Source organism: Carassius gibelio, chromosome B6 (genome assembly GCF_023724105.1).
Source record: "Carassius gibelio isolate Cgi1373 ecotype wild population from Czech Republic chromosome B6, carGib1.2-hapl.c, whole genome shotgun sequence".
NCBI classification, from domain to species: Eukaryota; Metazoa; Chordata; class Actinopteri; order Cypriniformes; family Cyprinidae; genus Carassius; species Carassius gibelio.
This window is the reverse complement of record NC_068401.1, coordinates 22078765-22137740: the sequence shown is the minus strand read 5'-3', so window position 1 is coordinate 22137740 and position 58976 is coordinate 22078765. Positions and strand designations below refer to the sequence as shown.

At 38.6% G+C, this 58976-nt stretch overlaps 1 protein-coding gene across 1 annotated transcript; it reads left to right on the top strand.

The window, feature by feature from the left end:
* Positions 1-9094: 9094 nt before the first annotated feature.
* tmem182b (transmembrane protein 182b) lies at positions 9095-19971 on the top strand. Its single transcript, XM_052558405.1, has 5 exons — positions 9095-9513; positions 9749-9887; positions 17749-17847; positions 17952-18089; positions 18182-19971. Exons 1-5 carry the CDS (start codon positions 9364-9366, stop codon positions 18445-18447), a joined length of 792 nt encoding a protein of 263 aa, XP_052414365.1. The 5' UTR covers positions 9095-9363; the 3' UTR covers positions 18448-19971.
* The last annotated feature ends 39005 nt before the right edge of the window (positions 19972-58976 follow it).

Sequence of the window (58976 nt, the reverse complement as noted above, 5' to 3'; positions counted from 1 at the left end):
GACAGCCCATTGCCATTAACTTTTTATAAATAAGCTCCTTGTCCTCAGGGTGTGATCCACTGGCATAGTTTCATCAAGTTGTGGACGCTTGTCACAACAATCAATTAAGGAATGCGGTTGCTGGTGATCAGGTCTGGAGGAGCTCACATTTTGAGGCAGATTGCTGTACTTCATACAGTTCCCCTCTTAATGATGCTCTAGGCCTATCAAGCATCCGCTCAACTCCACTACCATCTCACATATAACACCTCCCTTCAGGGCAGGTGCCCAGTGGCGGTGACCCCCTGCCTTAGGTTGTCCCCTATTGGCCAGAAGAGGATCTTACCCGTCATTGAGAAATCACCTCATGCACACTGGTAACCACTCTTTCCCGTTGCAACATCCTCGACAGTCTTCTTCCAGAATTCAGTATTTCCTGCAGCTTAGGAAAGGTGCACTCAAGAACCATGAGAGCCATTGACAGCACCTACTATTGTTAAAACATTGAAAAAGGTTAATCAAACTAATATTTAATCGCTAAACTCAATTGGATACCTCCAAACTATCATGCTGAGATTACTCAGTGAATTTATTTTTCACACCCGTCCATTCATTGTAATTTTCTGTTGCTTCTGTAGCTGCAGCCATCAGGCCCTGTATGATGGTGGAGACTAAAAATAAGACAGATAAGTTACTGGTCATAGAACAAATAGCAATATAACTGTTTAACTATTCAAAATTATTACATCTATAGCTCAGGGTCTGTATTATGATTTTAAAGACCTCATGTCTCTTCAACAATTGCTCCTAAATTATTCATTATTTTTATAATCTCTTATTTCTTACATGCAGGGGGCAGTTGAACATTTAACTACCAATTGCCCTCTGAATGCATTAAATCTGAACTCTTTTTAGCATGTCCTTTAGCATCTCTGCCTATGATTTGACTGAAACACTATGCTGCACTATAAATATCTTATCACTTAAACACAGGCTCAGATAACAGCATTTTAGCTTACTTTGAATGAGAGAGAGAGAACTCTGAGGGATTCAGGACTCGTAACAATGCATTTTCATTCATTTTTAACATAATTTCATCGTACTATCATTTTACTCTAGCCCAGTTTAAAACTTGTCAGAAATTTTATGCATTTTAAAAATAAACATCTTTATATTTGTATTTTTACTTTATTTTCGCAACTCAAATGTTTCTCAAAGTTCTTTGCAGTCATTGTCATTACTTTTACATCAACTTGTATTCATCCATTCACTTAATTCTGGCCATGGCTTCTGAATTTCAACATTGGTTTTAAATCTGTCAGAGGTTATCTGACCCAGGTATATTACTTTGGGTCTTGCTAGCATGCTGTCTTCAAAGTTACTTTGAAACCCCCGTTTATGTTACTTGTTTACAACTTTATCATCTCATAAACAAACAATAATTTTCTTTTATCTTATTTTTCTTTTCTCTTATTTTATATTTGCGTGACTACAATTTTGCAATCCAACAATAAAATTACTCTTTTGGCCAAACATTAGTAAATATAGAAATTACATTTTTTTTTTTTTTACTCAGAACATGTCTCTGGTACTTTGAAAGCTTAAGCCAGAGTCATGGTGGGGGCCAGGATGAGATAAAACAACGGCTTCATTGTAGTCAAAGTAATTTTATCTTTTTTAACAAAACATAAGCTTCTAAGTTTTTCCAAAATGCCACTGCCAATTCGTGTGCCTACAGTTTTTTTTTTTTTTTTTTCACTAACCCAGAATTCTGTTCAGTATTCCTTGTCAGGACTTTCAACAATTATATAGGAACTGGAACAGGTCTTATGATATCATTCTTTGTCATTTAAACCTTCTATGCACAGAGAATCAGATTAAATCATCACTCAGTTACTTCTGGGATTATTTTTAACAAATCGGCACATACATTTATAAATGTTTATTTCTCAGGTTCTTTCTAAGTTTAAAGCCAATCAAGTTTTTGTTTTAACATTACAATCAGAATTAAAGCTCAGACTGATCATTCTTTAAATGAATTCAGAGAATATATATATTTTTTTAAAGTCAGAGCTTCAGAGCCAAACTGTTTACAGCATTTGCTCTCTTCTGTTTCATTATTTCTATCAGGGCTGACCAGGTTACCTAATTTGTCAGTCATATTTCTATCATAAACCAAAAACATATTGAGGCGGCGATCTTACCAACAGCACTTGACTTCTGCGTGATGAAATTGCAAAGTGTATTCCAGAATTTCCATATACTGGTCCAATCCAATCAGGGTCATGAAAACTACATTTTAGCTCTTTTGGGGTTGTTCCTGAGGCATCCCAGATCAATCAATACTTTCCCTTTGCATATATCCCTATATTTTTATAGGTGCACATATGAATTATCACTATTTATTTTTAAACACTAATTTTGGATACTCTTTTCCCTAACCACTGACCTGGCCTATTTCTAAGCTCGGGGCGCCCCCGTCTGTAATGGTGGGTGATCGAGAGTTGGAAGAGCGAGATACGACTAGAACCCCCGTCTAGCGTCTTACATTCTTCTCGGGATTTCCCATACCCCTACTTTGGCTTACCCGGCCGTAAATGCACTGCCCTTTATGGCCTCTCGTGCTTTTTGGCTCTCTGTGCTTGACCCAGCACTGCCTATTTACGGCCTTATGTGTCCTTTGTCCCTCGGTGCTTGACCCAGCACTGCCCTTTACGGGTTCACATGCCTGTTAAGAATGCGTTTTTGTCCCCCCCTGGACTGTGCACACCTAGAAACAAATTTTTACGTCTCTCTCTAAGACCTATAGGTGTGCACCTGTTCCCTCTGTAACTGTACACATCTCTAAATATCTTATATCAAGACCTACCGATGTGTACTTGTACCCCTTATACTCACAAGGTTACTTATTTACAGGTATATTGTGACACCAATTTACCTACTCCACCCTGGAGCTGGTGTCTACCCCCTCACGTCTGAGTGAGTCTATCGTTCCTCCTTCTCTCGACTCCCTCCACTTACAGACAGTTCCTAACCAATAATATTAAATCTAAAATCTTTCCTACCTTGGTTTGATGATTGATCAGGGATGTCAACAAAGAACTATTGCCCGCCGATCCTCCACCATTAACTGTAGGGGAATTTACAGTTAAAACCCAAGGACCAGATATGTCGCAATGAAGACCAGGAGTCAGAGATGAGTTCAATTAATAATAATAATTTTACTTGAAGAAAATAGTTTGCAATTTCATCAGCAGAAGTCAGCTTCAACACTCTCGAAGGAGTTCGCAGGCCGCCCCCAGTACAATACAAAATCAACCACAGTTATACCCTGACAGAGGATACTAATTGCGTCAATACATGAGTCAACAAAATTCTGATTGGTTCCAAAACCTAGATAAAACTCTCCAAAGACGTATATCTGATATGCTGGACACTGGCAGTTGATCGTTTGTCCTGGGACTGTCTGAGCTTCTCCCTGTACAGACAGATACTAACACACATACACAGAGAACTTATCTAATATTCAAGGCTTTCTAGCACTGGCGAGTGTCTTATCATTACGGTTGGATACACACACATAATATGTGGACATTAATCTTGAGGAAAAGAAATACAGCACACATAAGGTTACACATTTCACTCTTGCTATAACTTGATTAATAGTCAAACAAGAAATCATGTAATAAAATAATTAATATCAGTATGAAGGATATGGCAAATCGGCATCCACTTCTTCACAACAGTTCAAAGAGGGAGTGTGCTGGATGTGAGGGGTCCAGAGTGATTTTGCCAGTCCTTTTGCTCACTCCAGATAAGTACAGTTCTTGAATAGAAGGGAGGGTTGTGCCGATGATTCGCTCAGCAGTCCGGACTACCCTCTGTAGTCTTCTGAGGTCAGATTTAGATGCTGAGCTGAACCAGACAGTTACTGAAGTGCAGAGGATGGATTCAATGATGGTGGAGTAGAACTGTTTCAGCAGCTCCTGTGGCAGGTTAAACTTCCACAGCTGGCGAAGGATGTACATCCTCTGCTGGGCCTTTTTCACAATGGAGTCAATGTGAATGTCCCACTACATAGTGGTGGATAGTGGTGCCCAGGAACCTAAATGACTCCACTGCAGTCACAGTGCTGTTCATGATGGTGAGTGAGGGGAGGTTTCTCCTGAAGTCCACGATCATCTCCACTGTTTTGAGGGTGTTAAGCTCCAGGTTGTTGAGAGGGCACCAGACAGCCAGCTCTTTAACCTCCTGTCTGTAAGCAGACTCGCCACCGTCCTGAATGAGGCCGATGAGAGTGGTGTCATCTGCAAACTTCAGGAGCTTGACAGAGGGGTCCTGTGCAATCATTAGTGTACAGGGAAAAGAGTAGTGGGGAGAGAATGCAGCTCTGGGGAGCTCCGGTGCTGATTTTACGGGTGCTGGATGTGTATTTTCCCAGCCTCACTAGCTGCTGCCTGTCTGTCCGGAAGCTGTCGATCCACTGACAGACGGAGGTGGGCACGGAGAGCTGAGTTAGTTTGGGCAGGAGGAGGTTTGGGATGATCGTGTTAAAGGCCGAGCTGAATTCCACAAACAGGATCCTCACATAAGTCCCCAGTCTATCTGGGTGTTGCAGAACATAATGCAGTCCAATGTTTACTGCATCGTCCACAGACCTGTTTGATCTGTAGGCAAACTGAAGAGGATCCAGCAAGGGTCCAGTGGTGTCCTTCAGGTGGGCCAGCACCAGTTTTTCAAATGACTTCATGACTACGGATGTTAAAGCCACAGGCCTGTAGTCATTCAGTCCTGTAATTTAGGGTTTCTCTGGGATGGGGATGATGGTGAAGCGTTTGAAGCATGAAGGGACTTTGCACAGCTCCAGTGATCTGTTGAAGATCTGTTTGAAGATGGGGGCCAGCTGGTCAGCACAAGATTTCAGACAGGCTGGTGTAACACAATCTGGGCCGGGTGCTTTTTTCCTTTTCTGCTTCCGGAAGACCTGGCGCACCGCATCCTCGCTTATCTGAATTGCAGGTGTGGGGGAGAGGGAGGATGCAGGAGGTGTAACTGGTGAGAGCGCTTGATTGGAGAGGTGTTCAGGGCGGGTTGCAGGAGTTGTTAATGATGTGAACAGTTGTTTGGAGAGGTGTTCAGGGTGGGTTGCAGGAGTTGTTATTGTGAATGGATGTGTGGAGAGGCGTTCAGGGCAGGTGATGGGTGTTCTTTCAAACCTGCAGTAAAATTATGTTAACATACATTATCGATCCCTCTTTAAGAAGCAATCTTTGCACAACTTTTGCATTCGAGTCCGGTGTAAAATGTTACCCACCCGATATAAATATTAGCCTACATCAACGTTCAATAGTAATGACTTGAGTTTCTTCACTGATAAAATAGATAACATCAGAAATACAATAACAAATGTAGATTCCACAGCGTCTAATACTTTAGTTTCATCCATCACACATCACAAATATAAACTTCAGTGCTTTACAGCTATAGGACAGGAAGAGCTAAATAAACTTATCACTGCATCTAAACCAGCAACATGTTTATTAGATCCTGTACCCACTAAATTTCTGAAAGAGTTGTTATCTGTAGCTGAAGAGCCGCTTCTCAATATTATTAACTCGTTATCTTTAGGTCACATCCCAAAACCATTCAAGCTGGTGGTTATTTAGCCTCTTATTAAGAAACCACAACTAGATCATAGTGAATTGGCAAATTATAGGCCCATTTCAGATTTTCCATTTATGTCTAAAAGTTTTGAAAAAGTTGTGTCTTCTCAATTGTGCTCCTTCCTGCAAAATGAAGTATGTAGAATTTCAGTCAGGTTTCAGACCCCACCATAGCACAGAAACTACACTTGTTAAAATTACAAATTACTTGCTTCTTGCGTCAGATCAAGGCTGCATCTCATTGCTAGTTTTATTTGATCTTAGTGCTGCGTTCGACACCATAGATCATGACATACTCATTGATCAATTGCAAAACTATACAGGTAGGTCTATTCAAGTACAGGCTTTAAGATGGTTTAGATCCTACCTGTCCGATCACTACAATTTTGTTTGCCAGTAAAATTTGTAGTGCCACACAGATCTGTCCTAGGTCTTTTGGTATTTTTAATCTATATATTGCCCCTTGGTAATATCTGCATCTTCAATAAATAAGCTACAAGTAGTCCAAAATGCGGCAGCTAGTGTCCTTACCAGTGTCAAGAAAATACCGTAATTCCTCAAATAAAAACCAGTAGTCTAATAAACGCCGGGCCTCTTATAGTGGTCGGGGGCGTGGTCAACACGGACAAATAAAGGTCAGTCTTAAATAAAGGCTGGAGGAAAATTTGTGCAGCAGAGCCAGATAATGAACTTACACTGTGATGATCATGCACCAGGAAAACACGAGGAGAGGGAGAGATCCAATAGCAGGTACGTTTATTAAACAAATAGGGTAATCCAACACAAACAGTCCAAGGAGACAAACAAAACAAAAGAGGGAACCGGATGGGACAGACAGGGAACTCGGAGGAAGAGAAGGCAAGGGTAAGTCTCGGGAGACGAGAACATTAGTACACGAAGGGTAAGGACTCCATACAAACAACAGGGAAAGACAGGTATTTATAAGGAGACTAATGACAATCGATTACCTGCACCTGTGCAATTAACTGGAGTGCAATTACTTTGAAGACAGGACCAGACTAGAGGAATTATAGTACCTATGGTGAAGTGCCTAAGGAGAAGTGAGCTCACTAGTGGACAGCCAGGAAAACAGAGACTGACAGCGTGACATACACGCCTACTGCTGGAGCATTTCTCGTTCTCGAGTCAAGAACCAGTTGCATCGGATTTCGGATCACCAGTACACTGAACAGAGAACCGTTTCTGTCTGACGTGTCCGATTTGAGAACCGAGGAGCTGATGATAGTGTGCATGCAAGATTCAGCATGAAGCAGACTGACACAGAGTGTGTCTGAACCGAACTGATTCTTTTGGTGAACTGATTCTGTGCTAATGTTATGATCTCTGTCCACTGGAACGCTATTGCTTTTAATTTAAAATGGGTTATTTAAAACAATTACTTATCAAACAGATGGACTTAGAAATAAAGGCCTGCCTCTAATAAAAGCCTGCTTGAAATAAAAGCCTGTTACCTTCTGCAGTTCAGGTAAATAAAGGCCCCTTGGCTTTTATTTGAGGAATTACGGTATGATCGTATTACCCCAATTCTCTGCACTGGCTACCTATTAAGTTCTGTATCAGTTACAAAATATTATTACTTAACTATAAGGCCCTAAATGGTTTAGCTCCTGCATACCTAACTAGCGTTCTACCAAGCTACAATCCATTACGCTCCCTATAAGATCACAAAACGCTGGACTTTTGGTTGTTCCTAGGATAGCAAAGTCCACTAAAGGAGGTAGAGCTTTTTTGCATTTGGTTCCCAAACTCTGGAATAGCCTTCCTGATAATGTTCGGGATTCAGACACTCTCTGTTTAAATCTAGATTAAAAACACATTTTTTTGGCCAAGTATTCAAATAATGGATCTCATAATTTAGAAAAATGTGTATTATTATTCTTTAGCTTGGGTTAAACAAATTTTACTTGGTTGGAACAGCAGCTACTTATGCTAATTATGTCTCTATTTGTTTCTCTGTTTTGCCATGGGTTAGGATTTACACAAGCTCCAGTCTGGATCCACAACACCTGAGAAAAGATGATGTCACCCCCCCAGAGGAGCTCAGATGATGCTAACCCTGAAACAACATACTGAACTACCAAATTTAGCTACAAGTGTGTATATAATAATTGCTGTTAATAGTGTTCATCGTCTGTTTGACTACGTCTTTAATTCATTTTTCAGAAAATTTCTTCAATAAGCACATAAACTGTTAGTCACCACTGATAACCTACTCTTAAATGTTGTAGAAACTATATATTCGGAAAGTTGATTTGCAATGATTTGTATCATAAAAAGCATTATACAAATAAACTTGAACTGAATTTTTAAATGGCTCTTTGGCGCTGACATTTTATCTTCAGCAGCTACAGCAAGAGAACAGTAATGGCAGACCGCTGCTTCTCACTCAGGGCTGTATGTATATGCTAATAGTTTTTTTGGAATTATAAAACAATGAGGGGATTTTTACCATTATAGGTTGTTTCCACACACTGTGGCCACACAGCAAACACCTTATAACAGTGATTTTTGCATTCTATGGTACATTTAATATTCACATGGTTGTTAGTGTAAAACAGGGGTAAACTGCTATTTCGTATATTTAACATATGTATCTTCAAGAGTCACTATAATAGTGATAAATCACTATATTTGCAGATGCATCCTATGTTATGTTTTTACACTGAGAACCACATGGTACTTTAAACTTAATATCTGTCCAGAAATTATTTCTTGCTTTGGCAAAGATCAATACATACACACACACACACACACACACACACACTTGTATTTGTGGTTTACGGGGACTCTCCAGGTGTAACGGTTTTTATACTGTATAAACTGTATTTTCTGTCATTCTATACCTTACAAAAAACTACTGGCAATTTTTGAATTTCATAAAACACAGTTTTGTATGTTTTTTTTATTTTTTTTTTTGTTTTACAGGGACACAGGGAGCGTCCTCATAAACCATGTTTAAGTTGTTGTACCCATGTGATTATACAAATTTGTGCATCCTCATAAACCACCAGTGCACACACACACATGAATAATCTGTCATGCTAAAGTGAACTTATATTTAGGTATATTTTATATAATTTAAAATGGACAATACAAGTTAATACTTCAGCAAACCTATTTCACAATAACATGAATACATTTAATTAAAACATTGGTGTCTTGAGACATGTGTAGATCCATTTCACAGTTAAATAAACTTTTCACAGTCGCACAGCTATTTTTATTGAAGAAGGTAACTAAATACGGACTCTAGCAACACATGATGACAGATGCTATTTTCTATACTGGTATGGTCATTACCTCACCAGTACAGATTCCTTCATGAAAATCCAATGATGCCAGTGGAACTTGATATCAGTAGGGCTACAATTATTGATTGAAAATGAATTTCAGTCACATCCAGTTGGTCTCTTCAAACAGATTATTTTTATTAGATATTATTTATTTTGTTGAATTGGATCAGACTTCTATTTTTAAATAAGTCCCTACAGCTACACTCTAAGAATAGTGGTGTCTTGTCCTTTTTTGTCACTGGTCATTGCACAGTGGCCACACCAGTTAGAGACAGAACCAAACATTTGAAGAAAAACAAATAATGTAGACAGATAAGCAAACCAGCTGAACAGTGTTTGGAACACAAACCAACTAGTAATGTGTGCATTTAAAATTGAAAGACTGAGAAAATTGTTGTTCAGCAGCTATGCGTCTGGTAGTTTTACAGTTCCTGGCAGGATTTTTTGGAGCTCTAAGCTCAGTGTTCCTCTTGGGATCTCTTGGGTCTGATTACTGGCTTATGGCATCTGAATCTTGTGGAGATGCTGCTCTTTTCAAATTATGGAGAGTCACAAAGGTAAGGCTCGGACATATTTTCCATGTTTTAAAAAGATTTGTCCATCTGTTTGATTAGACTATATATTTATACAAAACTATATATTTAAACAATTTATGAGAGAATTCACCAATAATTTTTTAAAAGCAAACATGATGGTACATTTTCAGTATGATTAATATATTTGGAACAATATCAATTTTGAAGGAACATTTATTTATCATCTTTTTTACTCATTTATCATCTTATTAATTAGGATATCTCTCAAGCACAACCAGAAAGTAGCAATCAGGCTGAAAACTCACTTCTGTTCTACCATGAGGGTCTTTTTTGGAGATGTTCCTACCATAGGGATTCAAGTGGACAGCAGGGCAGCATACTGGCTTTTTTAATAAGTAAGTGTATTAACTGTGTATATTAACTTTCTGTATTAACTTGAAACTTGAGCAAAAGCACTATATATATATATATATATATATATATATATATATATATATATATATATATATATATATATATATATATATATATATATATATATATATATATGTAGCCAGTGAATGGGAAAGCTACTTCTAAAAGTATTGCATTACAATATTGCATTACTCCCTAATTGCATGAGTTACTTTTTATGGAAAGTAATGTGTTAAACTACTTTTCTGTAACTTTTACTCATCTGGGCTGGGATTGCTTGCTTGTTTATTATAATAAAAAAGCGATATTTGTGGCAGTGTAAAGGAATGAATAAATTAATAAGAATAAATTAATAAGACGCAGGCTAAATGAAATGTAAATTCACGTCTGTACATTAGAGGGTGCAGCTCAAACAAACCTTTCAGCTGTGCTGCCATTCTGGATTGCATCTGTAATATTATTACTATAGGATGCAGGAGAAGTCATTTTTGCTTATTAGCAGTGTTGGCTTGCTACTCAAAAAAATAATTTATTATTATATTACTCTGTATTGCTACACTGGTGATTCATGTACCTGTGCAAGTCATGAAAATAATGACAATACATCTAGGAATTATTGAATTGTTGGACTTCAAATCAATATGGGTTGAGGCATCAAAAGTAACTAAGTAATGAGCTGTCTTATGGGTTGTAACTGTAATATCATTATTGATATCTTTATAGTTACAATAATTAGTTATATTACTAGTTACTGATATTATTACTAGTTACTGCCCAACATTGCTTATTTGCATGGCTTAATTGGATCATTGAAGGTCAGCAACTAAAAAAAATAGGTTTGCTTATTAAAGCGTTTAACTAAACTCTCAGGAGTTTGGACACGTGTACGTTACACTAATTACATGCAAGAACCAGAGAACGGGGCGTAGGTCCCACCCAAGACAATATCTGATTGGCTGTCGCACTAGGAAGGACGGGTCAGATGGACACGCTTATAACCCAATGACAGGCAGCTATGCGTTGCTTTTGGCCTTGCTTTTGCAGTGACTTTTGCTCTTGCCTATGTTTTGTGCTGACCTTTCCATCGTCCAGCGTGTATGCTTACGTACTCTTCAAACCACCAAGAGCTCACTCAAAACTCATCAACTCTTCCGTAAGTTCCTTTATTGAACGTCAAAGAAAACCCTCTCAGAGTCACTCCAGACTAAGAGGAATCTCTGTTGCATAGCAATCCAGGAAGTCTCGCGAATGAAGCGCCACCCGGCTAAGACAAACTACCACTCATCCATTGAGTGCTGTCCCTCAGAACGCGTCATCAACCGACTGCCAGCCAATCAGCACCAGAGATTCCCTCTCAACCAACTTCGTTACAGAAAGGAATGCACGCACCCACAGGAGCACCCAAATGCAAGTACACAATAACCTTAGTTCCCTGAGAGGAGGGAACGAGACATTATGTATGGGGAAATCCATTTCCTCGAAATTATGAAGTCTGATTGAATAACTCTTTTGCTTGCAAATAGCCAATGGCGCCCCCGCTGGCACCAAAATACCTCAGAATCTTCGACTGAACGAGAGCTACGAGGCTGGAAGGCTTCCCACACGGCAGGTTACGTAATGTCTCGTTCCCTCCTCTCAGGGAACTAAGGTTACATTACACGTATGGGGAGCAATAAAACCCCCACTGCGCGGAAAAAACTGTCCGGCCCGGCTTGCATCGAGCCACAGTAGAGCATAAGTACTAATTCTTACAGTGCTAGCTCTAGGTCGGGTACCGGACCTGTTTGAAACACCTCTTGGCACAGAGTCAAATTGGCTCCTACACCATCGTAATCCCGTGCAACCAGATAAGCAACACTGGTGTGATATGGGGAAAATGCAGCAATATGTTGGTGCTTGGGAATACACTTCCGGCTTATAATGCGGGCATAATAAGGGTACCACGTTAGAAAACCAATGAGTACATCAACCGCAGCTATTACTAAAATAACATGCTGTCTATACGACCTGGTCGAAACCATGGCTAGGGCAAGAGCCAAACGGGGTGTGCCCATAGCCTAGTCCAATGACTGCTCAACTCCCTCCTCCTGCACTGACAGCACATGTGATGCGAAATCCATGACGACGCCTAACTCCTTGTGGAGTGGGCGTACACCCCGATTGGGCAGGCGGTTCCCCGGGAAGCATAAGCCAGTCGCACAGCCTCCATTATCCAGTGTGATAGCCTCTGCTTCGACAGCGCGCTGCTCTTCTTGGCACCCACGTAGAAGACAAAAAAGCTGCTATGACGCTCGATACTGGATAGTTCTGTTCACATAAGCATGCAGGGCACGCACGGGGCACAAAGCGCACTTCTGAGACACTGAATTACTGTCCTCCTCAGGGCAAAATGCTTCAATTGTAACTATCTGAGCTCTGAACGGCGTTGAGAGCACTTTAGGCGAATAGCCGCGTTTGGGTAAAAGTCTGCCCATACAATTGTCCGGTCCAAACTGCATACACGCGCTGTTCACTGACAGGGCATGTAAGTCGCCCACTCATTTCCTGCAAGCTAGCACAAGTAGTAGCGCCGTCTTAAATGAGAGCACTTTAAGGTTGCTAAACTCGGCTGGTTCAAAAGGTGGGTCGGACAGCGCACTAAGCACTAACGACAGGTCCCAGACCAGCATATGATGAAGGCGAGGTGGATTAAGCCGCCTAGCTCCCCGAAGAAAGCTCGTTATCAGGGGGAGCCTCCCCACTGAATGGGCGTCTAGCAAGTCACGAAAAACAGCGGGGGAAGCTGTGACATGTTCACCAGTTCCGGGAACCATGGCTGGTTGGGCCATTTGGGTGCTACCAGGATCAGCGCACATCTCTCCTCCCTCATCTTTTGCAGCACCAGTGGCATTAACTTGACTGGGGGCAAACCTCCCTGGCGATTGATGTATGCCACCACCGCCGTGTTGTCTGTTCTGATGAGAACATGACGGTCTTTCACGAACGGAAGGAAACTCAGCAGCGCTAGATGAAATGCTTCCATCTCCAAACAGTTTATATGCCAGTGCATCTCATGTGCAACAAGCCCAGTCTGCAGCCGCAATCAGACCGAGCAATCTCTGAAACGTTCTTAAGGGGATTGCTCTACCTTGAACGAAGAGGGCTAGTATATTGTGAATTGACTGGATTCTCGGCTCTGACAGCTTCGCGATCATAGTGCGTGAGTGCAGTATCATACCCAGGAATGTGATATATTGGTGCAGCTGCAGTGTGCTCTTCTGAATGTTCACAGACAGCCCCAAACCTGTCAGGTGGCCGAGGAGCCTGTGTTTGTGTTCCTCGAGAGCAGTTCTCGACTGCACGATAACTAACCAGTCGTCGAGATAGTTAAGTATGCGCATTCCACTGAGCGCTGTATTCATGCACATTGTAAATACGCGGGGAGCCAAAGCGAGCCCAAACGGCAGCACTTTGAACTGGTATGCCACACCCTCGAATGCAAAACACAGGAAGCGTCTGTGATGTGGGGCTATCTGGATGTGGAAGTATGCATCCTTCCGATCCACTGCAATAGAGCATCACAGTCCTGCCCACAGCCGGTGCCGGAAGTAAATATTCCATAAAATTTCTGCATTGACATTTGGGAAATAAGCAATAAAAAACGTAACCATACATGGTAGACTTAAAACCAGCTACGGCTGTACTAAGCGATAGTATATGCTCATATAAACGCCAAAAGTTCATGGGGCACTAACCTTGTTTAGAGATAAATGCCTTTTATTCACAATGTCTTGGATAAGTACTTCATTACCCACAATCCTGAACAATCCCACAATCCCACAGTGATGCATCTGATTCGTGGAACTCGTGTAACTGTCTGGTTAAACCCTGCGAAAGTCTGTGAAGACTGCAGATCATTAATAAAAAAATAAAATAAAATAAAAACCTGTGTTGCGTTTTTGCATGGTAGACTTATCAGTGCAATCATGAGCTCCTTGGCTGCCATGATGGCTTTTTTCAAGGAGGAAAGCAAAAGTGTTTAAAGAGGTGAAAACCACTTTAGATAGGGTCATGTAAGGTTAGTTGAGTGTAGCATCTCCGAGGGTCAGCTTGTGGGATTTGTAAGGGCCAGCATGAGGGACAAGACATACAAAGTTTTGGTGAGTTTTGCAGGGAGGTTGGTAACATTAGTCAGCATTATCGTCCACTTTAGCTAGGCTACTGTAGCCTTCATACGGTATGAGTCATATCAAGCATTTTATGATGCCACTGTCAAAACAATATTTAGCCTAGGCATACCTTTTTGTGCATTTACTGAACATTTGTGTAATGGCAACGACATGTGTTGACTACTGAGTGGTGATTGCAGTCAGGTACAAAGCACTGCACCATGTTGCTGACGTTATCGTTAACCGCTTTCAGACATGCACACAATATATAAAATACACGATGATAAATATAAAAATCAATACACAATACCTATATAAAACACTATTTATTTATTTTCAATACTGAAAGAACTGCTATTACTGCACATTCACTATATAAAAAGTCGTCGTCAAATTTGGAAGTCGCTCAAATGGCTCGTTCGCGGCTGTGGGCTTCAGTCGAATTCAGTGAGGCGCGGAGGTTTATGGGATGAGTAGTTCCTTTGCTCGAAATGAAAATATGTACACAATCTTGTACCTTTGACTTTTTTTGGATTTTCTCTTACTTTTTTCACTCTAAATGTATTTTATATATGTTGTATGATTATGAGTTCAGCCGTAGCTGGTTATCCTCAGACATGCTCTAAAACTCTTTAGATACGGATTTTTTCGAAAGTCAATGGGAGAAATGAATGGGAAATTTACTTCTGGCACCAAAGCTCTCTCGGGCTGTGGGCGGGACTGTGATGCTCTATGAAGTAATCGTCAGGCTGAATGTGCGCGAGGATCTGCTTCACAGTTATCATCTTGAACGTGCATTTCGCGAGCACTTCGTTCAGTAATCTCAGGTCTAAGATGGGGCGCATACCTCCATCCTTTTTGGGAACTAGAAAATAACGGCTGTAGAAACTGGAATTTCTCCATTACCTGGGCACTATCTCTACTGCTTGTTTGGCCAGGAGACAGGATGTTTCTGCTCATAGCAGAATCTGCTTTGCGAATCGTCTATCGGGGAAGAGGCTTCGCTTTTTTCGCGGTTAATAGTAGAGGGAGGAAGAAAGCTCTTTTGCTGATGCATGTAATGCATGTTTATTGAAACAGAACACAGCAGTTTCATTGACACAACATTTACACTTTTGACGAACTCTGGGCGGGAACACGCCATCTTCGCCACGGGTCCAACGAACACGTCCCGCGCTCTCTTCCCCCTGGCACGAGCATCAGGAACGCTGCTCCTTCTTGCCCGCCGGGCGCCCTTGGCTGCTAGAGGCCAGTTTCGTACCAAAACGGGGCTTCCTGGGCTGCCTCTAGTGGAATGGTGGCTTTGGCTCACAATGCTCTACCGTGCACTGGAACACGCGCCTAGTATATCCTGCCAGGGGCTGCGCTGAAGAGGACCTGGACCTCGCTGCAGGGGGGGCATGAGACCATTTCGGCAGGAGATGAGGCATCATCTTAGACTGCTTGACGGTCTCGGCGTATTTCTCCAACAGAGATTCCACTGCAACACCGGAAAGACCGGTAGGGCTCACCGGCGCATCCAGGAACTGCCTCTTTTCGGCATTGCTCATGCAGGACAGTGTCAGCCACAGATGGCAATGCAGCACCACAAGGCTGCTCATTTTGCGGCCGATTCCCTGCACGACCTTCTTCGATGCCGCGAGATCCGCAGCTTCCTGAGCGACTCTGGGTCCTGGCTTCCCTCGTCCAGGGACCCCAGGAGCCGAGTTTGGAAGACCTGCAGGATTGCCATCGTGGAGGGCAGATGCTGCATGTCCAGCCGATATGTACGCCTTCTCTGCGATGTGAGCAGTTGCTCGACATGGCCTAGAAGGCAAAGAGGTGGTCTTCCAGCCGGGAGAAGATGCCTGGTGGGCCCGATTGCATCCTCGACGGGAGGCGGTCACGCGTATCCTAATTTCTCTGCCCCTTCCACCGTCGTCAGCAGCTGGGTCCCCTGTGCATGGACTCGGGCTGAGTAAGGGGAGCACCATGACCGCGTGAGTTCCACGTGGACCTTGGAGAAAAAGGGCGCGGGTCTCTGCGGGGTTTCAGCCTGATGGCCCATGCCAAGGAAGGATCCGTCCATCCATCTCTTAGACGGCAACTCCTTGGGGGCTTTCCACTCCAATAATTCCATATCTGCCACCGCCTCCGTGAAGATCGCCATAAGCTCCGCATCCAGCGAGGCAGGGGCGGCTTCAGACGGGGCCGGGGGCAGCGCTCCTGGGTCAGAGGCATTCGTAGACATGGCGTCATCCTCGTCATATCCAAACGAGACCATTTCCCGCGCTTCTAGTGGAGAGCGAGAATTGGCTACAGAGTATGAGAGGGGATCTTTCACGTGAGGATGGCGTGGGCATTGGGCCGACTCCAATACCTTGACAGAATCCGTTGACAAAGCTCTCTGCAGTCTCTTGGTTTGCGGCTCGATGGCGGCGGACATGGGAGAGGCAGGAGATACAAGGCCACCATTACGGGTAACGGCTAGCCTAGCACGAAGGATCTTGATGGGAAGCTCTTCACAGGCACGACATCCCGATCCTTCAAATGCCGCTTCTGCGTGAGCCCGAACCCAGGCACAGCACACACTGCTTGTGTGCGTCTAGGAAATCAATGGGCCCACCACACATGTGGCAAAGTGACATTTTAAGAGAAAAATCACCGGAACGCGAGAGGGGATAATTTTCCACAATTTTCCACTCTGAATGCGTGAATCCACTGCTAAACCAGACTCAAGTGAAGAAAAAAGATTCTGAGGTATTTTGGCGCCCGCCGTCACCTATATTGATGGCTGTCAGCCAATCAGGTGAGGGCAGGGGCGCCATTGGCTATTTGCAAGCAAAAGAGTTATTCAATCAGACTACATAATTTCGAGGAAATGGATTTCCTCATACGCAATGTCGAGAGACCGACTCGATAAGGGAACTCCTAATTCTGGCTGAACTGGTGCAAATCTTATTAAGAAAACAAACTAAGATTAAAGTGCTAGTAGATTGATTCTTTCAGGTTGCGGTCAAGAAATAGTGTCTAATGCTAGACACTTAGGACTTAATTTACCCTCCGTTAATAACTTCACTTTCTCTGTCACTGTTTGGATGAATGTTTGTGTGTATTAGAGTAGTTCAATAAAGCCTTGGTTGATTTTACATACCAGCTTCTTTTGCTGTGTGCTTACAAGTTACTGCCTTAAACTGTAGATTCTGTTATCTAGCTCATACTGTAATCAGTCATCATAATTTTATGATATTATTACCATAGGCCACAGGATAATATTTTGTCCAGAATTGATAAAATACCCTAATCTCAATTTATCGGTGGATGAATAGTTGATAAAGTGGTAAATATTAATTCTGAATAATTTACATACTAATTTGGTTCTTATTCACTGTAATTCAATCCCCTTTGAATTATATTGATCTTAATTCCCTTATTAATCTTACACACACACACACACACACACACACACGTATATATATATATATATATATATATATATATATATATATATATATATATATATATATATATATATACAGTATATGGAAAAAACAAGGGTTCTGAATACTTTCTAAAGATCTGTGATTTTAAATCTGGATACATTTTCTCTTTTCTAAAGATGCTTATTTTTAAATAAACTTGATTTCTTTTCTGCAGAGACACCACAGCACCTTAGTGTTTGCTCTTTCTTGTAACCTCCTTCATTTTTCACCAGCCAATCAACCTTGCCAGAAGGTCTGCGTGCCAGCCTACTTGTCTCATGCTCCAGTTTCTGGACTTCCCAATAGTGTTCTAACCTCAGACTCTGCCACAGGTGAGATCTCAAGGAGCAGTTTGCTCATATGTTCCCAATATAATGGAATTCTTTCTCATTTACTGTCACAATAACATAACATGTGACTTGATTTCCATTATTAGTGCAAAGGGCCTTTTGGTGTGTTATATTTGTGCTGGGTGTCATCTTGGTTGTGACTGGTGGGTTTGTCACAATTTGTGCAACCCCAGGGACCAGCCATCGCCTTTATGAGACTGGAGGGGCTCTCTTTATAACCGGGGGTGAGAAAATAGTTACCAAAACATCCAATTGCCAGTGATTCTATAGTGATTTTGCTGAAACATTCACTCATTTTCTCTTCTTTTCCATGCAGGAATCTTAATCATGTCTGTAGTGATGCTGTTTGCTGTGTGGGTCCAGGTCTCAGACTCTTTAGAGCGGTATGGCCTCCAGCGCAGACGCTTATGCAATAATCTGCAGCTCAGTGTGCACTATGGTCCGTCTTTTATGCTGGCTCCCACTGCTGCCTTCCTCTGCCTGCTTACTGGCCTTTTTCTCCTGCTTATTCCATCAGTCAGCAAAGCATCAGCCAGAGACACAGAGAATCAGCCATTCTCACTGCGAGAGGAATGTGTGTAGAGTTATGTAATATTTTCCTCAAGTATTTTTCTGAATGTGTAGAGTTTTCTGCCCTCCATAAAGAACAAAAGGAGAATTCAGAGGACATTTTACATGAGAATATAATTGAGAGTAATCAAATTTTTATAACATTTTCATTAAAGCAATAATTAAATGTATCTGGGGGCCACAAGGGGGTGCTACAGGGTTTACAGAAAAGATTTTGTAACTATCCATGATAATTTCATCAAATATTTCAAATAGCTTTTAAAGGTGGGACTTTTTCACTTTTTTTGTTCTACTGACACCCACAACTCTGAAAAGCTATAGTTACCATTCACTTTCACTGTATCTAAAAGAGCAAAATGTAAACCCCCAAAATTTAGCAAAACTTCTAGTTTTGGGTAGAAGAAAAAAGTGGTAGAAGAAAAAGCTGAATTGTTATTTATATATTTATTTATATTATTACCAGATGCACTATTTTTTTTATGACTGTTAAAAGGCCATAATCAGATACAGGTGGACATTTTGATCAAGCATTAAAATAGCAAAAACTGTAAAAACAGCCTAAACACACACACATACAGTATTTTTTTTTTTTTATATTTGCATGTATTTACATGTATATATTTATATTCATATAATTTATATTATATATTAATATATTTAATATATAAAAATAGCATATTTTTCTTAAATATATACATGCACGAGTATGTATTTACTATATATACAGTACAGACCAAATGTTTGGACACACCTTCTCATTCAAAGAGTTTTCTTTATTTTCATGACTATTAAAATTGTAGATTCACACTGAAGGCATCAAGGTGTGCAAACTTTTGGTCTCTACTGTATATACATAATAAATATACACATTACACACATATAGTACATTATGTAAATAAAAACGTTTATTTTGGATGCGATTGATCATTTGACAGCACCAATTATACCAATTATATACATACATATACACACACACACACACACACAAAGTGATATATCCTCCTGATTACCAGTCCACTACTGAGTTTTGTCCTTTGTACTGGACAATATCTAATCTGACTAATTATCAAATCTGACTAATTTTCAAAGTGTTTGTTATAAATCATCATCTGTGGAAAATTAGATGGGCTTTCAAATCAAAATAGAATATGACTTTCTGTAATACATTTCCACTGTAAAAAACACCAAGCATGTTCATTAGACATTTTAGGAGACACAACAAATGAATAGGGAAAAAATTATTTACCTATGAAATATTATTTATTATTTTCTCATGTATTATTATCATACCCGCCAATTATTACTGCCACTATTACACTTATTTTTTCATTATATGTTGTCCCAAAAAACACAATAATATGCAAATTACATACAATTTATAGATACATTGTATATAAATGCAAAACAATGCAAAAAATGGTATAGCAAATCCTTCTGCTATATCTTTCATAACATAGTCGAGAATCATCTTTATATAAAGTTTGGTATAAAAAAAATAAAAAATGTATTTGTGATTAAAACAAAAATCTCATTGTTGTTGCATTTTCATGTCTTTTTTCATGTCTATTAAATATGTATATATGTATATATATATATATATATATATATATATATATATATATATATATATATATATATATATACATATTTAATAATATATATATATATATATATATTCCTATTTATGCAAAAGGAATATATAGTTACATTTGAGGATGCATTTAATTTGGTTAATGAATAAATATAGACCCGGTCTTATTAAAGTAACCACTAGAGAGCAGTGTTGCTTCAGATCTTGAAAGCTTTCACAATTATGGAAGAATCGCTCACCCTAGGGAACTCTGGGACTTATCCAAAAGCTGATCCCAGATAGCTGAAACAACAGTGCTGAGATTGAAAAATAAATCACTGTTTTATGAATAAGACACGGGAGCTCAGATAATAATTGTACATTTGAAATAAACATGAATCAAATTGGCACATTTTGATCAAACCCCAGTGTTCTCCATTTTCCTTTACAGTCATTCTTGCGTGAAAGAATTACAATACATTCGTTGGGTCTATTGTCACACCTTTATAATTGGAAAAGGTAAACAGACCCCTGAGATGTTCCGAGAGATGGTGGAGTTTGACTTAGATGATGTGAAGCGCATCATCAACGCAGATCTGTCTTTAATGTTTGACGCAACGCGCCGCACTGTTAATCTGAGTCGCTAGTTTGGCGCGTATAATTACACCTGGACCTGTCACATCCGCTTCCGCCGCCGCAACCAATTTAAACATCTCTGTCAGTCCCGACCCAACCACCGCAATGTATTGATGTTTTAAGGTAGGTTTTAATGAATAAGGCGGAGTCGGATTCGGTCATACCACCTCAGATTAAATTTTTTTCTTCCTTCCACGGCGTCCGTTGGCAGATTCATTACAGATGCTTGCCCACAACCCCCCGCGCGATATTTTCCGGCGGCTCGACTGTCACCCGCGTGGCTCACGCAGTTGTTCGTCCCCCTCATCACTATCGTTGTCCCAGAGAGATAGAACTGTCCAAAACAATTAACTCAGGACCTTTAAGGACAAGCGGTGAAGCATTTTAATCTCTTCGCACTTTCTCTCGGAGGTACGGTTAAAAGAGGCGACTAGACGGAAATACTTGACACTAAACTCGCTCGCATAAATAAATAAATGAATAAAATATGTTAAAGTTTACTGCAAAGCAAGCACATAGGCCTCTTATGGCATCCCTCTCATTTTTGTGAAATGTGAATGCGCACATGAATTAATTATTTTAATGTTAACATGGAAAATTTGTTATCACTTTAAGGTGTCCTTGTTACACGTTACATGTACTTACTATTATGATGACAATATGCAGAATTGCATGCAAGTAATAAGCTATATAAAATAGATTTATATGGCTATATAAAAATTAAATATATTTGCAACAAAGATAGTTAGGCTATATGTGGCACTTTACACTTTTGTGGCACTTAACATAATATTCATGTAGCCTATTAATTCTAGGTAGCTAGTTCTTCAATTTGAAAAAAAAAAGAAGATGTAATTTTATGAAGTATTAAGATGCATACATATGTATTCAAGGTCTAAGGGAATATGCCATTATGTTATTCTTGATGGTTACACGTGACATTTTATTGTGACAATTAACTTATATTAACTTATAAACTGCACTCCATATGATTTTATTCAATGCAGGCCAAAGTCCAAAGGCCGCTTGTATACCTGGCTCTCATTTTTTGGATCATACTATTCATCTAGAGGACACACCCAGGGGGCACAATTACCTCCTACACATGCTAGCCAAGAAGAGAAAATGACTGTTTCTGGATTCAGGACCTCTCAACCAGGGGACCTGGTGTTGGACCACTGTCCCCTCCACAATTATGCTCCCTTCTTCCTTTGAGCGCTGCCTGTTTATGAGTGGGCCCTCCGGAGGTCATTTTCTGAGATGATGCTTTGTCTGGGCTCTTGCTCAAAGGGCCTGGGGCCTGGCATGTTGTCTCTGGAGAGGGCATTGGATGACTGCTTTTATATTATCAGGGAGGAAAACAGACAGTTGAATCAAATTCTGGGGCCACAATCGACTGTGCTGTGAACGTCTTCTGCATTGTGTGAATCCCACTTATATCTCATTTACGGAGAACTCTTCAGCAAAAGGCTGTTCTTTAATTTTCCAAAGATGCCAGCCAGCTCTCTCATTCCTTTGGCTATTCTCTGTTTCTCTCTCTCTTTTGTGCACTCACTCTGGCCAACTCTTTTAGGGTCCATAATGAGTTCTGTGATTGCTGTGCGCCCCTGTGCCCTGTACTTCCCCTCTCTGCTCTGCAGCAGGTTAATGAGGATCGGAGAGATCAGCATGCCGCTGTTAGACATGTCACACACGCTGAGGTGTTGAACAAACCCCTGTCCATCTTTGGCACTGAGCCTGGCAGATCCTCCTCTCTTTTACCCCGCCAGTGCTGCTAGCTACTCTTTTTAGGAGAGATAATATTTACATACTGTATGTATTGCATCATATTGTACTTTCTTTGTTTCATTTTCCTTATCTGTTGATTTATTTGTTTGTCTTCTAATCATTTTAATTTGAAAAGTCATGTTGAAGGAAGAAAATCTCTCCTCTTATTTCTATAATTTCCCTTGGTTATTAACATTAGGCCCCAAATGTTACTAAAATGTATTTCCAAACATTACTAAATTTAGGAGCTTAGAAATAAATATGGATGCGGCAGCTGTAGTGATGCTGTTGGTTTATTGTCAGTTTTAAAGAGTTACTGACATGAGAGCCTTTTTTTGTGTTAATCTATTTGAAAATAAATAAATTATGCAATTCATACATACAATGACTTTGATACACATTTTATGTTTTTAATTTATAGACATTAATGAAGAGAAAGCCTTATTTAAACAATGCAACACTTGTAAACAAACTTTTTTACTATGATTATTTATTTTCAAATGTTATTTTATTTTATTTTTAAATTGTTTTGGTATTTTCACCTTTTATTTTGAGGGTTGAAACTTGATCGGCACGGACTACTATGATTATTTCTTAGGGGGAAAAAATACTTTAAAAAAACTTATTTTTTGCTTATTAATGTTTTAAAAACTATAAAACAGGAAATGATATCATTATAAGGACACTGGATGACCCATCATTATAAGGACTCTGGTCGACCCCGATGAATGTTTGTCAAAGTCAGTAAGTCTCTTAAAATATCAAATAATATGACCATTTTGAAGCAAGGTGTGACTGTTTATGTATTAATAATTCAAGATATTTGTAAAATATACTTAAATCAAAATAATTAAGGTGTGTACACTCGCAAGGAGTAAGCAAACATGTAATTACTTTTTACTTAATGGTTGCACCACGAGACATTTCATAGTAAATGAATGTAAACTTTTCAAAGTTTTCAAAATCAAATGAAACCAACATGAATTCAAATAGTACATTTTAAAGAAGTTTTTCCTTTCATTATCACAGACACCCCTATTTGTCACCATACACATTAGGGAAAACTTCTTCTCACTAATGATCAGAATGAGTTTGCACCCATTCTCTCTTTTCTTCTGTCCTCCCCCTTTCACATCCCAGCCTTTCCACACTCTTCCTGAGAAAAATGATCGACACAGTGTACTGGAAGTGTGAGCGTAAGAAAGATTAAATCCAAGTTTCTTTCATCCATGAGTGCTTTCATGTCTTTTTTCAAGCAGAGAATTATCAGCGCTGGTACTCGTTCAGCAGGGACTGATGGGAGGAGGTGTGAAGAATGATGAAGTAAGGTGCCTGATGAAGAGGGATTTTACTGAGTATCCGCCTCTTTTGTCTGGAATTGTTTTGGTCGCGAGATTAATAAAGAAAGTGAGGCGACAGTCTAATCAAATATGTCATTGTTCATTGAATCTGAGACTGACATGAAGAATCCTGAACTCGCAGTAGAAAAGACCAGTTCAGCTTCAAGATTTAAGGATCTTAGAAGGAGGGATTTACGTCTGACCTCAATACACACAAGGTTTTAATGAAACAACCGAATACAGAGGCAGCATGCAAATGTTATTAAACCACCTCTGAAGGAAAAAAAAAAATAGAATAACATCCCTTTCTATAGAAAGGAATTTTTCTGATATTCCTGGCCCGTCTTCTAATCTCCTGTGTTTTTGAAGACATTTTTTTCATTAAATTTGTGTCAGGACTAATTTTGAGGCAAATGAATACAGATGTCAGGGTGCCATCGGATCCCATGGCAGGGCTCTTAATGAGATAACAGGCTTTAGTCAAAGAATTAACACTATTGAAAAAATGAGATTAGCTGAATGGATGCAGATCCGGCTGGAACGATGGGCTTGGTTTGTGCCGTATCAGACTGAGAGACCTTCGCTGCCAAATCACAAATCTATTTCCAACGTTGGTATTAATTATCAAACTAAAGCTGCTGTTGCGTGTTGATTCATCAGGGTACGCTCCTGTATTATCTCCCATTAAGCGGAAAAAAGGAGAGATTATGTGGGCCTTCAGGGGCGTTTTATAAATTCTATGAGACTGTTAAACCATGTCATGGACTTTGGAGGATAACACCAGCATGGTCCTATGTGCAAGCTTCCTTTGCATGTGCTTAAATGCACCTTTAAGCCTAAAATTTGATTATTTATTTTAGTTTTCAATTAACTTTGAACATCTTGGCCCAGTGTGGAGGAGTCGACTTGCAGAGGAGATGTGCTTTGTGTGCATATAGACAGCATAAACAAGAGTGCTCGATGGCGTCTGGCCTCTCGTGCGAGCTGTTTGCTATATTATACTCTGCATTCTAGGACTGAACAGCCATACAATAACTTTCTATTCATGCTTGCCTGGCATCCGACATAATGATTAACGTAAATGCACATCTTCTATTGTGGACGCGACGGGTGCTGGCAATGCAGTTTGCATGTAAGACGGTATGCCAGCTTACCCAGATGCAACACCCATGTGATTGGGGGAAGGAGTTGAGTTGATTCAGTGCCGCATTGATTGGCAGCCTTGTCTGTGGCGGTGCCTTGCTGATTATCCCAAGCACACAGGGAGCCTATCACAATCACACAGGTAATAATCTCCCAGTTGCACGCTGCTATTTCACACATGGATGCGGCCTGTGATGAGAAAAGTATGTTACAGTATCGATAAATAATTATGAGCGATGAGACTCTCTTCCTGTATTGGAAGTTGGCTGAAATGACTTCATAAAGCCGGGGGATTGTGGGAGAGGTGATGTTGTGACAGCATCTTTCTGCCGGCTCACAATCACACCATGATTATGCAGTGTGAGCACATCTCGCTGTCCAGCGCGCATGTGAGCATCTCGGCTCTCGACTGATGCTCTGGTGTTTTATGCATTTCCCATCTGATGAGTCTTGGTACGCTGATCAGAATGGTATTCTTCACCCTATTGACAATGACAACTCTGACGCCTTCGCTGATGTATTCTGGCGGACTCACTGTTTAAAAATGGGAACAAGGAAGGTGACACCTGAAGGAAAGCAATGGGTACGTGGAAGAAGGAGATTGAAAGAATGACAGGCAGTCACAAAAAACAAAAAGTTGACAGGATAAAAATAGAGAAATGTACAGAAGGAAAGAGAAGGTATGAATGGAAACAGGTGAAGAAATGGGAGAGTAAACAGTCGTAAGAGCAAAAAAAGGGAGATTTAAAAAGAGAGCAGGTAAATGAAAGCAAGAGAGGGAGTGTTGCAAAAAAGGGGGTGAGGGTGCAGCGCTAGATGGGAGGGGGACAAAATGAGACCAAATTTTCTTTGGCAATCTCGTCTCTCCTGCTGCAGGTGTGGGGCTATTTCACTAAAGCAGGCCAGACGCGAATGTCATTAGTTCCTAAGCCCCAGGTGAATTTGCCACTGTTCCACATGATTAACCCAGATAATTGTGTGTTGATAGCGAGCATGGTCGATGGAATACAATTTTCAGGCCAAGATTCCTAAACAAACAGCTCAGCAGAGGGCTGGGAGGTGAGGGTGTGTTGTTCGTGTATGTGAGTCTGTGTGCATGGTTTAGGTGGCGTGGTGAGCAGTGACTGGCTTCGGTGTAACCTGCAACACCTCGCAAAACAGAAATAGTTTGGTGTTGTAAAAAGTTGGGTAGCTGTAGTCTCAAAGGTGAACATACTGGAAAAAAACATAGCAGACAAAAATAAATTATGTCTATAGCATCTTAACTACAGTATAGAAGCAAAATGCATTAGTATCATTATAGTGTAACTAAAGAGTTCAGAGCACAATTTGTTGAAGAAGCATCACTTGTAATAGTCCTAAAATAAGGTTATTCTCTTTCTGACTCTGATTGCATTGATTCAGATTTGCAGTCTCTGTTGATTGCTTACTTTTCACAATGTTCTTAAACCCTAACATTGTTATTTTGCTATGTCAGTGTCACTGAATGCATTTCGGACTGTGAAGATAAGAATGAATCTCTTCTCCAATTAACTCCATTTTACACATTTTCTATTATCATTTAACACCCCCCCCCCCCCTACCAATACTGACACTTATAACCTATAACACCCAGTTTCAGTGTCTGTCGTGAGCATGTGAAAATAAAGCATTTGGTCCAGTTTTAGCATGTGATTTGTCACACACACATGCAGACACACACACAAAAACAAAAAGCTGATGCGATGCAAATGTAAATTCAAGTTTACTCTCTGACAGTATATGGCACTTATGGCAAAGCAGAAATTATCTGGGTAGCAGTGACTTTCCATCTCTGGAACCACCAGCAGCTCTGGGTATGTGACCAACAGAGCAAATCTCATTAGCTGCATTTCCATTACAGATTCATGCAAAACTTTTGGGATATTTGATATATATATATAAAATGATTACGAAATGACAATGTTTTCATCAACCGACGTTATGCGACTAAAACATTATTTTTCCTCTTATGATACATCAAGACATGTTGGTAGGTTTACATATATCTTAGCCACTGCATTAGCCATTATTTTAGACGAAGGTGAGTATTTTTTTTGCAAAGCAGCACAGAGAGCTGCTTCTGGGACACTTCTGAAACATGCTACAGCACGGCTGGTATAAGCACAAGCCAATGGCCACAATCAGCTCCGGTGGTGGAGCTGAAATGCACCTCAGATGTGTGCAGTGTAAAATTTTGGAATTTTGTACTTAAATATGATCAATATTCAAATTATATACAAATTTAAAAGGCATAATTTCAGTTAGGGGGGAAAAAGAATTTGGCTTCTCTTTTGAGGCCACAACAGGGTGCATCAAGCAAAATATTACGAATGAATGTTTATTCAAAGCAATAAAATAACATGACTATCTTTGAAAAAGTGCATCATGTTTAAAGTAATGTTTATAAATCCAATATAATTAATTAAGTTGATTAAATAATCAGAAACAAAAAGGATCATGTATGTATGCATAGTTTAATACAAAGGGCCGAAAACCAATCACAGTACTTTTTTCATTTAATAGCAAGATGCAGTGGGATACAAAAAAAAAAAAAAAAAAAAAAAAAAAACGCCCATAAAGTCTTGAGACATGTCTTTTAAAAGTTTAAAAGTTTTAAAAGTTGACATGGTTTTCTAAACATGCTCTCTTGTGCGAGATTCGAGTGGAATGGTGATAGATATCCCTATAGAAAATGTGATAATTATGCGTTCAGGAAGTGCTCAAAACATGTGACCACCAGAATATCATTGCTGCAGTGATTTGGAAATGAGAGCCTGCTCTTTGTTTCTAATTCTTTTATGCAAGCAAATGTTGGTGTTATTCTCTCACTTTTCATGAAGAAGCTGCTATTCCAAAGAATAAAAAAAGGTGTCTAGTTCAAACAACTAATTATTTTAGAAGCACTACAGTGCCTTTGGAAATAGCCACAAATGTTCTCAAAGATTAATGCTGTTTTTCTTCATCCATATCCGTTAAACTTCATTACCCTTGATAGACAACATGGTCTCAAACTTAACAGACAAACTTTTTTTTCACACATTATTAGTGAAATGGCATTTATATGAGTCATTAATAATATTTTCAGAAAATACATATTCATGGTACAAATCAAAGAACAATGGTTCCTGCATCATTTCACTCAATCTTCACACAAATGGCAAAACCCAACCCTCAGCATCTAATATTTGCATATCATTTAAATATGACCATTTGTTGCGCCTTAAGACTTGTGTGAAGACCTCCATCTCTATTTTATCAGTATACTACCATAAGCAGTGAAATGTATCAGATCAAATTCATTTTATCACTGTTTGAAAGAACTAGTACACCTTTGCTTTGTGGAGTGTCATGACCTGTCAGTAGCAGAGGTTTTATAAAGTCAAACATTCCCTTTTACAGCACAGAATTGGCGATGAAAATTTAAAAAGATGTTATATGAGGCAACACATAATTAAATGCTTTCAATGTGTACAGTTGACTTCTTTGGCTTGGGGAAAGGCTACAAAATTAGTTCAGAGCCCAGTGAATATAATCTCTGTCCCTGCATAAAGTGGGGTCCAAAAGTCTAATGGGGGGGGGGGGGGTGCATTTATTAATAACATATTTTATTTAACTTTTTCATTTTATAAAAATTAACTTATTATAAAATGAAAATAAAACAACAATAATATATATAAATATATATATATATTATTTTGTAACGTTATATAGAATATTAATAGTAGTATACTTAAGTAGATTTTGCACTACACTGTTTATAAAGATTATATATAATAAAGGAACCTTTTTTTTCAAGTGTAAGTGTTTGAATTTTTCAGTTAAACACTTCATTAAAAGTGTTATTCTTTCAGATAATACATATGTATAATTTGTAAGTGTGACGGGGCCAAGAGACGTGGGAACAGGAGCGAGGCCGGTGGAGTGATTGGGAAATGAGCGACACCTGCTCGACCCACCGGTCTCGAGTCCCACGGAGGAGATGGAGGGATTTAAAACTGGAGCGACGACAGTGATGGACGAGAGAGGACCAGGCCTGGACTTTATTTTGTGTTTGCTTTTTTTTTGTGCATGACAGTCATCCGCGAGGGGCTGACGTGCTGTTTTGTATTTATTTTGTCTTTAAAGTTTCATTTGATTGTCCGCCGGTTCCCGCCTCCTCCTTCCCATAGTTATTGAGTTTTTATCGTTACAGTAAGCATATTGAGTTCAATAAGAAAAATAAAAGTATTTTACTAGTGGTCTCAGACTTCTAGTTTCCTACTGTATACATATTGCTTTTTAATTTGAAAACAGGATCCGGAATATTTTAAGGTAAAACATAGCACACATCAAAAGATAAAGGCCAGAGAGGTGTTTCTGAATGAATTCAGCCACTCTCTGTTAGACCATCCAACAATGCACCAGACACAAACACAGCATACAATCATGAAGATTCATTGGAATTGTTCTAACATGGGACATTTCTCTGTGCTGAACAGGCAGGCTCTTTAGACCAACCAGTACTAACGTCTGGCTCATTGATTTGTCGAGGACATTCAGAGATAAGAGGACAAACAGACAGTGAAAAGAGAGGAGGTGCTGGAATACTGATGAGCATGCTGATATTGATCCCTCTTTGGGGTTCTCCTCCATGAGGGTGAAACTCACTCATTTAACACTCCAATAAGAGCACATCGTTACTGTACATGTAAAAGCTAAACTTAAGAATCTAGGATTTGGAGACACAATAATTCAACACATAATAAGCGCAATAGGTGCCGAAAAATCAAGCCGAGCGAGTATAAGTCTTTGATCTCGTGAATAACTGATTGTACTGTGACTGGGGTGCTCTTTTCTACTCTTTTCCTATAAGGACTGCAGTGACAGATGAAAGCTCATTACACAGCGTGGTGAGGAGAGGCGTGCAGAGGAAGTGGTTGGGGGAAGTGGGGCGCAGGGGTGGCTAATTGGGGTGTGTGATTACACCGGCTGCTGTTAGCAGGAATTAGGCAACAACAGACCCGGCAGTACGGCTCATCATCGCAGAGAGAAGAAAGTAAGGCGATATCGCTGATATTTCCCTAATTATACCAAACACCTTCCCTCTTGCAATATCACATAGCATAACACCAACATGCGCTCATTGTCTACAGGCACATGCAAAAAGTAAAAGTCAGGCATTTGGAATTGCAACTTTTCAACTATTTGGCAAAGTGGTCACATTTACTGTAAACTCTAATTTCAGTAGGATTTGAGATATTTTGACTTCTGAAAAATGCTTCTATGATAATTTTACGATTTGGTTTGAAGTTTGGTGAGCTATCATGTTTTGTTTCAACAGTGACTCTGTATGGGTCGAGATTCATAACAAAACTGAAGATCCACTACACTTCAATAATTTTAAACTGATCCATAAAATGAAGACTGTTTGGAAAGCGGTTATTTAATGTTTGTTTGTTTGTTAGTCAGCTGACACTGGCCCCTCCTGAAAACTGATTGGCCCCCCAGTGTGCCCCCACATTTCTACTTGTCTGTCACTCACAAATTCAAATTATAATCTTTCAGTTTAGTAAATAACTGATGATTGAGTCGCGATGCTTCTCAACGAGGACTAAGAATAGCGAGCTGCTGTTTTCCAAAAAAAAAGCACCTATTTTAAATAGCTGATGTTTTTCGATTAGCGAGTTGTTGCAGTGCAAGAAGTGTTTGGTACTAACGTTAACGTCTTTCGGTGTTAGACAGACCAGGTTCGATGACGATGTTATCTCCTAGAGCAGACCAAGATGCTAATCATTATATTTACTATGCTCCTCTGATGCTGAATTTAAAAGGGGTTTACTGCGTTACGATTTCGGCCGAATGAGCCGATAAAGGCAACAACGCAATTTAAAGCAATGGTTTTAAAAAAACTATAATAGCAATTCTAATAAAGTCATTATTGAATCATGCAGTCGATTAGCGACTTTTTTCACTCAAGTGAGGTGACGAAACAAATCGTGTAATGTTTATCTAACGCTCCACACTTAAGACTTTTTTTTTTAAAAGTCTATATGGGTGAGACACATGCAGAGGTGGGTAGTAACATTTACTTCGTTACATTTACTTGAGTAATTTTTCGGGGTAACTAATACTTTTCGGAGTATATTTAAAAATGGGTACTTTATACTCTTACTTGAGTAAATTTTTTGGGAAAAATCTGTACTTTTACTTCGTTACTGTGAGCGACGCACCTCTCGTTACTTTATCTTAATGCAATAAATGTTATAAATGCTTCAGTTTATTCCAAACGCGCCGTCTATTTTTCTCTGGGCAATGAGCGATGCCCATTCGCGAATGATTCATTCTTTTGAGTCAATTCTGTTCAAAGGCTTGATCAAACCAATTGGCAAACAAGTGAATTGGTTCATGAATCAGTTTGAAGGAGTCGTTTAGTTCCCTGAAGCAACGCGCTGAGCGTCAGAAGCGGTTCACTCAGAGTTGTAACGTTTATCATCAGCAGCGTTGAAAACGTGGCTATGGAACTGCACTGAATTGAAAGCAAATCTGCAAAGGCTATTATTTGCTTGCGATGGAGATCCTTATTAGATGAACGTGTGTGCTGTCTACTGTTTAACAGGTAATAACTTGGGCTACATTCGATTACAGTACACGATACCACTATGACAGTAGTTTGTTGTACGTGTGTGGCTTATAACAGAGGGGAGTCAAGTTGAATGCAGCTTCCAAAAGACAAAAAATAGCCGATTAAGATTTTATTAATTTTAATACAATCACACCGGTGCGAGTACGTTCAGCAAGTCATATCATCAGCTGCTAAATTCAGATCTGTGATCGCTTGCTGGCGCTGAGCCAGAGATAGACGTGTTTTTACAGCGCTGCGCATTATAACCAATCACACACGATTCTTTTGAATGCAATGGCCAATCAGAGGTGTTCCGATGAGTCATCGCTGAAATGCCAGTGCTTCCTTCACTCGCTCACTGACTGAATACCTCTTTCTGGCGAATCCTCTCGTCAGAAACAACAAAGTGCAGATGTGTGTACGAATCTATAATTAAGATATTGATTTCACAGTGTTAACAGTTTCAGTGATTTTAATGGGAGTTTCTGAGAGTGATTGCAATCTAGACTGTCAGTGAAAATTATCTTTAATAATGTAAATGTTATTTGCTCTCTTTCTGAACAATGAAAGATTAGTAGCAATATTTATATCACATTATATTAAATGTGAATTTAACATTGAAAGTTAAAGTCAGTCGTATTAAAAATATGTTATGGCATGAAACCTATATCTGTTACTTAAGTAAACAGACAGGGTTTTATAATAAATTGGAGTAAAGGCTGATGAAATATATACATTTACACACGCACACATACATTACATACATTTATCTATATATCTAAATAAAAATATGCTCCGTATATATGACCTAAAGTAACTAGTAACTAACTACTTGAGTAGATTTTTTTATCCGATACTCTTTTACTCTTACTCAAGTAACTATTCAAGACTAGTACTTTTACTTTTACTTGAGTAAATATTTCTAGAATTACTTTTACTTTTACTTGAGTAAAGTTTTTGGGTACTCTACCCACCTCTGGACACATGCAAAAACATTGGACTAATTAAGCTATTCTAAACTGTTTTATAGGATCCACATATTTTACATGTTAAATTAAAGCTACCTTTTTGAACAAGTAGCTTTCTAACAAAGTATGGATATATGATATTTTTAAATCAATATGCTCAAGATTAATTAGCCTTGACATAAGTAGATTTTGTTTATTCATCAATGCAAATTTACTGCAACTGCTGCTATGCAAATTGAATGGGATGTGGATAATAAACAAAAACATTATGAAATTATATTAAATTTATATTAGTTATATTAATTAATTAATTGTGTATTTATTTCTATGAATTATTAATGTTATTCTGCATTTATATAAATAAGGCTATTATATATATATATTATATAAGGCTATTATAAATAAATTATATTATTATTATTTGTGAGTTGTACACTATTCATACATTGGATTATTTTATTTATTACAGTTTTTCTTTCACTTTTGTAAAGTGAAAAGTTAATACAAATTGTATTTGATTTTTTTTTTTATTTAGAGCAGTGAATAACTGCTATTAAAATATAATAGGGTATCACTGTTTATTACTGATTTTAAAGGTTACTGAACTCTTGAAATGATTTGGATATACAGTTCAAACAACACAAGATTGGCCCCTCTGTATTAATCGTGGCCCCTCTTGTGCCCCCCAGTTGAAAAAATCCTAGAATCGCCCCTGCCTATAACCATAGCAAGACACCCTTATAAGCCGGCTTGATCTCGTCAGTGTATTCCAGAGCTTATCAAAGCTACAGGTGCTGCACAAGTGGAGGACATCAAAAGCGCCGCACCTCCTAATAAAACAATGTTGTTACAATACTTGTCTTTGAACCTCATCTAGTACCTTGCGACAAAGGCTCAATGAATAAACACCAAACCATGCAGAACTACCCCCACCGTCTTCACCCACCGGCGCTTTTGTTTCCTACTAATAAAATAAATGAAAAAAGTCCGCAATAGCTAAGATCAACAAACGTCAGATTTCCCTCGAGATCGTAGAACATAGTTTTTTTTCTTCTTATCCGAACTGGGGTTAACATTAAACACTTGTTCTTTACTGAAGCAGACATCGGATAGCCTATTCGATTACTTATAAGGTAGTCAACATTTGAAGTAGATCAACAAAGTTAATCAAAGTTAATCAAAGTTGTCCTAAGACAAAAACGCATTTTGGTTTTAGGACAACTTTGATTAAACGTTTTGATCCACTTCAAATGTTGACTAGTAGTTTAGTTTTTCGTTTGGGTGTGAATAGGCTACTGCAAAGAACTTCCGTTACAATCTTGTCCACTAGATGTCGCTAAAGTATTGGAAAACAAACTGATCGGGTTGCTGTGTTCACCTTCTGGAATCTGCAGGCAAACACTGAAATCTGATCTCTGCAGAACTTTCGTTCAAGCAGCAGAACCTATTAAACAACAAAGAATGCATATTAAGCTCATAAGAATATTTAAACAATTTAACTTACCAGTAATAAATGTTGGAGTTGTTGTGCAATTTAATGCCTTCAGCCCAGGGAACAGCGTAAAGAAATTGGGGATCAGGAGAAAATTGTGCACGACAAGGATGCAAAATCAAGACGCCCCCTGGTGAACCGAGAACACAGAAATCCTCTCTCAAGATAACAAATAACGAAACAATTGCAATGTGTTAAGTGTATTATTATTATTATTATTATTATTATTATTATTATTATTATTATTATTATTATTTTAATAAGAACCAAAATACCACTTTCATTTTCCTGTAATCTCACAATGAAAAAGTTGGCCTTTAACTGATTTAATGTAATATTTGGCTAAAGGACATTATTTGCAGTCAAAAATATTAACATATTAAAAAAATATGAATTATATATATATATATATATATATATATATATATATATATATATATATATATATTTTTTTTTTTTTTTTTTTTTTTTTTTCTCAATAGAGATTTGACTTTTAACAGCTAGTTGGAAAATGTGTAATGAATTGCAGGCTATTTATTAGGGAAATCATCATTAAGTTTTAATTTTTTTTTTTTTTTTTTAAACATGAGCTATAATGCTAGAATGACATTAAATATGCCAGCTTAATTTTAGACAGCAGATAACTCTGCATACAGTGTAATTATATATTGTAAAAAAACAAAATCATCATCACTAAAAAAAAAGAACAGCAATAGATGCAATAAAACAGAAATAAGTATCAACATCTGAGCATAAATAATTGCAGAAATTTACAATAAGGGTCACAGAAGCAAAATACAGTGATTTAATTTGCCTTAGATACAATGAATTTATTTGAATAATATTATGTCAAAATTATATTGCCTGTTTCTCTTCCACTGACATTTTGTTTTTCAAAAATCTTAGTAAAAAATGCATAATGATAATGATTATCCTACAGATAAGATGCCTAAATATCATAATTTACATTATGGGTTATCACAGCATATGAAAGGGTTGTGTGATATTACGCTAGAGGAAGGTGGATTTTGATGAACTCAATTCAGTTACACTAAAAGTAATTTTAATATAATTATTTTCATCCCGCAATTGGATATAATACTTTCTTAATCTCAATTACAAAAGAAGAAATTTTAATACGGGGGGAAATGCAGAATTGAACATATATATGTGACACGAATTAGCACAAAAAGCAAACAAAAACAAAACAAAATAACACTATATGAAACCCCTGTCATTTTTGAACATTATGTAAACTGGATGACAGTTAACAAAAATCACAATGTAAACTCTACAATCACATAAATATTTTATTATTATAAATAATAACTTAGAAAATCCCAAGCAAAAGTTGAAGTACTAAGTAACACATTCTGAATTTATATCCAAACGTTGATGACAGGCTGGATATACAGAATGCAGAAGAACATCAAGGCAGATAATTGAACTCCATATTAAACTGTGCACCATTGTTTTAAAAGGCCTCTCTGAATGTTCTTTTACCTGCTGCCAAATGACTTACATTTGCATGTCATTGGCCGCCCCTACTTTCATCTAAAATAACACTCATTGCGTAATAACAAGATGAACTGTGTCAGAAATACCTACTGATGCTCCAGTGCGGAGGTACATCTGCCTGCCTCTCTTCTCCTGCCGCACGCTGTTTAGAGCTGCACAAAGGGTGATGGGCAGTCGTTAGGTGGACACTCGGGCTTTTGATTTTTAATTGTAATTGTAATCCTCTCCACTTGAGGGCTGAAAATGTGCCGTTTGAAATCTGGACGGAAGATGGATGGAGGGGGAGAGGCGATGTTCAGAGAGGCCCTCTTCATGCTGGCGATACATTAAAAGGTTTAATCCAACTGAAATGTAAATCACAGTTCTTGAAAACAAATTAAGGGGAAAGATAACAGAGCCGCGCACCATCAATACACCATCAGCACGGTCTCTGGCGTGGCCTACTCTGTGCCTGAAATTACGCCAGCCTTGTTACCATGGGTAATGGTACACTGTCAGGTGGGCTGATTGCAAGGTTATGGTAAACAGAGCAGTCAGGCAGCGTTGGATGAATTGGGGAGAAGAACAGACAGGCCATCACAATCACCCGGCGGTTCAGACAGACCACACTCGCTCGTGGTTATGGTGATCCCTCATAATTGTGTATTCAACTTCAGTGATTTTGCGGGGCCCCCACACATTTTTTTTCTGTCTGACATTACAAGCAGTGTAATTGTAGAATAACACAACAGCGCTGTCTACCTTGACCCTATGTTGAGCTGAATGTTGCTCGAAAGATGCGACCCTCTGAGCATTGCATTTTTATGGTGATTATTGTTGCCCAAGAAATACTTTCATCTCTCAAATGTATCTACTTTTTCTCTCAAACTCTCCGAAACAATGCAGGACCTCAGGGTTTAAGGTTAGGAGTTAAAAGCAAAGGCAGATTTGAGCCTTACCATTGTACCACACTTCCCTGGCGTAAAGGATTTCTGGGTGTCGTCAGTAAGAGAGAGACAGGTCAGCCTGTTGGCCAGTTTCTTTTTCCTGCGCTTCTCTTTTATCCCCTGTGGCACCATTATCCACCTCAATCAGTTCCTTGTTTGGGCCTCTTTGACTCAATTAAGGAGAGTTGAAGTTACAAATTTGTTACAAATTAAGCTTGTTGAGATCCTGAAAAGTTGAGCGGGGCCACAGAAAGGGTTGAAGTAGTTTGGATGAGTGTAGCCGAACTTGCCCCTCATCCCTGGCCGGGGGCCCCGATGCTAGCGATACCCTGAGGTCTGGAGAAGAGGCTATCCTTCTGGAGCTCCCTCTCCATTAGGGAACAATCAACGGCATTGTTAGCCATGGAAGTGATGAGATTGCAAATGGAATCCTGCTGGAGGAAACAAAGATGGTGGGATCGTTTTAGTGTAACCGGAGCGCTAGGCAGGTGCCCCTCTCTGAGGCTTTAATTGATCTCATTTGTTACTTATACCTCCCGATCAGACTGTTATCACCGCGGCCCCGTCACGGATGGTCCCGCCATGTCACTGTGACGGCAAGGTGATGGGTTGCTGGGGGGGTGCACGACCAGGGCGAGTAACCCAGGAGAACTGCCCCTCTACTCTTACCGGCTTCATTTCAGGAGCGCTTACCGTTGCCCTGAAACAGGATGCTCCCAAATATCCCAATTACACCGGCACTTCATGTCCTATTGTAACAGGATTTCTCTTACTTTCCTCTCTGTACAACACAAAGAGGCTGATTGTACTTCAAGCAGTGGCCCAAACAGGCATGTCTGTTTTACAGGAAGTCAGCGGATCGCATGTGTGGATAATTGCCCAAAGCTTTCAATGGCCCCCAGTAGAGTCCTGTAATAGGCCCAGAGTTATGTAAACTGTCATTTTTACAGCTGCCTCTTTACGCCCCTTTCTTGGCTCCAATTTAAACTCATATGAACAACACTCTTACACTGATAGCATATACACTGATAGCTCATTATCTCTGTGAGATTCAAACAGGCTGCCAACTAAGCAAGTTCACCTGACTGTATTTTATTTGTTTTCTTACTTGGAAGTTAACGCATTTGAGAAGCTACTAAAGAAATTCATTCTGCTTAGTCCTTTCACAGTTAACTATTAACATAAGAATAGTATCTGGTTGATGATGATGAACTTTTCTTCACTTAAAGATCACTAGTGTTTCCGTGAAGTCAGTGTGAGTGCGGCGACCAAGCAACATAGACTATGTCAGTTTTAGTTCAGTGAACAAATGAACATTTGAGCTTAATAGTCCCTTAGGTGCAGCGGATGGTCGGTCAGTTCTTTTGTCTGATTTTGTTCCATCTCTGTCTTTTTTGTTTTTTTTTAAACCATGTCACTGTCTTCAAAGTTGGTGTGAGGCTCTAAACCTCGCCTGGAGCCCAGCGTGCAGTTGAGTTGGCTGTCAGAGGAAGTGATGGTGGCTTTACAAACCCAATTAGCAAAATTCTATCTGATTTAAAAAACGAATCACATTTTTACTTCACCCCCATCCGTCATCTGCCAATTTTCCTGGAAGTTAAAGTGCCACCAATTACTGCCCAGCGGCACTAGCTCTGGCACAAGCGCAGCATGTTTCAGGCGTCGGGTGGCATCTTGTGTGGCTTGGTCTTTGTCAGCGGGAATGAGAATGAAATTAGACTAATAGGAGGCTTGTTTCCAGCCACTGATTAAAAGGCCTAGGAGTTCCTCGGGCATTGCCTAGATCCAGGTCTACACATCCTCGGCGAGAGCGAACGAAGGCGAGAGGTGGCTCCTGTAATGTCATTTCGGACATCAGCACGTCTGTCTCCTCAGGGTCATTCTTCCTCAGACTTACTTTTTTGTCCACGGAACACGGGCGAGGAAACACACTCTTCCTTTGGGGTGCTAATTAAGGGGAGCATCCAAAATTAATCAGCAAATTCACTAGGGCGAAGGGCGATCTGTTTGAAGGCCTGGAAACAAAGTGCGCTTGAACCAGGCACAAAGAAGCCCTCGGCTATGGACTCAGAGAAAAACAAGTGCACAGACGGCGATCTGACACAAAAATTCATATAAGTATAAAATTTTACACTCATTTTTCTTGTCAGCTTGTCACATTGAATTATATAGGTTGATTCGCTTATCTGGCTAAGCGAGATCATATGAGCCCGGTCATCTGAATATCATTGCATGGTCAACGTCTTCAGAGAGAGCGAAGAGCGCATCAAAAGACACTTCAGAGATGCTTGAGCATTGCAGAAGGCGCTGTCGAACAGACGCTGTGAAATTACCCCCCTCCAAAAAAAAAAAAAAAAAAAAACAACCGAAAAAATCTGTAAAATCTGGGGATGTTTCACAGCCTGACTTGGCCTTGTGTTAACGTCACACGCTCGCCCAAACCCTGCCATTCTGTTCGGCGCCTTACCACCCCCTCAGAAGAACATGACACGTTCTCCCTCCAAAGAAATCCATGCTTCTTTATACACTGCAGATGAAATGTCTTATATAACTGCTTCTTTTTCTTTTTTGTCTTTCTCATTCTCTCTCTTTTTTTTTAAGCAGTCTCTAATTAACGGAGGGCCTGGAGGCTATTTGTGACCTTTTGCTATGTAAATATGAGCAGGCCCTGGCTTGTAGACTGTCAGGAAGAGCTTGGAGACAGAGGCAAACCCTGTGTTTCAGCACTCTGGGCATCTTTGGCACTTTGCTAGTGATACGACGGGGTGAGGTGTTTGTTTGATAATGGCAGTTGACTGATTTTTTGACAGGTTCTTTTGACACTACAGTCTGGTGCAGCAAGCATGCAGTGACTGTCTGCTGTCACTCATCTACACGTCTATCAGAGCCTCCTCTGTGAAGGTGCCCTGGTGACTCAAATGTGCCGGAGAGGTCATTTGGAGAGGTCAAAGTGCCCTTGTTTTTATATATGCTGTTTCGGATTTTTACATATGCATAATCTCAATCAGTGATGACATGTTGATTTAAAAGATAAATTCTATAAAATACTTTACACGTTTAAATGCTTAGTGCAAGGTGAAAATTGTGTGGTTTTATAGTATGTAATATAAAAACACCTTTAAACTCAGTGTATTGCATAGTACAAACTTCACATTTAAAAGTGCATCTTGTTAGATTAATGTTTTTATGAATAAGTCAAATTCATTGTATTTTACAAAGTGCTTTTTGTTTGTGGTGTGTTAACGGTTATTTTATCATGCACTCATTTTAAACAACTGGTGGTCATTAGTGCAAATTGTGTTGCATGTTATTTTGACAAAACTTTTCTAAATTATTGTAGAATTATTTTATTTCTAAATTTATGACCTCATTAATTGACAGAAATGGAATATACTTTTACATCGCAAGACTATTTTAATCGGCAAAAATATGATTTAAGAAAACTTCACAGAAATGGTGATTGGTCAGATCACCTAAAATATAATTTTTTTTTTCACAATAAATTTATATATTTTAACTGTTTCTTAATTTTAAAAAATCATTTGTTTTTGGTCAAATACCCATTTGTATTCACAAGAAGGCATTCAGAAGAAACAAAGTCTGCTTACAGATGCATTCACTGAAGTCAACATTACCCAACAGAGTTTATATTTCTTTGCCAATTATTGAAATGTAGTTTAAGGAACCCTTGAGACAGTTATTAAAGAAGATACAAAATAATAAAAGAAAAATATTCTAAAAGGCAATTAGTCAGCAACATTCAGTATTATATCCCTTATTTTAGATAAAACAGTGTAATCAACAACATAATTCAATTGAATAATAACACTGATTTTTCAGTGTCTGCTTTCACTATTTGCAAGCAAATTGGATTTTTAAATTGTGTTTTGGCTGGAATGGAATGGTCTCCATTCTTGCCTCCATTTTAACAGAACTTGAGAAAAAAAAAGAATAGGTAAACAAAATCAATAACTTTTGCTCATCAAATAAATCCTTGTTTGTGTTGGTCCTCTGAGTTTACACAGGCAAGATGTTCTATAGACAGGTCTTCTGATTGCATGCTGTTTTGAAGAGAACTATTTTGAAGGTTGGCGATTCTTGATTTTCCGGGCTTTTTTTTTTTTGTCCTGTTCTCTGTCCACAGAGCCATTTACAGAGTTTTTGCCCACATTAATATACATTTTTAAAAAGCAGTAAATTAGCACATCACTAAAAGAGATGAATAGCAATTTGCATATTTTGAACTGTGGAGTGGTCTCATAATTAGCTAAAATCTAATGTGCTTTAATTTGGCAGAATAATCAACACAGTGTGCCAAAATAAGTAGCAGAAATTGGTTGACCTCTACTCAGGTGAAGACAGGAGAAACTTGCAAATTTTCATATACAAAAAGTATAGCCCTGGAGTGAAAGACACATTTTTTAAAACAGGTACCAATGACCTACAGAGCCAGTAAGATGGCAAGCTTTTATGCTGCTATGTGGCATGTAATTGTTTGACTTGTATTTAATGTATGACTAATGTGCATTAATGGCTTGACTCGGTTCCAGTTCATACAGAAGGAAGTGTGTTCTGTTACAGCTCTCAAGAGAATTAGTTCCTCTCTGCTGTGTGTGAGATCTCGTAAGTGCATAATTGCTGATCGGGTGCTTAGGATGTTATGTTTGCCATGTGAGAGACCTCCGTCAGAAAGAAAGAATAAAAGTCACACTCATCCTGTACTTTGAGAGAGGATTTACTTCTCTTTTTAGTTTGTTTTCATGCCCAGTTATTGTAACATTGTTTTTGTTGGCTGCAGCAGTTAACTCTCCTTCGCATGGCATCACATCTTTTTCTGACCTCTAGTATGGGCAGCCCACAGGCCATTTGTGTCCACTGGGCACAGGGGTAAAGGTGACACTCTGCCCTTATTAGACGGACCACCTCCACCTTCTATCTGACTGTCTGCGACTGGGGTAAACATTCCTCTTGATTGCTGATGCATAGTGACCACTGCGTCCAGAGCCTCCGGCTCAGAACTATAAATTACTTTGGTTACAGAAATATGTAATAGTCTTCATTCAAATGACTCTTTTAAGTGCTTTAATAGATGCTTTTATACAATGACATTATAGGTATCAGACCTGACTTTTGACACTCGCCTGATGCTCATTTTTAAACCTCACATATATCACAGGTATGTGACACCACTGAGCAGCTATTTCTTCTGTTAATTAAGTGCAACCAATTTTGATTTTAAATAAAATATTCTTGCTTTTTTTTCTCTTTTTTTTAAGAAGGGTAAAAAAGCCTTCAGCAGTTTGGATGTTAATATTTCTCTTTGTAAAGTAAAACTCAATAAATGGTTCTTGCATGGTGATTTTTCTATTTATTGAAAGCAGTATAATGTTGAACAGCTTTACATAATAATTTACAAAAGTAACTGTTCGTCATTGTTCATGAAATTTAGATTTCTCCCAGAATAAATCATGAAGTCACAAAACTATGACTGCCGTGTTTGTCATAAGCTTTAAATTAACTGAACAACAAGCTATTCAGTTGTGATGCATCATCGGCATGGTAATGATAATTTGATATAATATGGACATGATAATAATGTGATAATATGATAATCATAAACATTTTGTTAACACAATGACAAAAACAAAAATTAGAATATATTTTCAATTCCATAACGTATAATGTCATGTTAAAAATAATGCAAAGTAAATACAAATAAAGCATTAAACGCTATTATTAACAGCGTTGCTTAATAATGTGCAGAAGTGACTGTACGTCATTGTTCATGAATATTAGATTTCTTCCAAAAAAGATCATGAAGTCACAAACTTATGACTGCTGTGTCTGTCATAAGATTGAAATGCATTAAAAAAGCTATTCAGTTGTGATGCATCAGTGACATTAATGAATGTGATAATAATGTGATAATATGATAATCATGGACATTAATTTTATGACACAATGACAAGAAAAACAAAAACAAAATTAGAATATATTCTCAATTCCATATATGTAAAAAAAAAAAGCACCGATAAAGTAACAATAAATGAAACATTAAAACATATTATTTTTCATTCTAAAAGTAATTGTGTGATTGGGAACTTGGGACAAATGGCCACCGAACAAATATATATATTGTTGTAAAATTACATACAACTTCACTGAGCCCAAAACCTGTCACCCTGAACAAATATTTCACTCCTTCGCAAACATGAAGAAAGACTTGTGTTTGCTAAAAGTGATAATTAATGAAAGACGAGCTTTCCCTAATTAAGTGCAGATTTTCCCCCGTATTCTCCTCGTTAATCAGTGGTGAAACTGAGTTCATTGTGTGGCATTTTGCTGTTGCTTGGGGTTTCGAATGAAAGAATAAAGAGGAGATGGGAGACTGAAATAATTTGTTTAATTTGGAGCTGCTTAGTGTCTCAGCAGGTGAGACCGGTCTGTATGAGAGCTCCGGGGCCCGGCTGGACCGCGGGGCCGGGGTCAGGCTGCCATGGCTGGCTGTGTCACACTTCACTTCCCCCCCAGCTGCAGAGGCCCTAACACCCCCTTCACGACCCTGCTACACAAAACCAGCCACTAATTATCTCTGAATAGCAATTTTATTGAATCCTAATTTGCGGTAATGGATTGTGAAAGGGTGTAAGGGGATAGGTAGAGAGAAATAAAGAGAAAGAGAGAGAGCGTGTGTGTGCGTGAGCGAGAGAAACAGTTGTCTTTTATTTAAGCTAAACAATAGCCTTTGAGTTTAAGACGTACGTAGCATGATATTTGACCTAAAGGACGTTTTACAGATGTGTCTAGGCAAAGGACAGCTGAAGAACAAAAGATTGTTCATTTTTAAAACTTGAAAGTTTCAAATTGTTCTAAAGCTATAGAGATTATTCCGAACATCCAAGAGAAACGTATGCGCTTCTAAAATAAGAAAAGCGTCACAGGTCTATTCCTGAAAAACTGAATCCTCTCTTCTGGAATGGTGTTGGGGGGAGGAAGCACTTTTAATGGACACGGGGCAACAGCAGATGCTGAAGGTCACCTGGGTCAACACAAACAGAGACAAAGCCACACACACAAACACCCGCTTCTTTCCTTTATCGCCTGGATTAAGGGCAAGACTGCTTGGAAGCCTTCTTTGTAAAACTTCTTATTCTGTAGGACATGTAAGTATAAAAATAATCAAATTAAAATGAAAATGTCATATGTTTTCTTTTCCTTAATACCCAAAATAAACACCACAGATGCAGGCAGCCAGGCTCTCCACTCAGCGGTCGGTCCGGCATTTGGTGTTTACTGTGGATTTTGGCTTCGTGGACTCACATCACAATACGCAGATTTAGAGATTTTAAAGGAAGTTGTGGGGCTTGCAGCGGGAGAATAGAGACATTCCCCTCACCCTCTCTCCACACATGCATATACAAACACACACACACTGTCACACACTCTTCCTCTGTCATCCCGTCTACCCAAACCAGATGGCTGATGCCTAGGTTGAGCTTGACTAAGCTAAAATACCTGATTACAATTCACCGATACAATTCAAATATCGTACCCTGGCTTAAGGCTAATGCCACGGTAACAGTATCATTTATTTTCTGCCTGTAGTCTTTATCCATGTCTTACTGGGCTCTGAGCCCCTAAACCCTTTCACCAAACAGAAACAGATCAAATAACACCATTGCACTGTTTCTTTGTTTTACAGTTGAGACAACAGATATGTATTATTATTATAAAAATTATATATATTTCTTTTTGAGATGTATTTTTTTTTTTTAATCTTTAAATATAATTGAATCAATTAAATATACATTTCAGAAAGGGTATTTTATTTTGTATAATATTCAATTATGTCTGTTTAAGCTGATAAATGTACATAAATAACAAATGCAAGCACATCTCATTTGAGATTTTCTGACCATTTTCCTCATGACACAAGGTACTGATAAATTAGGAAAAATTGTATGTATATATGCATAAATTACATTTAAATGATACACAAATCCTAATACATTTTGAAATATAGAAAAAAAGATTTTAGGTTTTGAATATGCATTGAACACAGCTAATGAATAATATTCCATATTAATGGCGTTACATTTTAATGAAAGCTTAAAGGCAAATGCAATATTTCAGAAAAGGTTAAAGACATCCTTGCTTTATAATAAAAATACTAAATATAACTAAATTGTTTTAATAATAAGTATATTATTATTATTATTATTATTATAGCATAGTGATTCCTTAGTGAGTGACAGAATTTTGGAGATTTATTTATTTAATTACTATGTAATTTTAAGGAGGCATTTAAATGCAAAATGCATTAGGTGGCACATTTAACACTAACAGAAGAAACTGTTAAACATTATACCTCACTCAATTTACCGGGTATTTGTGAGTTATGGAAATTTTTTTGAATTACAAGACATAATGCTTTACAGTTGTATGCATTTTTACATTATAGTGTAGTGCAAAAATAAAGAGACAAAAATAATGATTTTAAAGATAATGATAAATATGCATATTTGTCTTGTCTGGTTAGTAAGTGAAGCACATTTTACTCATAATTTTTGATCTGAGAGTATGCTAGAGTTACTAAAGCAATAATAATAGTTTGTGCCGGAGAGAGGGTGACTGGAGAACTCCTGAACTCTAGACGCAGGATCTTACCCATATCCAAATAACATTCATTAGCAATTCAGCTACTTATTTTGTTTGGTTTCCCCCCTGGCTGCTAATTAATGCTTAATCAAAACTGCTGAACTGAACATCACAGAAAATTTAATGAATATTGAAATAAGCCTGAGCAAATTTAGGGAATTCTGGCAGCACTTATTTCCTGCAAATGTCATAGCACATGGGGTCCTTTTCATGTGATTTTATTTGTTTATTTATTGATAATACAATATCATCAATACATTTAACCAGAGATTCTTCTTTAATAATTATTCATTCAGGATACACTAGAATTTTAGTTTAGCAAGATAAAATGCCGGGAAGCTCCCATCTTCTTGAGGTAAAGGAGACTTTAAGATCTAAAAGGATTGCACTGTCAAATAGTTTTGACCTTTTAATCCAAAGTGATATTTTAATGATTTATCCAGCTGAAAATGTCTGTTTGTGCATGTCAGGTTTATTTCAACCTGTGATAATCTGGAAAAAAACACATTTCTTGAGGAATAGAAGAAGACAGGAGAAAAATCTCTTTAATTTTGACACTGCATTGTGTTCCGCCTTGCTTAGTGACTTTTAATGGAACATGATTATTAATGTTCCCTTGCAGGAGGAGCTGTCATGTTTCTCAATGCTGAACACGTGAGGAGGTGGAAAATGATTTTAAAATATACAGTAAATTGAGCTCTTTACCATATTTTATTACAAACAGTTGAATTGAAATGCATTTATTCAAATTCCAAGCATTCCTTTGTTTTATTATGCACATGTCCACACTACAACAACCAACTGCAACCTTCCTCATTCAAATACCTTTATGATTTTTTTTTTTTTTTGGTGGGGGGTGGGGGGGGGGGGTAAACATGTCTATTTTTACTTCTTGATAAAATTGAGACTGGCATAAAGGACACCCACTTTCAAATCTTGGTGACAATTCCTGTAAAGTTACTCAAATGCAATCTGACTTGTGACAAGGGGATGTAATTCCTAAAACAGAATATGCCCATCAGTAGAGCCCCAATTTGCATAATGAGGAGACTTCCATTTCTGCTAGCAATATTTTTGACATATCCAACTTGGAGCTGCGCTCAAGCAAAGTGAAAAACGTCGATAGGGATGAGAAGAGAAAGGAGTGAAAGCAGCGGGCACTGTCTGTGTGTGAAGAGGGCACATAGAGCTGAACAAACACACACACACAAACGCACAACTTTGTTTCTCAGAAACACAGAGGCTCATTTGACTTTGGCGTTGGACTGAAACAGTGTAGCTTAAAGCAGTACAAAAAGCGAACACCGAGCACCACCACAGGAAAACCTTTTTTGGAGTTTAAGTGACAGCCTGACAAAAATGACCGTGCTGACATTAATTCCATGTAGCTCTTTTGCTCTAATTGTTGATTCAATTTGCTAATTACTAATTTGATTTAAGTGGCAGCCAAGACTTCATGTGTTGGGGACATAAGCAATAGAAAGGAGAATGTACTTAGGGTTTTGTGATGGCTTGTCATACAGGGCTAACAGAGTGGTTATGAATATTCTATGAGTTCAGTCTTAATAGTTTCTGATCTGTTTATTTTTGAAAACAGTGCTCCAGAAAACACGCCACCGGTCCTGCGCTTGACATTTACAACAACACAAACCCGCTCATTCAAACACAACTGGTAGATTAAATATCTTATTCAGCAAAGTATGATTGGACGGGTTGGGTAAAATAGGACATTTTAGAAAAGGTTCTCGCATTTAGAGAATGTGTCGGAAAAAACGTGAGTAGCCCAGATATATACAGGCTATATATTAGAAATTGCTAATTCTGTAACAACACTTTCTAATGCCACATGATTTAATGTAAATTTGACATTGTTTTTTTTTTTTTTTTTTTACATTAATTTGAATGTAATAATTTTACAGAATCTTTAAACAAAACTTACCTCATTTGGGCTGCTTAGATCTTAAAGCAGTTGTAAGGAAACGGTAAAGAATCTTTGAGTCTTCGTTCACAGAGCTGAGAGGATCATTGTTCAGGGATACTCACCAACAGTAGGCTTACTTTCTCCATCCAGACAAGCAGATACATCAAGTCATCAAGTTTCTTGTTGTGCCTCGTGAAGTTATCTTTGGTCCTGTACAGGTCCAGTGAGATGTGTTTTCCTCTGGATGTTGGTAAAGTTATTCAGCTGTGCATTTCCTGAGAAACTTTTCATGGATGAAAGTTCGAAAAGACCAGCAAAAGCACTGCTTTTGCTCTTATATTCAGTGTGGTTTTGTTGGACTTGCAAATGATGTGTTGATCTTGAACCGCATTGGCATTTTTAGATGGAAATACATAAAGATATTGCATGTTATGATGCACATTTTCTCTCATTAGAATAACAGAATAATCTCTTGGATAATTTAGGGTTTCTATGGTAACAGTGAATAAATATGGCCATGTAATTTATAGTTCATACATTTTGAATAGATTTATTTTTTGCTAGTTGATATATTATTATTATTTTTATTTATTTTTTTGTATTGGAAGTATAGTAAGGTTTGACAGCATTAGACCATTCATGTTCATGTAGCTGTGCAATATCATAATTTTGCATTAACACAGAGTTAGATTTAAAGGTATATTTTATTGCTATATATTCAATGTTTTATTAATATATATATTTCAATTTACAGTGACATATCAGAAGTAAAGAAACATTTAATTGTAACAGCATTACATTTTTGGTCACACACATACAGAGAGAGAGAGAGAGAGAGAGAGAGAGAGAGAGAGAGATGTCAAAAAAACATATATCGTATACATGTAACTTCTAATATATATATATATATATCATGTATATCCACAAACTGTCCTAAATATAAAAACTGTAAATATGCTTTTTCTGCATGTTTTCTTGCCCTATAGGAGTTATACTTTATACTTGTATTACTTTTTTCAGTACAACAAAAGAAATACATATCATGGGGTGGATGGAGGGTGTGGAGTTTCAGTTTTAGGCGTTTTATATTTGTATTGATAAATAAACATTATTTAAAACATCTGTCAAGCCCTGTTAAATATCGTTGGCATGGTTCAGTGGCTTTCGGAACCCTGGGCATGGAATATTTAATTATCGTACTAACTGAATAATCAAAAAGTCAATTTCCAAACCGCTGCCTGCCCGTGTTCTGGAGACAATTGCATTTGTAATATTTGTATGCGTAATCTATGTCTCGCTCCTGTGTCCCCACCCACAGTCTTACGGGGGAAAATGGGGTGTATTCACACTATAGAGACACATATCAGACCTGCTTCAGCTCTTATTAATGACTTTAGCTGTAGAGCTTGTCTTTTACTGTCATCCAGACAGACTCTGTTGATACTGATATGCCTAGAGAATTGAGTATGTTTATATTTATATTGAAGCCTCTCATTTAGATGAAACACGTTACAACACAGTTTCTAAAACTTTACCACGACAAATGTGGGTTACATACAGTATATTATATAATGGTTCTATTACTATTATTAGTAAATAATAATTATTCTAATACTTATAATACTGCTAATAATAACAACAACAACAACAACAATAATAATATGATATACTTAATATTATGCAACAAATATATTGAAACAATATTATTAATATAACACAACTACAATAATTCAAAATAAAAAATATATTAAGAATGGCTATAATAATAATAATAATAATAATAATAATAATAATAATAATAATAATAATAATAATAATCCAGTATACTTACACAATAATATACAAATATAATATATGTAACACACTTGTATTAAAACTATATTGTTAAAATAACACAACAACAGCAACAACATCAATTTCAAAATAAAAATAAACTAGAAAGATGATAAAAACAACAACAATACAATATACTTACACAATAATATACAACATACAAATATACTTATTAAAACCATAATATTAATAAAATACAACAACTACAACAATTCAAAATAAAAATAATTTAGAACAGCAAACAACATTTTTATCGTTGCTGCTGCTGTTAATTATGCTGTGGTATTTTTTTCTTAGAACCCTAACATTTATGTAACATTTTATGTTGTTTAATATTAATTCAAGCTAAATTTTTTCCCATTCATTAATTTCTTAGAGTACCACTATTTTAAGTATAATAATATAAAAACATTTGAAAGTCATTTAAATGGAGAGTGCACTTATGTAATACATGCATTTCCTTGTAGAGAAATAAACACCCTTATATATATATAAAAAAAAAAGCTTTACATGTCATGCCTCTTTACATTTTTATGTTGAATTTAATTGGGGGAAAACCCACAAATGTTCTATAGACAAATGTTTTAATTCCCTCTGTGTAAATGGCCCTTACTGTCTACTGTATGTCCGATACTGTCTTTGCGGTACAATGAGATCATTGTTTTATTTAGCAGGCTGGCTTCCCTGTGCTGGTGTGTGTATGTGTTTCCGTGTGTGTTTGGCAGGCAGTACCAGGCTGGGTCAAACCAGCTTAGTTCCGAGCCGCTGGGTGACCTGGCTCGGTAGCGTGCTTGCCTGCTCCCAATGACCCGTATGATTTCATTACTGAGAGGTGAGGGACACACACACATACATGAGCGAGCTACTGTGCTGTAAGCCTCATCTGCCATGTGGAAGGGGTCACACAGACACGTATGACCCACAAACACAAACAGACAGTTACAAACACAAATATGCCTCACTTCACGCACGGACACGTACAAATGCACATAAACACACAGTCTCACCACCTAGACACACACACATGCATGCCTTTATAACTTAAGCCAACAGAGACTTTTATCACTTAAACCTGTAGAACATCAAACATCCTGAATTTGTTTACATTATTTTGTATTACACACATTTTGTACAATATTATGCTGATGCCTTTTGCATTTTTTATATAAATACACAGCATTTTTGCTCATCACTCTGCTTTTTTAATTTGAGTAATTTGCACACATACTATTGTTGAGTTTTGGAGGGCGTAAAGTTCAGAACAAAAATAAAATAGCTTGAATAAATCCACTAGATGGCGGTGTAGGTTTGTGCTGGCCATCGTTTCTGTTGGGGTGGGGATGGAACTTGTTCTCTTTGACATTAACCGCAGCGACACAGGACAAGGCCTCAGAGACAAAACAAGGACATGTGCTTTGATTTGCCATTATTTGCATATACTATTAAGCAACCCGAACCATTCAAATCAATTTAAAGATCTCTCTTTTGAGAGTTTTGAGCACTCTGTGTCAATATCCGCATTAGGTTAAATTCCTTGTTTAATTGTGAAGTCTTTTGTCTGGGCATCAAGTTTCTCTTCAATACATGCTGTGTCCAGTCCGGTGATTCAGAGATGTGTGTCTGACAGCCCTCGCTGGAAGAAGTGAGTCTTGATTACAGTAATCATCCCAATATCAGAATGAATGAGTGCAGAGGAGGAGTGTACAGTGCAGCTGCCCACTTCAGCAGCACCTGACACAAAGCCCTTGCTCTCTTTCTCCCTCTTTCTTTATCTGTCTCTTTCTCTCCATTTTACCTCTCCAAGAACCATCCAGACTAAAGAGGCAGAGGAGGCCTGAGGGAGACAACTTACACTGGCCTGCTCGCATGAGCTGACACACGAATCCAATGAGTTTTAAAGGATAGCATAATTAGTTCAACGCAGTGTTGTTCCAAACCTGTTTTTTTTTTTTTTTTTTTTCTCAGTGGAACACCATTGAAGACTGAAGCTTTTAAGTAAAAATAAATCTGCACCAAAAAAAGCATCATTAAAGTATGATTTATAAAAGTCCATGCACTTTGTCTGAGGAACAGACCAAAATTTAAGTTGTTGTTCACTGAAAATATTGCCATCTCATCTAGATCAACTTGCCGTGTTTAAGAGACTTGTGAGGAAAACGAGTCTTTTTGAGTCTGTTGTATTCAATTCACAAAAGTAGTAAGAATGAATGATTCATGATTTGAAACTTTAACTCAGTATTCTGATAATAGTGATGAACAGCTCACTGGAGAGAAACACTGAATAATTACATACTTTTGGTTCTGCATGTGTTCTTTTCCTCTGGAGCATTTTGAGCTTGAAAGCTTCATTCCACATGCAATTATTTTAATTCTGTGGAAAAAGATAGCGAGTACATTCTGCAGAATTTCTCCTCTAGTTTTCCACAGATACAGAAAAGTCATGCGGGTTTGGAATAACACGAGGGTGAGTAAATGATGACAGAACTGTCATTTTGGCTGCACTATTCCTTTAAGCCTTACTAATAAACAAATAGAAACAAATTTCTATTTTGAAATGCTCCCCAGTTCACTTATGTATTCAACTCATCCTCTCTAAGCCTTTCTTCCTCTTTCCTCTCCTTTCTTCTTGTTTCCCTCGCTCCCCTCATCCCTTTCTAATGTTCTGATGCTCCATTCTCTGTTTGGAAGATCGGAGCATAAAATGCATGGAGAGGAGAGACTGGGGGGAAATTGACTCTAACAAATAGCTTGAAAGGAATGCACGGCATATCAAACTAAAGCCCGCAAAGACAGACAAAACACCATCATTTCCTCCCAACTTCTGATGTCGATGCACAACAAACTAGCGTGCCAATGCCAGCAGAATGAAAATAGAGACAGAATCAGTCTGTGTTTTGTTGCGCTGTCACTTTGACGTGACTGGGAAGTTGCCTCGACGTGTTTGGCTAGGAGAGGAGAAGAGAGGAGCTTGTTTGATTAGCATCATCTCAGCGGTGTCAGTTACCGGCTTCCTCTTCACGGTTTAAAGGGCCAACCGAATCTGCCTCAGAGCATTCAGAAAGAGTAAATTCTTTTTTTGTTCTTCTATTCGATCACAAACACTAAAAAAAGTGCGAAGACTTTAACTTTCAGGAAAAATGGGCACTTTTCATATTTGGCGATGCCTGTAAAGCGTCCTTCCATTTTGTTTGCTTTGATAATGTAGGGGTCAGGTATTTCTCAATAGCATAAAGGCCCATCAAAGCTTCTACTGCTATTTTCTTTATTAAACAAGGCTTGCGATGAACATCAGCACTCCATCCATCTCTGCATATGTGTCCATCACTGATATTCAGCCGGTAAAGTAGTAACCTTTCCACACACAGATCAGGAGAATACTAATGTCCTGTCGCTCTGTTGTTTTAAAACAACTAAATTACCTCAACCATCAGAGGCTACTGTGAAAATCACATAACGCGCTCACAACCGCTCTCTTCAAAGTCTGAACGCAGGGGACAGAAGCACGCAGCGAGAGAGGTGGTAATGACAGACCATTATACACACACATTACAGAAGAGAAAGGAGAAAACACAACTGAGGTATAACAATGAGCTTTCAGCATGCATCTGTGACACAAGGAAATGACTCTACTCCTTTTATTAAAGTGCTGGTTATTTTCCTGTTGAGACACACATGTTAAGAATATTTACTTTTTCTGTCAGCGCTCTCGCCGACGTGCCTGACGGATGAAAATTGTCATTGTTTTTGCATTAATGCGCGTGTATGTAAAGAGACTGCTTCTCTGTTCTGCCCGTAAAATGTTTTTGATCTCCGAGTTTTCATAACATATGCAGAAAATTCCATTGCTGCACAATGGTACTGATGCTTGTCATCGAGGTGTATAAGCTAAACCTAAATGGATATAATCTGCAATCAGTTTTTTTTTTATCCTGTTATTTTTTGAAAGCATTGATAATTTCTCTTTTTCACAACAGGCCTGTCATGCGTGCACTTCGGCACCTTTCTGCTATTTGATTTCCCATGGTGCTGAATCAGTCTATCATTATCTCTGCTTTAGGTGAGCCTCGCTCCATGAAACAGGCTTTTTACAGGTAGTTACGTTAAAATATGCCCCCCCTGTGACTGTAGCCAAATCTGTTTTAGCCGTGCTAATGTGCTGGGTTTCGTGCATAAAGGCTACTGTTAGCGTACGGCGTGAAAGTGACACAGAGTGCTAATGCTGCCTCATCAATTGGTGTCCGCCAGACCTCTGCTAAAACAGAACTATTTTGGCCCATTACTGCATTCCAGAATGGTTTTGGCAAAATATCTCCATGACTCTCTGAATTAGCTGGAAGGGCATGTGGATGATGGCCTTGTTGTACAGGTTATGGTTCTGTTGCGCATCCTGTGGCTATAAAACAAGTGAGCTGTTTGACGAGGAATGATCTGCGGTTTTAATAGTCATTATCAGGTTTAAATCCACATAATAGATGGCTTGTGTCCAGTTTGCAAATCCCATTCCCTTTTCTGCCATCTCGCATAACTGTTTGGGTCTTCGGAAGAATGCACCTGCTGTATACGCTGAATGCCATATAAGTTGCTTTCGATTCATGTGTCATACGAAATGCATGAATGGAAAAGTACCTTTTAATTCCATCTTCTTCAAGTAGCTAAAACCTCAACCTTTCTAACACACGCCTTTCAGTCTTCTCCAAGAATTTATTGCTGATCCTTTCTGTTATATATGCAGCAGGAGGTAAAATGATGAGCAACTGATCCTCAGACCTCTTGGCCCTTTCTCCCCACAACAGAGTGCATTCTGGGTAATGAATTGCCCCGCTCCTGCTTATTAACCTCTCCTAATGAAATCGCTAGGACACCATTGTTCCTCTAATGAACCTTCAATGACAGGACACAGCCCCATCTTTGTCCTTCGACACCACTGCTAAATTAGAATTCCTTTCTTTCCTCTTTCCCTCCCTCTCGCTGTTTCTAGAGGGCAGTGGGGAGATCAGCGTGTCCTAACAGCTTTACCGTTGCCCAAGCTACGTCGAGGAAAGGATGGTGAATGGATTCCCTGGTCTACAGGTTGGCCGTGTCTGAGAGCACCCTTACATTAGCTCTGATTAGCACCTCCAGTATGGATCTGCGGCGCTAATTACTTGTGCTGTCGTGGTTCACTGAGATTTAAGTACCAGCGCCATCCCATTATCCGCGATCCCTGAAGTCTTACCCTGCCAACTTACACTACAGAGTGCGCATACCTCACTGCAGGGTTATAGATACAGGCTTAACTTGCTGTAGCTTAACCCTTTTGGTGCGAGCGCCGTGCAGACTCTTTCTGGCCTAGTTTTGGACTGGCCCAGTTTTGGCCTGAGCAAGCTGAGAAACAAAAGGGAGGAGGTTTGTAGGGGAAGGGTGTTTTTCACACTGGGTCTGGGGAGGGAAAGCACCACAGGGTGGGGCCCGCCGGATCGCACTGCGTATTTGGAGACAGTCCCAAGCCTCTTGGAGTTTGCATCTAGCCCCCCAGAGTGTGGAGGGCTCGCTCTTTGCTCACCCCACAGATACTAATTACAATTCACATGTCACACTCACAGGATAATGGGAGTCAGGAAGCAGAATTAGAATATTTCAGAAGCCTGCGGGGGTGTTAGCACAGGAGAGGAAAGTGTGTCTGTTTCTCTGAGACTTGGGGGTGGGGGTAACTTACACAGGGGTGGTGAAAATTGTCGCTATATTTGGCATCTCGGTGTGTGCTTCTGCCCCTTGTATCTGGCCCTGCTACCCCTTATTCGCACGCCGGGTGTGTGCTGGCATGGTGACGGCTGTCTGTTAGACTAGATTGAGTGGCATCTGCTGGGTAAAGGGAACGGGCCGGCCTGGCTTTTGGTTGGCAAGAGGTTGGCACGAGGTTGGCACACATGGCACACAGGGTACAGAGGGGGTGGCGACGCCAGCAGCAGACTCAGACTGTCCATACAGCATGACATCTTCTGGAATTAAACCACTCCTTTTGCCTCTCTCTCTCTCTCTCTCTCTCTCTCTCAGCTTTGTTCCTTTTCCCTCAGCACCTTCTCTTGCGGGTCTCACTCAGTTGCTCATCCTGCTCCCTCAGTCATTTTTCCCATCTCTCACTTGTTCTGCCACCTTTTATGACAGTTACTTGCTCCTCTTTCTCCACCAGCTCTGCACCACCCCCTCATCTCTGTTTTAACCTCTTACCAAGACCACTTATTTAAAATGTTTCTTGCTTTTGTTTTCTTCTTAAGTCCATACGGTCATTTCCATCCACCCTTGGGTGGTGCTGACTGATTCTCTGCTGAATCCCATCTATATTTTCAATTTGCATGCATGTTTGCATGTGCGTGTATATTTGTGTGTGTGGAAGTTTTCTGATAAAACAAACACTGTTAATGAACCACTGTGCTGACATCTGCAGGAACCCAACGACTAAATTAATGCGTGCACCACATATCAAACAGGAGCCTTCCTACTGTCAGCCACTGCATCTCAAAGAGAATACATAACAAGGAGAGACAGTTCAGAGAGAGAGAGAGAGAGAGTGCGCGAGAGAGAGCTCTTACTCCAGTACTGCCCAAGCAACAGAAGAAATACTTCTCCGCAGAATCCTTATGAAATTGATGCCTTAAAGGATTAGTTCACTTAAAAAGAAAACGGTTATAATTTACTCATCATCATGTCATTCCAAACCTTATTAATTTTTTTTTCTCATGTGAACCACTAAAGGAGTTCTTTTTTGTGCAACAACAATAAATAGAGACCGGAACTTTCAATCTTCAAAAGGTGCAAAAACATAAAGGTATCATAAAATTAGTCCATAAAACGTATTAATCAACTTTGTCTTACTGAGTTGAACTCAAGAACTGTAATAAACAAATTCACAGATGAATAATTTAGAACAGTTTTGTGAACAATTCATCTCGAATCAACGATCTAGCATCGCTACTGCTTTTATGAACTCTTGTGAATGTCCCAAAGAGTGCTAAGGCAAATTTCAATATTCTCAATGGATAAAATCTTCAGTTTTTAAGTTTACAGTATGTCTTTTTTCTGCTGTACTAAAGAGGAAAGACATACAAGTTTGGGCAGATGTGAAAGTAATTTAAACTTCAATTTAAATTTTCATTTTTGGGTGAGAAGTTCTTTTAATTCTAAGAAAGCACCTTCTGAAGTCATAATATTCAGTTCTGTTCCTAAAGAACCATGCCAAGTCTTTTAGTATCAACAGTTATGACTTTTTCTCTGCATAAACCCAACTTAAAAAGACATTTTATGGCACTTCTTAAGAGACTGTTCTTTTTCTACTAAATACATTTTCACTAATCAGTGTGACTGTTTTGTGGGAAGAATGAACCTGTTCCGTTGTAAACGAATCCAGGGAAATATAGTGATGGATGACGGGGACACGAGCGTCATGTTTCACTCTGCTGCCATCATGCAATGATTTCTTCTCTACCAACTCATTGTTGATTGACAGGTCCCCAGACAAGCCACGACTGCTATGATGCCATCACTCACCTACGCTGATCCAGCCCATGTGTAAGTACCATCCTAATGGGACAGAAGGGAACAAAATAAATAAAAATATTAAATATATTAAGAAAATAATGTATGTAAGAAAATAATAGACAATTAGGTAACACTTTAGAATAGGTAACACTTGTTTACTATTAACTACGACATTTCTTTCAATAAATTCTTAATTTGCTGCTTATTAATAGTTCGTAAGGTAGTTGTTAGGTTTAGGTATTGGGTAGGATTAGGGATGTAGAATAAGGTCAAGTAGAATAAGGTATTAATATGTTCTTAATTAGCACTAATACATGGATAATAATCTAGTAATATGCATGATAATAAGCAACTAATAGGTGCTACCTATTCTAAAGTGTGACCGACAAGGGTGTACTTTTGCAATAGTTTTCCAAAAATGAAAACTCTGTTATCATTTACTTCATTTACATTTGTGGAACATCATTTACATTTGTGGAACACAAAATATTATAATATGATAAATATAGGAGTATATATATATATCTTGTATGCTTTATTTTTGTCCTTAGGTACAAAAATGTACCACTTATTATTTTTTAACATTAATATAAGAAGAATTTCTGTGGCAAGAGCTACTTTAGCTATACCAAGCAGGCTGTTGTATATTAGCTTTTTCTTTTTTGTTTGTTTTTTTCTCACATTTTCCTCACTTCACATAACATTAGCATTCCATTTCACCTCCAGATGTAAAAGGACGTGACTTTTTTATTTGTTATAATAAATGCTGTTAAGAAAGGTGAGTAAACATGGTAAGATATGGTGGCCAAGAGAGATCAACACGCTGCAACTTAAGAAAACACATGCAAATTGAAAAAACACCAGCAAATGAAGAAAACATCTCCATCAGTTTGACAAGAAAAGTGTTGCAAATCATCACAACACATGCATATAACAAAACGCACTGCAAATCCTTCACAACACATGCAAATTAAGAAACGCTGCAAATCCTCACAACACATGCATATAACAAAACGCGCTGCAAATCCTCACAACATGTGGTTTTATTAACAAAGTTCGGGAGAAGCACGATCAGATAATCATCCAATTTGGTACAGGTGCATCTCGTTTAGCTAATCATCTTATAGCACGCACGCGTATATATATCCAGTCTTCCTACCTCCTGTCCCACGACAGTTTTTCGGCAACCCTCCTCCACCCCAACTCCTCACTTCTAATCTATTTATCCCAAATTGGGATAGGGGGAGTTATTTGGGTTCGGGCTATGCTCCGGGCCCGGACCCCTCCCCCAGGACAGCACGCCAAAATATGCCTACTATTTGCCTTCAGATTAGATGTAAGGGTGAACTCGTGAAACATGCATATAACAAAACGCGCTGCAAATCCTCACAACACATGCATATAACAAAACGCGCTGCAAATCCTCACAACACATGCATATAACAAAACGCGCTGCAAATCCTCACAGCACATGCATATAACAAAACGCGCTGCAAATCCTCACAGCACATGCATATTAAGAAACAATTAATGAAGCATTGCAAATTTATTTTCATTATCCTTGAAATTATTAAAGTTAGCCATCTTAAGTAACGTTTTACATTTAATCATGTAATTATTCAGCTTATTTAGGCTAACAATATCCAAAAGATAAAGTAATCATGCAATCAGGGTGTTAAAAAAACATAAAGAAAAAAAACACCATTCAGTTCACCAACAACTCCACTGACTAGTAGCCACTGTACGATAAGCAAATCCCAGCCGGGTCCGACACTTTTTGGGGTCTCCTTGAAACATTTCCATTGTGGTCAGTGCTATTTGAGGCACATTTGTTAATTTGCATGTGTTGTGAGGATTTGCAACACTTGTGTTGTCAAATTGATTAAGATGTTTTTTTTTATTTGCTGTTTTTTTTTCAATTTGTGTCTCATGTGTTTTTTTAAATTGCAGCACGTTGTTCTCTCTCGGCCACCATAGTAAGAGGATACAAAAAGCAATGTGAGAAACATTTTGGCACCTCATTTGTTCTCCTGCTTTGGTGAACTGACCTCTATGATCACGGTCACAGTCTTGTGTAATCTACTAATGTGTACAGTAAATTTGTCACTTACCAGTTTTGTAAGCATTGATTCTTGTTTTTATTTTTTCACCAGCAGCATTTAGATCTGAGTGATAGAGACACGGTTGTTTGTCTTTGTGATTAAAAGGATAGGAGACTGTCCTTTTAATCAGAGAGCGTGCATTATTACCACCTTGATTAAAGCTGCCAAATCTTTACGTTGTCATCTCTCATCAAGGCAAACAGGTAAGATGCGCTTTTGATTAATTCCACCCTGTGAGTGTGTGAAAGTGTGTGTGAGTGTATGATTGCCCTAAGAACAAATCATGACAACCATCAAAGGAATGCAAAAATCACAATTGCACATTGAGTCAAGATCACCATACTCTGTCGCCACAATATTTTAGCGGCTCAAGCATTCCCCTGTAATAACGCTTGAATATTTCAGAGATGAAGTCACCTCTATTCCTCGCTTTTCCCTCTCCTTCTGTACCTGAGCCAGTGATTAATGAGAAGATGTGGATGATTCAAGCGCTCAGTGGCTCCTCAGGATGTGATGGTGTCACCAGCAGT

Bases quoted from the DNA above. Each gene is read 5' to 3' on its own strand.
- tmem182b (XM_052558405.1), top strand. From the start codon at position 9,364: ATGCGTCTGGTAGTTTTACAGTTCCTGGCAGGATTTTTTGGAGCTCTA. The intron at 9,888-17,748 runs GTAAGTGTATTA...ATTTTTCACCAG, and splicing joins CATACTGGCTTTTTTAATAA to CCAATCAACCTTGCCAGAAG. The intron at 18,090-18,181 runs GTGAGAAAATAG...TTTTCCATGCAG, and splicing joins GGCTCTCTTTATAACCGGGG to GAATCTTAATCATGTCTGTA.